General features: G+C 48.4%; 2 protein-coding genes across 3 annotated transcripts; one reads left to right on the forward strand and one right to left on the reverse strand.

Annotated features, from left to right (window-relative positions):
- The first annotated feature begins 5,774 nt into the window (after positions 1-5,774).
- LOC106738184 (F-actin-capping protein subunit alpha-1) lies at positions 5,775-15,714 on the forward strand. Its single transcript, XM_019477785.2, has 2 exons — positions 5,775-5,857; positions 10,065-15,714. The coding sequence occupies exons 1-2, from the start codon at positions 5,815-5,817 to the stop codon at positions 10,967-10,969; spliced, it is 948 nt and encodes a 315-aa protein (XP_019333330.1). The 5' UTR covers positions 5,775-5,814; the 3' UTR covers positions 10,970-15,714.
- Positions 15,715-18,120: 2,406 nt separating this feature from the next.
- Positions 18,121-55,755, reverse strand: ST8SIA2 (ST8 alpha-N-acetyl-neuraminide alpha-2,8-sialyltransferase 2). Of its 2 annotated transcripts, XM_006273737.4 has the most exons (6): positions 55,554-55,754; positions 42,488-42,550; positions 40,226-40,354; positions 39,334-39,591; positions 33,812-34,105; positions 18,121-18,553 (listed from the first exon to the last, which is right to left on the reverse strand). In XM_006273737.4, exons 1-6 carry the CDS (start codon positions 55,649-55,651, stop codon positions 18,268-18,270), a joined length of 1,128 nt encoding a protein of 375 aa, XP_006273799.1. In that variant the 5' UTR covers positions 55,652-55,754; the 3' UTR covers positions 18,121-18,267. The 2 variants fall into 2 exon arrangements, with proteins under 2 accessions (XP_006273799.1, XP_019333420.1); XM_019477875.2 differs by lacking the exon at positions 42,488-42,550 and having other exon boundaries at positions 55,554-55,755.
- Positions 55,756-71,150: the final 15,395 nt, after the last annotated feature.

The raw sequence follows: 71,150 nt of genomic DNA on the forward strand, positions 1-71,150 counted from the left end.
TCAGTAGAAGATGGCAGGGAGGAGATGAAAGGGATCAAATGGAAAAGACTGGCACAGCCAACTAGGACAGTTGGTGAGAGCGATGCCGATGACAACGATGACAGAGATGACCATGACTGTGATGGCAATGACGATTATAGCAATGAGTGAAAGGACTGGGGAATCAGGAGGAGGAACTTGAAGTGTGGTTGGAGGATGAGGAGATGGGAAGGAGATACAGAAGCAGTCTTTTGTGCGATGGTGACAGCTAAAGGTGATGGATACAAGGGCACGTGGGCATGCAGGTGCCATGGCATGGTCATTGTAATGGGAAAAAGGAAGGTGTAACTATAAAGGTGTTTTGGACTGTCAAATGAACCATAGCGGTACAAGACAGGTTTGTAGAGGCATAGATGTATATATTTATTTATTTATATAGAGAAAAATAGATACTTTTGCAAAAAGAAAAAAAAGATTGTCTTCACTCATCTCAACCTTAAAATCTTCTGGTGAAAAGTGCCGTGCCTGTGCCAAAAGGACTTGGGTTTCCCTAAATATCAGCAGCATTTAGGAGCATGAACCAAGCTACTCACTGATTGTTTTTGGAAAAATCTTGCCTGTGCCTCATTGCTATCGGAGCTCTGCAGTGACAGTGCTTGCTGGGGGCATCTGAGTGCCAGCCTAAGCTTTTTCCCAGCCACCAGCCAAACAGTAAAGAACAAGTAGTTCCCCCAAAAGAGGTTACAACCTGCCATTGCAGCTTCACCTTGCAGAGCCCCTGTGCCCTCCATATGGTCTCTAGAGTCATCCCTATTCCAAAATGAGCCCAAGGATTGCAGGCACCCCACTAGGCGAGGGGCTGAGTGAACTTGTCTCTGCCTGGTGAGTGCTGAATTGTTCTGGCCGATTTGCAGGGAGCATCCCCACAGGCTGCCTCATTTTGTAGCTTTGCTTTTCAAGGATCTGGCCTGAACCCTTCAGTTCATTTTTAAATGCCAGGTCTTCTGGGACCTGTTAAAATACTTCATCAATGCCCATCTTCTGCTGCAAAGATGACCTTTAACTCATCTTTGCTGTCGCTACCTGACTTGGATCACCTCAGAAGAAAGGTTGCCATAGCAATCTCATATTCAGCTCAGCCAAAAAAATTCAGCTTCTCAATATTATTAAACGGTCCCTTTAAAGGACCCATGCCAGAGGCTGTGAACATCCAGCGAGGCAGGGCTGTGTCCCTAGGACAGTTTGGATACAAGAGGTTCTTCTTTCAACCACAGCCAGTGCTGCCTTTTTCCTATTCCTTTGCTGTGTTCATGAATCTTTCCCTGCTAGGGAAAAATGTTTGGAGCTTTTAACTATTATTATTATTATTACTATTATTAAAATACTTCTCTGCAAAATGTCAGTCTGTTTTTTCAAAGGGATTTTTGTGCTGCTCTAATCTAAATGGCACTGTCAAATGTCAGAAGCAGCTTTTTAATGAGGATCTCTTGGAAGCCCTAATTGGATGGGTATTCAAGGGGGTTTTTTTTTGGTTGTTGTTATATCCTTGGGATTCTGTTTTCACAGCGATTCTCATTAAATTTTAGAAGCTAATCTTCTTTTAAACTCTAAGCTTAGTGCACTTCGCTCCTCCGAGGCTGCTTAGAGGCATGACTACAGTAGTGACTTTCATGATGGAGCTTTGGATTCACCCTGCGGTTAGAGGGAAAATCCTCAGGCAGGGTCTCAGCAGGAACAACAAGAGCAATTTTGGTCCATATTCACTATTCTGGCTGCCAAAGGGATGTCTAAATATCACAAGGGAACAAAACCAAACCTCTTTGAAGAAGCAAACGGCAGTCCCGACTCCATCAGCTGCAGAATAGCAGCCAGACACCCTCTCAGTGGGGGCATAAATGCAGCAGACACTGCTCTGTCTCTTATCTTTTGGGCTAGAGGGAATGGAAGCAGACTTCTGAGCTCTCTGAGTAAAAGCAATGACCCAATCCCATTGAAAGGGCAACAGGGTAGAGGCGGGGTGGCAGGGAGGAGTAGAGGCTGAGCAGTAGCCCAGGATATAGGCCATGCCAGGCACAGTGTACATTATGATGTGGGTTTTGTGTCTGGCTATAATGAAAGAAAGGGAAGATAAAAGGGTCACAACCAGAAGGGCAGCAGGCATTCCCTGTTCCAGCTCACTGGTATATCTGCGATTGTAGGAGATGTGGAGCCTGCAACAATCATGGGCCATTCTAGGTTGCAACGACCTGGCTATATCCCGCATCCCAACCTCACACACATCCACATCTCTCCCCCACCCTGAAGCGGCCTCTCTAAGCCTGATTACCTCCCTGACTTCCATCAAGCCCATGCCTTCCCTCCACCCTGTAGCAATACTTCACACCACCGCCACACTACATCTTGTAGTTGACATCATGCAAAGAACACAACGCAAAGGCAGGGCAGGGGGCAATGCCAGGTGGCAGCTTTTAGAGACTAACTGGTTCAGAGATGCTTGAGCTTTCATAGGCAGCAACCTCATTCATCAGATGCTATGAACAAAGGAACAAGCAAGGCATGCATGTATGGAGGTAAAGACATACTTAGGCAAGAAGAAGCAGCACACAGCCCCCCTGCGTTTCAGGAATGATGGCGGAAACCCATTGAAGGTACTACCCAATCCAAATCTTACCCCCACCTCTAGTTGCCAGTTTTCCATCAAGCATGTCCACTGCAACCCCATCTGCCTTGGGCTTATCTCATTCACAGGTGCTCTCTCTAGTACATATTGTACCTAGCATTACATGGCTGGTATCCACAGATATAGGTTATACCTGGCTATGAAGCATCTATCGCAGTCGTCGGCCTGAAACCATACAGAAATGTCCCCATGCTCTCTTCCATTGGGCACCAAATGTTGTCCGACAGGAATACCTCACAGCCAGGGCTTATCTGTCCACATGAAATACATGTCTAAAAACGCTGCTGTATAAATAATCCCCCTTTGATATACTTGCCTAAAAATGTGCAGCAGATGAGATTTTGAATCAGTCCGGTTTCCCAAAGCAGCTCTTTTAGTGCATTTTTAATCGATATCTCAAGAGGGCCATAAAAACCACATGGCAGAGGCGAGAATTTCAGTGTCCTGTTTCTCATTAAAATCTCATACATAAATGGAACAAGCCCCTGAGATCAGCCCCTTTGGCCCCTCGCTCCACATAGGATCATAAAGGACCCACAGTGTTTATAAACCTTTAGCCAGGGAAATGGCTTCTGTTCCAGCTCCCGCATAACACCTTCTCTTCCGCTTGCTCTGTTCCTAAGTGCTTTGCATTTAACACGCGCAATTACCAAATGACTCCTTCCAAAAATAAATGACAGGGTTTGGGAGCTGCCTTGCTTCTCCATTTAGGGTTGTTTGCAGCCAAGAAATCTGTGCCTTTCGGTTCTCTCCTGGCCGGCTCAGGAGCAGGCCAAAGCACGCATCATTCCTCTTTGCTGCCACCCATGAAAAATGAGCTAACGAAAAGCAGGACCTGAGGCAGGCGAGATGCAAAAGGCAACGAACTGTGTTGCCTTCTGAGTCATTACTAGGCATTTACTACAACATCTTAAGTCAGCAACCTCAACAGCTCCTCGGGTGCTGAAGAAAACCAGGTCATGGTAATTTCCCCAAATCAGGGACCTAACATGCATGCTAATTAATTCCTTCAATAGAGGGAGGTTTCCTAACTGGTTCTGAGCTCGTGCTGGCACTCATACAATAGCACTTAGATTGCCCCCCAGGGACTTTAATCGCACGTCCCATGCAATTTTACCGTTGCCTTCCACTAACATTTTCCGAGCTGGTTGCCTCAAATCAGACTCCTAAGACTCCAGCTCTACAATAGAAGAGCCGTCGTCAAAGACCGGGAATGAATTCCTTGGCTCTCCTTAAATCAGTGGGAGCTTTACCATTAAATCAGTGGGGTCAGGATTTTCCTCTAAGTATCTCAGCATGCACTGGTCATTCAGTGTAAGCAGCAGCCCTGCACAGTGGGATTTGTAATCATGACGGGCTGAACTTCTGCATTGAAGGGGAGGGTATCTGCAGTCTGGGCCTCTGCTTTACTGATGTAGCATGGCTCTAGGGGTCCTGATGAATATGGCTCTTGTTCGAGCAAAGTTGGGCTGCCCCTGAGCTATGCTTCTGATGTCCAGGTGCAGAAATGTTGCTACAGCATCTGCCCCAGCACCCTGCAAAGCCGGACTCGCAAATGAAGCCATTCCTTGCTGGTGCTTGGAAACTGCTTTAAATGTGGTCGCAGATGGAGCGTAAATGCCACATTATTGAAGTTGAAGGTTACTGCTGCCTTTCTGGGGAATAAGAGAATGAAATAATTTGAGAGAACAGCTAGATTTTTTTTTTTTTAAAAGGCTTTCTTCCTCCAAGGATGCTGTTGAACACACAACGAGCACCCGCCCCAGTAACTAATTCATTATTTTCCACCAAGTGGGCTTCTCTCAAATCAAACAGGAAACAAATGACTGTTGTTTAGTGCCATTAGTTTCAATGGCTTTACACAATATTTGAATCATTGGCTCTCTCTCACTTTGGAGGAATACCAAATCTGGATGAATCTACTCACATTATAAGCCATCCATGGGGCCCAGCCAGGCCCGCCTAACAGATGGAGGCCCATATGCTTTGGCTCTGCACCCATATGGAACAATCATATGCAATCCAGGAATAGAAGTCTGCTATTCTGCTCTCTGTCCTTTCCCAGCCATCTCCAATCCAGAGGCTTTCTCCAGTACAAGTTGAGTTAGAGAAGTTGTGCTATATAGCAAGATGCTGAGATTGAGAGTCCAAGCATAATATTTTCTTTTTGGTGGCTCCTTTTAGATCCAAAGTTTAAGTTGCAGGTCTCTCTGGAAAGCAGCGTGCCAGGTTTTCAGCATGCCATTTAGAAAATGTTGCCTTTCTATAAGGGTTCAAAGCCTTTAACCTCAGCAGACCAGGGTTCATATTAATATAAGGTCACATAGTGATGTGAAATCAGCTCAAACTTTGCTGGGAATTTCTCCAGGCAGCCAAAATGTCACCCAGTTGGTCACGTTTCACCACGGTTGGCAGCTCTTATTCACTGGAGACTCAGGACTGGGGCAGAAGGGTATGCGGTACACCACAAGTAAGGTTCTTGGAGTAGGGCTACAGGGAGGAAACTGGTCTGTTCCTTCTCTTTGAAGAATAGTTTCATTGATAGATCTTAAACGGGGGTAACATGCAATGGAATTGCACAGGTTTGTACCAAAAGAGGATCTAATTCACACACTTTTCCTTTTCTTTGGTGAATTCAGTGAGTGAACTGTGCTTTCATGAACAGCTTGTTACTGTAGGAGCCATAGAGGAGCCGGAGGTGAAGGTGTCTGCCCTCGTGCTTTAATGAAGGAACAGGTTATTTTACCCATGGTCAAGATTCAAAGGACCTTATTCCATTAGCTAAAATTCCACTCCCTTGCTTGGAAACCAACGGAGAACGTAATAGTCTGTCCCATTAAAAGTAACTGTCTTTTTTTTTGACATTGAGGTTCAAGAAACGTTCTCCAAAATGAGGTGGCTGGTTCAGAAATCACTACTTGTTGATTAAATAAGGACCAAGGGGCTCTCTGGGTCTAACCGGTCTGCAGCCCGGGGCCACACGGGGTAGATGGGCTCCCGCGGGCAGACTGGGGCAGCGTGTCGGTAGCTCGCTCCCCGCGAGATCCCTGCAGACTCGCACGCCAGGAGCAATTCCAGGTGACATCGCCCGGTTCCCTCACAGAGAGCCGGTTGGTCTTTCCCAGTTGCCATGGGAACGTAGAACCTGCTATTTGATGAAATCTGGTTTTCCGAGGTGCAACAGAGCGAACCGAGCAGGTAAGGGGTCAGGCCGCGCTCCCTGCTCCGCCGCGCCTCTCCGGGGGAGGCAGGGCTGGCCCCCAGCCCGGGGTCAGCACGGGCGCTTCATGAGCCTGGGTGTTGTTTTGGGAGAAAGGAGGATTTCTCTCTGTAGTGCCCCTCAGTCTGTCCTGCTGAAGTTAGTGCTGGTCGGTATGAAGGCGGCTGCTGTTTGGGGGTCCGGAGGCTGCCGCGGCTGCTGTACGCTGGGCAGGCAGGGATGCCATTTCAAGTCTTTGCTGTTGTCATGCAAGGGGTGAGCATTATTATTGATCTACCCAGCTGGGTACAGCACCCGGAGGTTTCCCACTACTAGCATAGTGCCTAGCTGAAAGACAGGAAGGCCTAATAGTTGCCTGATAACATCATGTGGCCATGGAGCAATTCCCAAATTGCTCAAGTGAGATGTTAATCAGTGTCTCTTCTGGGGTGCAGTTTTTGTGGAACTGTGTTCTTTTAGTCTGCTCTGAGGCTGCTCTTACTGGGCACCAGCCATAGAGTGGGGGGGCATTGCTGTTTCTATGCGTTCATGCCAACCCTTAGAAAAAATGTACCTGGACGATGTAGCAATGCTGGAAGAGCAGCAGCAGTGAGGTCTGAGTCTTGTACCAGTTTACAAAAATGGTTGGGCAGAATTTGGGCAGGACTGAGCCTTCAGAAACAGGCGGTTATAAATATCCACTGTGAGAAGAGGCTCACTTCTCCCTGCCAGTTCCCAGCACCCAGAGCAGTGGGTGTCAGTCTTTGCACACTCACGGGCCCTTTTCATTCGAGAACATTTGCATCGATAGGGCAAGATCTTAAAGTGGGGTAAACAGAATGAAATTGTGCAGATTTATACCAAAGCAGGATCTGGTTCATACACTTCTTAGACTCAAGCCACCCTTTGTTAGATTCAAGGCACGCCTCAGGAAATGCCAGCTCTTAGTTTTCACACATTTTTTGGTGATGGAAAAATAATATTCAGAGTGACCTAGAGAAATTGGAGGACCGGGCCAAAAGGCATCTCATGAGGTTCATTAAGGACAAGTGCAAAGTCCTGCACTTGGGATGGAGCAATCTCATGCACCGGGACAGGCTGGGGGCTGACTGGCTGGGCAGCAGCTCTGCAGAAAAGGACCTGGGGGTTACAGTGGACAATCAGCTGAAAACGAGCTAGCAGTGTGTCCTTGTTGCCAAGAAGGCTAATGGCATACCGGGCAGCATTGATAGGAGAGTTGTCAGCAGGTCAAGGGAAGTGATGATTCCCCTCTGTTCAGCATGGGTGAGGCCACATCTAGAGTACTGTGTTCAGTTTTGGGTCCCCCACTACCGAAAGGATGTGGACACATTGGAGAGAGTCCAGTGGAGGGTGACAAAAATGGCGAGGGGTCTGGGGTGTATGACCTATGAGAGGGAACTGGGCTTATTTAGTTTGGAGAAGAGAAGACTGAGGGGTGATTGAATAGCAGCCTTCAAGTGGGATTCAAAAGAGGATGGAGCTGGACTGTTCTCAGTGATGGCAGACGACAGAACAAGGAGCAATGGTCTCAAGTTGCAGCAAGGGAAGTTTAGGTTAGATATTAGGAAAAAAAATTAACACAAGAAGGGTAGTAAAGCACTAGAACAGGTTAACCAGAGAGGTGGTGAAATCTCCATCCTTGGACATTTTTAAAACCCAGCTAGACAAAGCCTTGGCTGGGATGATTTCGTTGGGGCTGGTCCTGCTTTGAGCTGGGGGTTGGACTAGATGTGACCTCCTGAGGTCCCTTCTAGCCCTCATTTTCTATGATTGTATGATTCCATAATACAGGTGACCCTCACCTTTCGCAGGGGATATGTTCTCGTATCCCTTGCGAATGGCGAAATCTGTGGATAAGGCGCTGCATTCATGATCGCAGTGCCCCTGGTGCTGGGAGGGGAGGCACGGCTCCGGCGGCTCCGACAGGAGTGCAGTGGTGACGGTGGGAACACAGCGGTGGCGGTGGGAGCCCAACAGCAGCAAGTGTGGAGCTCCTGAGGAGCTCCTGGAAGTACATAAAGTGTATTTAAAATGCAGGTTCAGCATTTGTGAATATTGGAAACCACAAATGTCGAACCCGCGAATAACGAGGGTTTCCTGTACAGCGTTTTTTTTGTTGCTCAGAACTCAGCAAGACCACAACAGGGCAGTTTTTCAACACTGTGGGTTCTTATTTGAAACTGTTGGGTTCATCTTGTGACTCAGGTCTGCACACCTAACGTGGCTAACGTGTGTACAGCACCCCCGACAGGAACCCAAGCCACCCCAGGGGACCATGGCACCCTGGTTGAGTGTCATCACCCTAGGGAAACTGGTTGGTAATGTGCCAAGGCTTCTGGCCATCAGGACTTCCTGGCAGCCTAGTTGTGAGAAGCACTGCCGCCTACCAGGAAGAGGTAAGTTGCCAAGAAGAGCAATGGGCCTAATCCTAAAAACAGTTGTTTCAGGCACTGGAGGCCACATGTTCATTTGAGCAGAATATGGGGCCTTTCAGTCAAAACCCGTGAGGGTCCACAGGCAAGAAATATGTTCAACACTTGCAGGGTGGTTTGGCAAAGCTCCCAGCATGAATTATAGCCAGTCTGGTCACTGCTGAAGGAAAGAAGGATGTGCTAGAAGCACAGAGCACATTCTGCAAGGAATCAATTTTGTTTCACGTCCGTACAAGCCAGGGCTGCATGCAGGTTCCTGACTGCCCACTCAACTCAAATCTTGGATTAAAAGTGAGTCTGGGGATGGCTTTAGTCAGGGCTGCCCTGCATTATGCTGTCTTTGGATCGTAGCCTGCAATGTATGGATCTGGTGTTATTTGTTCAGGAGCTATCAGTGTCCAGGATAAACAGAGGTAACTAACTCCAGATAACACCTTTTTTTACTGACTTTCCGAGGAAAGCATGCTGTGTTAATGAATTAAGATGGACTGGAAACCCTTGTTGTAATCTGGGCACTATTATTTTAGGTTGAGAGGCAAAGTTTTGCGCAAAGTTTCCTGAGGTATTTAAACCAATGTTTGGCAAAACTAAGAAGCTGCAGATAAAATTGGGCAAAGATGGCCCATTTCACCTGGAGAGAAGCAGAAAAGCAAACCAAGGGAAACCAAGCAAATGGGCTTACCTCCTTCATGCCCCAGACTTTCAGCACATGGGAAGTTTCCTAAATCAAGTGGATCAAACAGGGCGACTGCGGAATATAAAGTAACCATAAATCTACATCTGCAGGCAGTTTGGATCCTCAGTGCCCAAACTATGTAAGCTGATAGGAAGGCAATGCTGGCTGTGATGCATCTCAGGCTGGCGCATCACCTGGCCTCCTGAAAGCTTCAAAACTGATGCTGGCTGTGAATAAGCAAAAAGGTCCATTTCTCAATAGTCACCTCCCATAGACAGTGGCTGATGCCACAACGCTGTCAAGTTATCAGGCTGAGATTGCACCTTTGATGCAGCCCTGGCAACATCAGTGCGGAAAGAGTTTTCCTGGGAGCAAGCTAGTGCACTTAGCACAAGATGGCATCCCCAAAAGCCATTGTGTTCGGTAAGTGCATGGGTTGCCCACTGGGTCGGGGACTGAAATAGCCCTCAAAACCATTGATGGAGATGAGCAGGGGTTAGGTGTTGGGAAAGGAGTTTCTTGGCAGAATCCCTCAATATCATAATTACCATTATGAAACAAAGTTCACCCTGTTCAGGGATCATATCCAGTTAGATTAAAATTTTAGGACTCCCCAAAGAGATGGGTTGCTTCTGTCCACAGCTTATCAGTAAGTGCTGGTCTGTGAATGACATATGCTAAGAAGAAACAGGTGCTAATACAGTTAATGCACTATTCAAATAGTCCCACTCTGTAGGTGACCTTCAGAATACCCCCATAACTGCTAAGCCACATCTCAGGATTAGCCATGGTTAGAGGATGGAGGAAGGGTGGGCTCATAAGAAGACAGAGACATCTGTGATTTCAGTGGGATTATGGAAGCACTGTTGGCTGGTTGCTGTAGATAAAAGATCTGCAGGATGGAGATGGTATCCCATGGACAGTAGCTCTGTGTTTGACGTAAAAGCAATCTGCTCCATCACTGGTATGTGTAGTAAGTTGCCTATGGAGCCCTCCATTAAGCAAAGTTTGGAGGCCTCTGTGTGTTGCTTGGAAAGGAAGCAGCTGTCATTCCCTTCTGCTTTGCCTTCCTTTCAGGTGAGAGGCACCTGGGATCCTCCAGCCTTGCCCCGATGCAGCAAATGCCCAAGAACCATCTCCTGACCAGGGAAGAGAAGCTGCAGGTGATGCGAAATCTCTTGAAGCAAGCCCCACCTGAAGAGTTCAACGAGGTTTTCAATGACCTCCGCTTGCTGGTGGGTGACGATAGCCTGATGTCCCAGGAAGCTGCCTGCCTCTGGGCCCTGCACAACAAGGTCTACTTCACCCCCGTCAGGCAGAAGGAGTGTGAGGTGCTGCTGACCCGCCACAACGAGCTCGAGGAAAGTCGCTTCCTTGACCCCCAGAAACAAGTCTCTTTCAAATTTGACCATCTGAGAAAGCAAGCAAGTGACTTCCAAGCTCATGCCCAAGAGGATAAAAAAGGTGAAATGTGGAGAAGGGCCCTTTATGAGGCTCTAAACGTATATGTCAGCAGCCACTATGCTGAAGGACTTTGCAGTGTCTTCATCAAAGACACGGCTGTCCGGAAAATCCTTGTGGCCTGCATTGAGGGTCACCTGAACAGACCCTCTGCTTTCTGGAATGGCCTTTGGAAATCCGAATGGACTGTCGGCCTGACTCCCACTTCCATGTCCGCCCAGGTGACTGGGACCATCGATGTCCATGCTCACTACTTTGAAGATGGCAATATCCATTTGACAGTGTGCAAGGAAGTAATTGGGACTCTGCCTGTCACCAGTGAAGCTCAGACAGCCCAGGACTTTGTGCAGCTGGTAGAAAAAGCAGACAACCAGCTCCAGGCTGGGCTGGCAGAAGAATACCAAAAGATGAATGATTCCCACCTGAAGGCTTTCCGGAGACAGCTGCCCATCACCCACAGCACTATCGACTGGGAGAAAATGGTAACAGCGAGGATTGTGGAGGCTCCTGCTGTTCATTGAAAGATTACTGCTTGCAGTGTCTGAATAAAATGATTCATAGATTCATAGAGTGTAGAGTCGGAAGGGACCACAAAGGATCATCGTGTCCGACCCCCTGCCCCTGGCAGGAAAGAGGACCGAGGTCAGATGACCCCAGCCAGGTGACTATCTAGCCTCTTCCTGAAGACCTCCAAGCTAGGTGATAGCACCATCTCTCTTGGGAGCCCATTCCAGATCCTGGCCACCCTTACTGTGAAAAATTTCTTCCTAACATCTAACCTAAATCCACTCTCAACTAGTTTACACCCATTATTCCTAGTCACTCCCTGGGGCGCCTTAGTAAACATCGCGTCCCCTATTCCCCGTTGACCTCCCCTAATAAATTTACAGGCGGCCACAAGATCTTCCCTCAGCCGTCTCTTGTGAAGGGTGAAGAGATTCAGCTCTCTCAACCTCCCCCTGTAGGGTCTATCACGAAGGCCACTAATCATGCGAGTGGCCCCCCTCTGGACCCTCTCGAGATCCCTCTTGAAGTGCGGCGCCCAAAACTGGACACAGTACTCCAACTGCGGCCTGACCAGTGCCGCATAGAGGGGGAGCATCACCTCCTTTGATTCATGATAACATGGCTAGAGATGGGAGCAAGGTCTAAATACTCTTAAAAACCAATAAAGAAAAGTGGGATGATGAGAAAGTCCAAAAAAAGATGGAGGATAGGAAGAGTTTTATGGAGTCACAAGAGGAAGTGCACTTGGGAGACACAAGTTTAGGAGTTTCCATTGACCAACGCTGAGTGCACTAGAAAGGCTCATATAGGGCACCCTGCTACTTAGGCCTGAACCCAGGCTCGTATCTAGCTATAACGTGCCAATCATTTCCTGTGCTTGTCCCCCAGAGCCCTTTTAGGAATCAATATGTCTACTTCTTGTCTCTCCTTTTGTGCTTTGTATATATGGAGGAATAAGGTAAAGCAGATGGAGAGGGGCAGCTTGTGTTGGTGGAGGTGGTTGAGGGTAACCCTTAGAGACATCCTAAATACAAGTGTGTCATGAGGAGTGGAACATATATACATTCGTGTGTGTGTGTATGTGTGTGTGTAAGTAAGTGTGTGTGTGTAATGTGTGTGTATGTCATGCACACACATGAATAACAAGTCAGACCTGTGTTTTGGTTTGTTAACAAAGTTGGAGGGAATTCGACAAAGAGCATATCAGAAAGAGAGTACTGGTGTTTTCTAGTAGAGAAAGCACTGGGCTAGGACCCCAGCAAACTGTTTTCTACTCTGGTCCTGCCACTGGCCTGCTGGGTGACCTTGAACAATTCCCCCCCACCCCCCATCTCTGTTTTCCTATCTGTAAAATGGGGATAATGATCCTGACCTGCCTAGTAAATATAGGCTCTGGTGCCCAGATCTCTAACTTTTCTTTGATAATTCAGTCTAAGAGACTGAATAATGCATGGCTTGGTTAAATAGCATCTACTAGCAGCAGGAGTTAGGTGAAGAGAGCTGATTTTCTTCAAGAATTTTAACATTCTTAACACCAGAAAGGGAGAGTGCTTTAACTAGAAGAAATGATTTGTAACTGAGCCAAAGCAAAAATAGCTTGAGTCTCAGGCAGATCTTCCCGAGGTGTGTTTGCCTGTGGAACAGACTCCCCAGGGGAGCGGCACAATCCCCTGAAGCGCAGGTTGCAGATGTGCTGTGGGCATGCAGCAGGCTGGCTGTATTCTGCGCTGCAGTCCGGACTTGTGATTGCAGCTCATGGAAATATTTAGCTGAAGCACTGATAATAGCACAGCCATGGCAGCAAAGCTTTGTTTCAGGCTCCAAAGCCTACCCAAATAAATACCTGGGTTGTTCGCCCATGCTGGGCACTCTGCTACACTGCTAGTAGCATCTGAGCTAGATAGCTGACTGCTGTCTTGGAGAAGTCTACATGTGCTACAGTCACCCCTCTGGATTGCTGCGTGGTCCCTATAAGTCAGCACCAAATATAAGACTCGGCTGCTGCCCAAAGAGATGAGTTTCCTCACTCTAGGAATGAAGCATGTTTTTTATCCTCTTCTGCAGCACTATGTTGCATCCATTTACCAGGTTCAGCACATGTGGCAGGTGCCTTCCACTGTATCCCTGTGTTTCACTGTGCTTCTTCCTGGCACTATCAGAGGCAGGGTCAACACGCCCCTTGCCTTTGCCATGCTGCCAGGTGGCACTGGCGGCTGCGGCGTGCTTTAATCTCTTGGGTTGGCGGCCAGCCCAGAGCCACTGAGGAGCATGTGGCGGGTGACGTGGGAGGGATATAATGGAACAGATCAAGATTAAAAAAAAGAGTGAGTTGGCACGAGCTCAGCTGAGGAATCAGGAGAAGGCCTTTGGCCAGAAGCTGCCATATGTGGGACCCACAGAGACCAAATGCATGAAAGACAAATGTGTGGAGGTGGAAAGGGCTTTAGAGGGGTCCTGCATTTCGAACCTAACCGCCCCTGAAGGCTGAGAAGAGGAGTCCGCCAGGGAGGGTCTGGGCTTTGCAGCTCTGTTAGCACCCTTTGCTGGTCTTCCCAGAGTAGTAGCAGTAGCAGTTTCATTTCTGTCATGAAACAGCACAATCCTTATCTTAGAGATGTGGAACCAGTAAGTAAAGCACTGGAGGAACAATTTGCAGGGCATGGAATATATACAAAAACCAGCTCCCGAGATTCAATGCACACTCACACAAGGTATGCTTGGAAGTGCCTGGAAGGGACAACTGCTGCAGATGTAAACACCCCAGCACATGAGGAAATGTGGATGAGGATGAGGATGTTCAACCCTCCTGCGGTCCAGTGCATGTTGCAGTCCTCACACCATTCTCTGCTTTACGGTGAAGAGTCTGTGCAGATGCAGAGAGGAACACCCTTCTGCCATTAAACCCCATCTACATGAGCAAAGTTACCCATTACTAAACAGCGGTGAATCCCCCTGAGCTGGGGTTGAGAAAGGCTTTAGGTGCTAGAGCAAGTGAAACCAACTCTCCCCTGATCTGGCTGTAATGGTGCTGAAAGGGGTTTCGACCTGACCACACAGGCAGTTCGCTGAACTGCTCCAGCACCGGTTTGAAGAGACACCCCGGTTCCCTTTCCAGCATAATCCTGCAGTCAGCAAACATCATTTCATTTCCATGTTTTCAACAGATGCTTTTGACTCTTTTATTTGGTCCCTAGGAAACACACTCAGTTTTAAAACAGTAACTGAAAAAAATCCACATCAAGTTACTACAGGAAACACTGGTCTATGGTCTATGGGGGCTCGCGGTGATGACAGTCCTTCCTCCAGGGTGGCTTTTCGGGAGGAGAAAGGAGAGACTGCCAGATGAGACTAGACAGAGATGGAAAGCCAGAGAGGGAAAAGAAGGAAAACCAAAAAGGGAAAAAACCAGCTAAGAATAGAAGTGGGGAGAGCGTGCCAGACCGTGGGGCACGGCAGCTGTCATTTGGGATGTTATTAAGGACATTCATTGTGCAACACACACGTCCGGATCCCTGTCTGACTGGCATCAGTACACTTTTTTTTTCACTCTCTTTGGAAAAGGGGCCTTAATTAGGCATGAAGAGATTTATCAAGCAGCGGCCTTCTGGAGCAGGCTGGTCCCAGCGACATCTGGCGTGATGGCTTCCAGCACAGATCCAAACAGCAGCCGCAAGAAATTATGAAGACCAACGGCTTCTCCAATGCTCCCACCTCTTTTCTGTCTCCATTCAGCTGAGATATCCAACCAGCGCTCACCCAGCGTTAGCCGTGATACTGAGGGGAGAGCAAACCCCCAAATACCCATCTATCCTCTAACAAACAGCCAACCTGTTTCAGTGCCTTGTTTGGTCTCAGCAGCTGCAATGTGTTGTGCTGGCTTCCCTGACCATTTGATTAAAGCAAGGATGATAAAGCTGGTTTCCAGTGGGGTTTTCAACTCATTGGCGATGGCTATCCTCCCAGTGCTTCAGATGCCATGTGCCTAGAGGTAGCACTAAACTGAGTACTGTTTCCTGGGACTGGGCTATAGGACTTGACCCAGAGCCCACTAAAGCCTGCAGGCTTTTGTGCACACAGATAAAACTGGCAGGTCCTAACGATGATTTTTCTGCTCCTGATTATATCATAATGGAGAATCATTGCTTTAAACCACCGGTACTGATCACACTGAACTGAAACAAGTTTTGCCATTGATTTAAACGAGCAGAGACTTTCACTCTTGGCTTAGTATATTTTCTTGCAGTGCTGGGGAACCGGGATCAATTCCAGGAACAGACATGGTGCTGAGAGTTTCAGCCTGCTGCCGTGTTGCTTTGCATACATCTGGCATGTCCTTTGATTCAACAGAGAAGAAGGCCCAGGAATATGTGACATGTGAGCCAAGAAAACAAACCCATTGTTTTCTTTAAAGCCACCAATTATGCATTGCCCCTGGAGAGATCTCTGCAATCTCTACAAGCCACATGGGGAGCTCATTGGTATTTTAAACTACCCCCCAGGAAGACTTCTAAGTAATATCCATGCCTCTCTAAGTAGCAAAACAGCTTCCTTACAAAGCCCCCGCCCCCCCAACAAAGGCATAATGTGCAGTTTCTGAGCTTTGGGTGGTGGCAGAGGCGGTGGCCACGTCTCTTCCACTGCCTCAAATCAGTGATGGGGCTCGGTGGTCCACTCTCCCCACAAGTAGTTACAGCACTGCTCTCCACTTCCCCACGCCAGGGAAATGGCCGGCGCTCCTCCTCGAGACAGCCGCCGGGCTGTTCGCTCTGGCACGTCAGGAGCCGCGTATGTTCTAATCCATTTAAAAATAAAGCTCACACTGTTTATATTACTTTATTTTATTTTTTTAAAAAGGTTTGATAACAGCAATCACTACCTTGGCTCAGGCCTGTCCCCAGAGGATCAGTAAAAATCTTCTATTAACAGTCTGGCAACTTCCTTTTTAGCCATCACCTCCTCCTGACTGGGCATGAATCCCCAGGGAATGTTCTGTCTTGAGCAACTGTTCATTAATTGTGTGATGCTGCGGAAGTTTGCAAGACCCACTTGCTTTTTTTTTTTAATTAATTTCTTCCGCCCTCCCTCCCCTCTTAAAAAATACAAGCAATTAAGTTGAAATAAGGTTCAAGGTAGGATGCACATTCACCAAATCAAGCTGAAGCTAATTGTTAAGGCCAGAGTTCAGCTTGGAAAAAAAAAGCCTCAGGCAGATCATTTCCTTGGGTTGGGAAGAAACATCCCCTTGGGGCAGATTAGTCCACAATTAGTCTGCTGCAGAGTTACAAGCATCTGGGCTTGAGACTAGCTACCAGAGTAGACGCTGACAGTATGGCAATTCCACCACTCCTAAACATGACTCAAGCTTTGTCTATATGATAAAATTCCTGCCCCAGGTGACAGTACCCACAAGCATGCGGCACTCCTTCAGAGAGGCTGCCTGCTGAGCTGGGAGCATGGCCGCACAGGCAGGCTAATTAGCACGGAGACAGGCTAACTGGTACTGCCACTCAGTGGTGTAAATTAGTCTGCGTGGACATGGCTACATCACTTCTGTTTAGAAGACAGTACATCTGGAGCAATGCAGTGCACTTCCATTGCTGCTGCTGGTGAAGGTGGGGCATTTTGTAGAGACACAACTGTGTAGTTCTGCCTTTTCAATGTGGTGGTACGCATTTGGATTATAAAGGGACAATGTCAATTAGCTTAAGTTGAAAATGCTGGATGGAAAGCATGGAAGCATGTGCCTAGTGCAAACCAGAGCTCTTTCACGATTAAAGATAAACTTCTTTAATGGCACTTGTTGATCTTAAACCTCCCGAACCTCCAAACAGACATCAGGGAATGACATTAGAATAGACCTCACCAATCTTGGTTCATGGTCAAACAACAAGATAGAAAAGCCAGTGTTGGCAAGCAAACTTGGTTTTTAGAACCATTTCTTTGTCATAAAATAGATTTTGTTGCTAACACAGAGGTGGGTTTTACTTAGAATTTCTTGAAAAAATGGGTGATTTCCACTCCTGTGTAAGTAGGCCAGCATGGAGCCTACATGAGTTGTATTCAAGCCTTTCCAGTATAAGTTAGCTTGGACTTAAGTGGTCCATAGACCTTCTACTGGTTCTTTCTGCAGGGGTGCAGATCAACCTCTGGGATTCAGTCTTGGTAGGCTCCCTTCCAGCCCTCACTTCTGATCTTTCTGCTTGACTGGGTCACAATCCCATTGCCCATTTTTTGGAGTGGGGAGGCCTGTTTAACAGGTAGCCACTGGGAACGAGGAGCTAAGTGTGCTTCTGGTTTCCATGAGTTCTGACAGAAGATCAGTCCCTTTGACTCTGGCACTGCTGAACCCCTCAGACTGACTGCTGGTTTGCAGCAGCCCTCCAGCTACATCCCAGCGCCGTTGCTTTTTACTAATAGTTCCTTAGGAGAGAAAGAGAAAAGCACAAACACAGCATACTTTGGAGAGCATCTGCCCAGTCTTTTATACAACATCAACTGTGCTGTCTCCTTGAAGGCCCCAGGACTCCTTTCAATGCAACAGCTGCAAATCTGATTTTAACCAGCACACCACTGAGAGCCCCTTTCGGGGGTTCCTGGAGTCACAGTCACATTCTCACGCTGCATCTCGAAGGCTGCATTCACAGCCCGGTGGTCTTTCCACACAGGCTGAAGCCTGAACCACCGGGATGGATCTTGACTGGTGATCACCTGGAAGATACTGCGTGCCATTCACCGGAGGCAGCAGGGCAGGCCCGCTGGACTGAAGGTGCAGCATTTCTCAGCTGGGCCCGACTGCATTTCTCCGTTCCTGTCCAGTCACTCAGGCAATCCCTCAGCTGTGAAGCCACAAGCAAACCTCCCCTCCCCGCTCCCCCCACAGCCCTACCATTAGCACTGAGCCAAGAACACTACTTACTGAGAAGTGCCAGCACTTGGGTTCTTGGTCAAACTAACTAACTACCAACCTTGGACCAGTCACGACAAATGGCCTAATATTTACCCGTTGCCCTAACACATCCGTACAAACCAAGGCGACCTTCGCATCGTAGAACTACCTTCCTGCTGAGCTTAGCCAGCCCAAGGCAAAGTCGTTTCAGACCTTCCTGCAACTCATCTGTCCCTTCCTTGGTGAACACCAAACAGTTATAATACTCAGGTCAATATATATAGGTACCACGTATATATATTTTTGTCACTGTTCTGCGCGTTAACAAAGAAAACCAACCCCACTAGCCACCGCTTGTCCTTTCCTCCCCCACCCCCAGTCTCCTGTGGTGTGTAGCCTGCAGGAACATGAGTGCGGCAGCCCGTCTTACGTGGCCCCATCGCATGCTCCCACAGTCAGTTTCAAGGCTCCCTGCTGGTGCAGCGTCTTTAAGGCTTTGAACTCCAAGGGCATGGTGTGCGGACTGGCCTGAGAGGTGTAGCCATACTTCAGGCTGTCGTAGTAGTGGTACTTGACAGGGTTCTGGTTCTGGTCCAGGGGAAATGGCCAGAAGCCATAGAGATAGATCTTGTTGCAGAAGCGGGTGGCCAGGGTGTACATGAGCAGGCCAGTGGTGGGTCGTTTTATGTGCACTTTGTTTGTGAGCCAGTACCTGGAGGGGAAGAGAAAACACAATCCTGTTGTTTGTGATATATCCCCCCGCCACGTCACGTGCATGACACCTGCTTGCACTCTGCCAAAGGCAGATTCAAAACCCAGACATGTTTGATTGATGTAATCGTCCCGCTTGCCAAGAAATAACCTCTGCTGGGTTTGCTTCATGAATAAACATTTCCTGCCAGTCTGTCTGTCTGTCGAGGCATTGACATCACGCTTGTCACTACCATGTTCAAGTACCTTATGTCTCTGTAATGATTTGTGAATAACAAATCTCCTTCAATGGTGGCTTTCAGTACTTCACTTTACAATTATTTTGCAAGCAACACGGAGATCAATATTACAGACCAATCCATTGATTAATACTAGAGACAGGATCGTGGATTTCTTTAACAACCTCCCCCACCATAAATAGCTTAAATGCCTCATCATTCTCACTGAGGCATGATGAATTTACTCTAATAATAAATATAATGGAGTTGTGGAAATATCTGCCTTTGCATTAGAGATCGTCATGCTGGGAATCCTGAAAAATGCGGCTGTTGGCTACGGCACCTAATGGTCCCTTACTCGAACACAACCACAATATTCTGGTGTTAATGACAGACTAAGGCTGTGCAGCAGAGAGTTGCAGGAGTGGCTCAGGGCCATCACTTTTGACTACTACATTAATTTTTGTGAGAGAGAGCAGAAAGAATGAGTGGAAATAACATCCTGTAGCAATGGGCCAAAAGCCAGCAGAAAGCCCTTTGTTAGGGGAGTGTTTTGGGCTGTTGTTGGAAAACAGTGTGGTATTATTGTACTGTAATAAGGGATGTTACCAGTTTGACAGCTTAGAGTAGCTACTTGCTGAGCAGAGAATGCTTTGCTATAAAACCCACAGTAAAAGGAAAGAGGTAGGAGGCTGGAAAACCTCCCCAGGGTGTATGCTTCCCCTCGGTCGCATTTGATATTGGCCATGTTCTACAGCTGGTGTCCCTGGCTGCAGACAGAGTTTCCTGCAGCTCCTGAAGCTGCAGCTGGCCTGTGATCATTCCTGGCTTGCACTTCCCAAGAGGCCATAGGGAACCTGTTCAAACACTTGCCATGGTGCATGTTCACTTTAGATGCCCATGGATGATTCGTAATAAAGTTTTCAGAAATAATGAGTTTCAGGTGACTCTGCCTGCGAGACTGATGATGGTTTTCAGCAGCTCTGTGAGGTCTTTCACAGCTCTGTGAGGTCTTTCTGTGGGTCCTTCTAGCAATTTGAGTATCAGCTCTTCTCTCTTGGGTCCTGATCAGCAACTGCATCCTCCTGCAAGCCTTTCCAAACAGGTGCAGTTGCAGTGATTTTCATAGGATCCCTGTGGGTGTCAGGGTTTGGATACTGGGGGGGCCTGTGCAGATCACAGCCTAAGTCCTGAAAGTGATCTCTGCACAAGAGGTATTAGAATTTACCAGGCCAGGCACGACTCTACCTGCCCATCTCCAAATAGCTGGGGAAAAAGCAACTTGCCCCAGGTGAGCTGGGGAGTAACATTTTGAAGGTGGAGTGAATCTGGCAGATAACCTCGTGGGTTCTCAGACCACTCTAAGGGCATGCAAAGAGTCCTGCTTTCCTGTGGGCTGTCTGCAGTGATGGCTGGCTGGTAACCACCATCAGGTGTACCAGAGCTCCTGGGGCTGTGGAAAAGCGCTCTGATTTGCTACTTCAGGCAGGAACAGGTCAGGAAGGTGCTGCCGCTTGGAATGATTCAGCTCCTTGGCAGCCAGTATTTGGGAAGTGAGGTGCTTGCAGAAACCAGGATGTGGCTTCTTCCCAAGCCCTCTGCTCAGAGGAACTGTCCCTGGATCTTTTGGACCTGCCCAAACCCATGTGCTGTAGTATCAAGAAGGCAAACCCTGCTATTGTAAAGAACCACAAGGCTATGAAACAAGGTGCCTGTGCATTTTAAGCCACAGTCCAAAGGTCTGCCATTGGGCTGCTAAGGCAAGGAGAGAAATGGGAGTTTACTAGAGCCATTTAATACTGTGAGTCAGGGACAAGTTGTTCACCAATGAAACTACCACAATCATCCTTATGGGAAGATTCATAAAGTCACATTCATCCGTTGACTTCAGTGGAGTTACATCAAGGATGACTTGGTCCCATACAACTTAATGGCCTCAAAATTACCTTCACCACCTCTGCTAGTCTAATATGAATGTCTTAATAGCATCTCACTGGACCACACCTTGGGCTGTTACACGACAAAACACAGAGGAATAGTACCTACTTATGACCTGTCAGAGGCATTTTCCTTCAGGTACTGTTTGTGGGTGGGATATGGGGCAATAAACCTCTGTATGTATAGCGATCTGCTGGTGCCAGGGGGAAATGCACTTGCTGCTCCAGTGGTGAGGGGCTGGGATGACACGGCCTGGAGGATAAGCTCTCCCTGAGATAGAGAAGGAAATGGATGCATTGAAATGAATGAGATCCAGGGTAGCAGTCAAGCTACAGGACTGGCTGCACTGTGGAGACACATTTCTTCCTTGCTTTTCAGGAAATGAAGACTTCTCCAGTGAGCTCTTGGAAGGACATGGGATCCTGCTTAATGAGGAGCTTGTGTGAGCAGTCACTTGAGTTATGCAGGAACAAATTGCTCTCTTATCTCTTTTGCTGTTCTGGTCACATTAGATGGTGTCCGCATTACTGGCGCATGCCCTGTTCCCGTTTTGGGAGGACAGCTGGGGACTGAAACAAAAACTAATTAATTTTGCAAATCCAAATGAGGTTGTCTGGGCGCACATGGGATGCTATGTCAACAGCACACCTTTAATATGCGAGGTCTGGGATTTTAATTAGGAGGCGAGGTAAGCTTGAGGAAGGCAGTAATTATTTTTCAAATTGGCTATACCAGTCACTGTAACCATTAACTGCAGCACTTTATGGAAACAGACAGCAATTAAAGGGGGGAGCTAAGAGCGATCTTGCAACGTGATACCGTCCTTCCCTGAGCCCTTCCTAGCAGCCGACACCTTTCTCAGAAGGTGTCACGGTATCAGGTATCCAAATAAACCTTCAGAGGCTGAAGCAGCATTCACAGACAGGGGGAGTGAATGCAGAAACTGTACTACCAGCCAGCAAAAACTGCCTGAAACTATTTTTATGTAGGCTTGTAATAATAACAGATAGACTGGAGCTAGACTGTTCTCAGTGGTGGCAGATGACAGAACAAGGAGCAATGGTCTCAAGTTGCAGCAAGGGAAGTTCAGGTTAGATATTAGGAAGAATTTTCTCATGAGGAGCATAGTAAGACACTGGAACAGGTTACCCAGAGAGGTGGTGGACTCTCCATCCTTGGAGATTTTTAAGACCTGGTTAGACAAAGCCTTGGCTGGGATGATGTAGTTGGCGCTGGTCCTGGTTTGAGCAGGGGTTGGACTAGATGTGACCTCCTGAGGTCCCTTCCAGCCCTAATTTTCTACGATTATATAGAAAACCCTTTTAGATCACCCAGCCCATCCCTTGTAAGGGAAGGAGATAGCTTTATGGAAGACTTATTACCCATTAAACTGATGGCAGCCAAGAAGACAATAGCTGGAAGCAGGGCTGGTGCTTTTCTAGGTGACTGTCCCCTCACTAGTCAGTACTCCTTGTTCCCATGTGGCACAGCCATCTTTTAGAGAAGACAGTTTTAAAACAGAGCCCTTGAGGCCTCCAGGAGTCTCTGGGGTCCTAGAGGCCACAGGGCCTCCTAGGAAATCCCAGCGCATAAATTGTCCAAAACCAGTTCAATGAGAACAGCACCAGGATGCTGGAGCAACTGGGATGATATTAATTTCCATTGAAGTTGCCAGGACCTCTGCTAACTTCCAATGAAGTTGCAATTTCTCTCCTAAAATGTTGCATGCCATTACCTCGTGCTGTTCAACAGCTGATGTACCCACTCCAGAAGAAGCTGCATTGTGAAAGGAACGCAGGTGGGCACTGTACAGTGCATCTCTCTCATCAAGTGTGGGTTGTGAGCCTTCTGGATAAAAGGCACTGGGAATTGAAATCGTAGGCGGTTGTGAAACGGTAGCCTCCACTGTGGTTGAGGACAGCGGCAGAGCCTCTATCCTGCTTCTCTGTAGGAGCTACAAGTCACTCTTCTAACACTCATCTTTACTCAGCACCATCCTACATGCAGAATTCAGAGAGTGGAGCTTGTCTTAATTCATGTTGAAAAGTTCAGTGCAAAAATCCTGCCTGTGGGCTGCCAGTTGTTAGCTTCAATACTAGAGTGCCATGGCCTGATTCATAGCTAGACACCAGCCACAGCCACAGCCTTAGCCCTATGCTGCTGTGTCCAACAAAACCCTGGCATGGCTTGCACCCATACTTTGCTAAATTCACAAGAGAGGCCAAGCAGAAAAATCCTGATAGAAGCAAGCTGCTAGAATGAGTAAATGGAACTCAGATGAGCCAGGAAATTACATTACAAGAGCACTGAAGTAATGTAACTCCATAACTCCAGGCTCTTTTAAACCAGCTTATTTAAAAAGGTGTGATATAAAAACAAACACGCTGGCCAGGAGATATCAGCCTCTTGTCTAGAAGGAGGACAGTTTCGGCCTGCTATATATATATATTCTAGTTAGATGAGTGAGTCAAATTCTACTCTCAGTTACACTGTCTGCAGTGTGGAGTGAAACTATTGAGAGTTACTCTGGATTTATATTGGCATAGCTGAAAGCAGGTTCTGGTCCAGTATTTGGCCTACCTGTATCAATAATGCAGCTATGATCATAAGGCAGGCAAGGTTCCCAGGGTATATGTGATATCTTTTATTAGACCAACTGAGTAGTTGGAAAAAAGGTCTTTCCAAGCTTTCGGGCGCAATCAGAACCCAAAATCTTGCGAAGTACTTTTTTTCAACTACTCAGCTGGTCTAATAAAAGATATCACATATACCCTGGGAACCTTGCCTGCCTACGTCCTCAGACCAAAACAGCTACAACCAAAAATCCAGCTATGATCATAATGTAGAGGTAGTATCTGTTAATCCTATCCTGTCTGTCTGTCTAGATTTCTGTACCACCCCTAAGAGTGTAACAACACATTGCCATATAAATTTATCAAATCTACACTGGAGATTGGTATAAGTGGAACTAGACTATTTTGAGTTTGGGATTTTACAGTAGGGCCCTGACAAGCCAAGCCAGCCCCCCACCCCCCTCAGTCAAATGCACCAAGGTGCAGAGATTTCAAAATCCATATATGTGGGGTGTAGCACTGGCCCTTCTTTAGCTATCTGATGTAAACAAAAGAAAGCCTAGAGAGGACATCAAGACCCATCCTGGATCACCATCTCTTGATTTAGTAATAAACATCTTGGCATTTACTAAACATGGAGGCTGAAATCTCTTATGTCCCACTCCATTGCTTTTTCTTCATTCAGTTCCTTCCTTCAAACTCAGACCTTGAGCTCAGACTCCTCCTTGAAAACTTCTTTCACTCTTTGCTGTGAAAAGCCATGCAAATGCCTTACCCTATAGAGGAGAGAGACAGAAAGTAGCTAGCAAGACAGCTACCATAGAGCCTACCTTTCCCCCTCACGCCATGAAGGGAGGCATGCCTCCTGGGGTATATCCCCTTTTACTCCTCTATGTCTGCTGCCTTGGCTGCCTTGGCAGACTGTTGATGTAGGACTTTATCTGTAAAGCACCAGGCACACTAACTGCACGGCAGGTGGCACATCACTAGTATCATTATTTATTGGTATTATCATAGTGTCTATGAGCTCTACCTGTAGAGCAGGCCTTTGTAGTACAATGTGATGTACAAAGGCAACAGAAAATGACTGCCCCACAAAACTTCCAGCATAAGTTGAGGACAAGAGGCAACAGCTGGAGACGGGGCATGTCTACATAAGATATTCACTGTGGAGCTGCCTCATTAGCTGTGCAGTAACGTCTCCACGTCTACATGTATGGCCCTATTAGGCTGGGGTAAACTAATAAACTCTGCCATAGGATCCTATGACAGAGTTTATTAGCTATTACAGAGAAACAAAAGTACTATCCTACTACGAAGTTACTTACTGTGCAGCGATGCACATGTAGTCGCTGACCCAGCTGTTTGGGGCATAAGGATGCTTCAGTGCAGGGGGTTGCCTGCCGGCTAGCCCTTCACTGGAGCACCCTAATGCCCCAGCCAGCCCTTCTGCAGCATGTTGAGTGGGGTTGAAGCAGCTCTGGGCCGGCAGGCTGACTCCCCTGGGCGCTCTGCCAGCCGGGGCTGCTCTGAACTGTGGTCCTGGGAGCACATTCAAAAAGCGTATCTGGAAGCAATAAACTCTGGCACAATATGCGTTGGAATTTATTGCTTTGAATTAATTGCATGTGTAAAAATGCCCACAGAGGAGAACATGGAAACAATGGACAGGATAAGCAATGAGCCCAGCATCTAAACACCTAAACCGGTGGGTTTTTTTGTCAGCATCACCCACATGGAGGGTTTTTAGGAGGGCTTGCAAGAATGACAAGAGATAGGTGAGTGGTTGTTTATGGGGAGTTCCTCTCACACATGAGGGGCAGCATGGGAGCAAGGATGGAGGTGGAAAGAGCCAGGGAAAGAGCTGCTAAGAACCTAAAGGAAATGGCTATGGGGACGGACAAGACAGGCTTTATCTCAGAGACTTTATGCAGACAGAATCTACACAAACAAAAAGATACCTCCTACCCCAAGGTGGTAATAGTCATGTTAATTATTACTCTGATGCTGAGCCTAAAAAGAGCTCTGGACTAGCAGTTTAGGTCCATGGTTTATTCATTTATTTTTGAAAGAGCATCTCAACGTAAGCTACTAAGACTAGAACCTGCCCAGTGCCAGGATACCAGCTTGATGGGTATAGTAAAAATGCCAGAATATATTATATAAGTCAAAGTGTTCACAAATTTTCTATGAAAACAATGACACTCAAACCCCCAGATACAGACTGGGTTAAATTCAACTACTCTGTTATTTTCTCCTGCCTCACATAAATGCATTTCTCTAATGAAGCTGCTTGGCATTGAGAATGCAAGGCTCTTTTGAGGCACTTACAGATGACTTCAAGGGCTCTGCTTGTTTTCCAGCCAGGCAGAGAAACACTCAGCCCCACACTCCACTTGCCAGCTGAATTGTTCAGGAAACATTTTGCAGGATCATGCAGGAGTGACTCACATCCTCCAGAAGCCATGAAATAGGCATGGTTTTAGAAAGCAGGATGGAGGTCGAGAGACCTCCACACATCTGAGGAAGGGTCAGTCTCTTAAATCCAGAAATTCCATTTCACAACTGGGACAATCCACTTCTGAGCTCTGGGCATCAAGATACTTATGCCACTCAGACCTCCAATCTTGGAACAACACGGGGTGCACAGCTTGTTGTGTCTAACCATACGGAGAAGCCACTTCTCTGCTCCAAGTCATCTGGAATTTCTGATGCCTTGCTTGATAATAGAGCCATCCAACCTAATATTTAAAGACTGTTCATATCCAGAGAAGCTGGATTAATAATAATAATAATAATAATAAAAATAATAATAATAAGAAGAAGAATGGAAAACAACACTGAAAATGTTCTATTTACTCCAGTGATTGCCATTCCAAAAGATCTCAAAGTGCTTTCCAAACTGTAGGAAGAGAATTGACCTCAGCCTCGACCAAAATCCACCCTATTCTGGGTTGAAGAGAACCCAGGGGGTATTTTTAACCCCCTTAGATTTTCATAGATTTCATAGACATTAGGGATGGAAGGGACCTCGGAAGATCATCGAGTCCAGCCCCCCGCCCAAAGGGCAGGACGTCAGCTGGGGTCATAGGATCCCAGCAAGATAAGCATCCAGTTTCATCTTGAAGGTGTTCAATGAAGGCGCTTGAACAACCTCCGGCGGCAGGCTGTTCCAGACCTTGGGGGCTCGGACAGTAAAGAAATTCTTCCTTATGTCCAGCCTGAAACGATCTTGTAGTAGTTTGTGACCATTAGTCCTCGTCATCCCTTGGGGCGCTCTGGTGAACAAACGTTCCCCCAGATACTGGTGATCACCCCTGATAAACTTGTAGGTGGCCATCAGATCACCCCTGAGCCTGCGCTTTTCCAGGCTAAAGAGCCCCAGGGCTCCCAGCCTGTCATCGTAGGGTCTGCTTCCCTGACCCCTGATCATGCGCGTGGCTCTTCTCTGGACTCTCTCAAGCTTCTCCACATCCTTTTTGAATTGTGGAGCCCAAAACTGGACGCAGTACTCCAGCTGCGGCCTCACTAAGGCCAAGTACAGGGGGAGAATGACGTCCCGGGATTTGCTTGAGAAGCATCTATGGATGCAAGCCAGCGTTTTGGTCGCTTTACTAGCCGCAGCATCGCATTGCAGGCTCATGTTCATCTTGTGGTCAATGATGACCCCCAAGTCTCTTTCTTCCATAGTGCTAACCAACATAGCACTGCCGAGCCTATAAGGATGCTGCGGGTTTTTTTTCCCAAGGTGGAGAACCTTGCATTTATCAGCGTTGAACACCATCAGGTTCTCGTCCGCCCACTTACTGAGCCTGTCCAGGTCAGCCTGGATCACCCGCCTGTCTTCTGGCGTGGATGCTTTGCCCCAAAGTTTGGTGTCATCGGCGAACTTGGCCAATCCGCTTCTGACTCCAGTGTCCACATCGTTAATGAAGATGTTGAACAGTATGGGTCCAAGGACAGAGCCCTGGGGGACCCCACTGGTCACAGGACACCACGATGAGTGACTTCCATCAATTACTACCCTCTGGGTCCGACCCCGGAGCCAATTTTCCAGCCAGTGGATCGTGGAGGACCCAAGGCAACAACTGGCCAGTTTCTCCAAGAGACGATCATGGGACACCAGATCGAAGGCTTTTTTGAAGTCAAGATATATGACGTCAATCTCATCTCCCTTGTCCAGGTGATAGGTCACCTGGTCGTAGAAGGAAATGAGATTGGTCAAGCAAGACCTACCCGCAACAAACCCGTGCTGGCTATCCCTTAAGATGTTGGCGTCGGCCAGTCCATTAAGGATGGCCTCCTTAATAAACTTTTCTAAGATCTTCCCCGGGATAGAAGTCAGGCTGATGGGCCTATAGTTAGCCGGATCCACTTTCCTCCCTTTCTTGAAGATAGGCACCACGTTGGCCTTCTTCCAGTCTTCGGGCACTACACCAGAGTGCCAAGAGTTTTCAAAGATCCGCGCTAGAGGCTGGGCTATGATGCTCGCCAGCTCCTTGAGTACCCTGGGGTGAAGATTGTCAGGGCCGGCTGACTTGAAGGTATCCAGCTTCTCAAGATGTTCCTTCACAAAGTCAGCATTAATGGAGGGCAGGGGATCACCCTCACCCGGACTTCCCGGCCCTGTAGCAGGCACAGGCGTCCCATGGGGCTGATGAAAGACCGACGCAAAGTACCTATTTAATAGGTTGGCTTTTTCCTGGGCGTCAGTTGTCAGTTGCCCCATCTGGTTCAGCAGGGGTCCAACGTTGCCCCTGCTTTTCCTCCGGCTCCCCACATATCTGAAAAAGGACTTTTTATTGTCCTTGATGCTCAAAGCTAGCTGGAGTTCAGTTGCAGCCTTGGCTTTCCTGGTCTGCTCCCTACAGGACCGGACCAGTGCAGAATAATCCTCCTTGGAGGTGACTCCCATCCTCCATCCTTTGTAGGCCTTTCTTTTTAGCCTCAGGAGGTCTGCTAGGTCCCTGGAGAGCCAGGGGGGCTGCTGTGCCCTCTTGCTGCCTTTCCTCCGAGATGGAATAGACTTAGTTTGTGCATTTAGGATCGCTCCCTTGAGGAGCAACCACTCTTCTTGAACTCCCCTCTCCCTGCGGTCACAGTCCCTTAGGGCCTCACTGATCAGATCAGAGAGCTGAGAATGTTTTCTTTTGCAACACGAGAAAGAACTGACAAAGGCAAAATATATGGACTAGATACCCCTTACTCTTTTCAAAGTGCAATAGAGTCTCCAAGAATCCCAACCTGTTGGGGCTCCTTCTCTGAAGGACAGTTCATATATTCTCTTCTACATGACTTCCAGATCAACTTGGCTCATCTTACAAGACAAGTTAGGTTTAACCCTACCACTCCTCTGAAAGGTCATTATATTCATGGTCTCACATGTAAACCTCAGCTCTGAGAAGATGCCAACACCAGCAGTGGAGGGTCTAACAATGAATCTGGCCTCAGCCTCTGTCTGCCCATAAGGCTGTGCGAAATTTCACTGGCTGTTTCATTTCGACACTTTTGACCAATTTTGAGGTTGAAACAGTGAAATTGAAATGAAATAAAGGCTGTTGAAATAGCCTCAAAACAAAACAAGGCTGGTCGAAATGTTTTGAAAGTCGAAACATTTTGACCATAGGCTGGGGATGGGAAGTCAGTCCAACTGGGCGACTTTCCATCCCCAGTGCAAGATCTGGTAGGGGGCAGCGAGGCAGCCCAGCTGGGCTGCTTTCCTGTCCCCCATGCTAGATCACACCGGGGGCTGGAGACAGCCCAGCTGGGCTGCTACCTGGTCCCCCGTGCTAGATAATGCTGGGCTGCCTCCTGCCCAGGGTGTGATCTAGTGTGGGAAAGCATCCCAGCTGGGCTGCCTCCAGCCTTGGCACAATCTAGCGTGGGGAACCAGAAAGCAGACCAGCTGGGCTGACACCCCATCTCCAGCAAAATGTCAAAATAGCATTGAAACAGCCTTTCTGTTTCAACAGAATGAAACAGAACAGCTGTTTCGACTCTAAATGAAATTTGATACGAAACACTGTCCCGTGAAACCATTGAAACTCAAGGCAAAACGTAACAGTGCTGTTTCGCACAGCCCTACTGCCCATCTCCAGTCTAGTCTCTGTCTTGCGTTTGGATGCAATGATTGTGGACAGACCAGGAACTCATCCATCCCTGGATGCTCTCTGGCTTGTTTCAAAGCCAGCTTGTAGGAGACCTTCACAGGGTCCTTTCCTAGACCTTTCCTAGGTCTGAGGACCTCATGGTGTTTTAACTGTAATAGTCATTAATGAAGTGACAGTGAGCATCCTTGTTCTCCCAATGCTGGACTCAGAGGTAGAAGCGCCACTGCGGGAGGGCAGGTCAGTCCAGTAGTGGAAAGAAGCAGGGTGACTGGGGCACTTGCCTTGGGCACTGACTTGGTGAGATGCACAAAAGTAGCAGCAGCTGCTCTAGCAAACTGGCTGCTGCTGTGTGCCAGCAGTGCAGCTGTTAGCTGCTGCTCCCCTTATGCCCCTGGGTTGGTCTGAAGCCTGTCTGGCTATGGAGTTGATCTTCTTGGTGAACTAGAGCTGACATTGGAGCTGTAATTGAATTTACTCTGTTCAGGAGCAGCTGCTGGCTCGACATGGCTTGTCTCATCTCTGCCATACTCATCCCAGCCATGCCTCATCAATGGAAGTGCCAGGGACTGTCCTTCTGTTCCTCTTCCATCACTGGGCACACGGCACTTTAATGAAAAAGACACCCCCAGTGGAGGTCTGACCCACTGTGCCACCTGAACCCACCTGAGGGTGCAACTGTCAGTGGCATCCCAGTGCCTCGCTGCAGGGGAGGCCAACAGGGATCTACAAGCTTTGTCCCTTCAACATGTACCAAAATCACTTTTCAAGGCTCCAAAGCCCCAGAGCCATGGCCACCTTGAGCACTCATGGCAGCACCAGGCAGCACCCCTTGGTATGGCCTTCCTGGATTTGGATGGTGTCACTAGGCACTGCACCAGATAGCTGGTCTGATTGGCACTGATAGCCACAGCATGCAGTTAGAAGCCTGGGTGAGGGACCTCCCTTCCCACCCTGTCCTTCTCCTTCCCAGGGGAACCCCATAGAGTCTGCACTGTCCCTCTCTATTGAACCAAGCTCATAGATTCATAGATGTTAGGGTTGGAAGGGTCCTCAATAGATCATTGAGTCCGACCCCCTGCATAGGCAGGAAAGCGTGCTGGGTCTAGATGACCCCAGCTAGATGTATATCCAACCTCCTCTTGAAGGAGGAAGCTCTGCAGAGAGGAAGCAGGGGTCAAGAACAGAAAGGCACTGCACCAACGTGTCCTCCATTGCTCCAAGCGATAGAGCCTGGCCTGCCCTTGCCAGTGCCAGGGGTTCCCTTGCTTCTCCCCTTGCTGCTCCTACATCCCCTTACTTCCTCCGGATTGCCAGCTCCTCCTCTCGCGTGGCTGCACTCTGCAGACCCAGGCTACTCCTCCTGCCCACACTGCATCTGGCTTATGTTGGGAGGCTTGTGGGGGAGCACACTATCAATCAGTCCCTGTCAAGGCTTTTGTCTGTGGCACAGGCCTCCAGTCTAGCTTGACAGGATGACTGTTTTGCCAGTGCCCCATCATGTGGGCTCCTGGCTGCAGTCCTGCAGAGCCCGGTGAAGTACCAGCAGTCAGTGGGGAGAAAATCCATCACCAGACAGACCCATGGGGTCTCCTCCCTGCTCCCCTCCCTTCAGGAAGCCCAGCCGGGCCCTTGCAAATCCCTCCCGCCGTGGGAAGTTTCTGGCAAAGGGAAGCAGAGCAATCACAGGATTAGTAGCCTGTTGATTTAAATGACTTATTACAGCAGCTTAATTCTATTTTGACAGATGAAAGTAAGTCAATTACAGCTGGAAATAGCTCAAGGTTTGGGTTATTTTCTTCCCCCCTCCTGTGTTTCAAGGGATCACTTCCCTCCCACTCTTTACCTGAAAGCAAGTCACAAGCCAGCTAGTCCTTCAGTGCCTCAACAACCCTCCAATGCAGCTGCCTCACCAGGAGAAAGCAGGAGTGATTTTAAGCCCAGTTGTAGCCACACCTGTGGTAGCTCTGGCTACACAGCAGGACCAGGATATATCTGAACAGGGGGAAAAGGCTCTTTGCTTCGCTCTGGGAAGGCTGCCGCCTGTTCAAGTGGCCTTGTGAAGTCACACACCTGGTGTGGTCTCTCATTAATTGATCCCTGGTTCTGTCCTGATAAAAACTAGCCCCTTTCTGTTACCAGAGGTTGCTCTGAGGGCACCCTTGGCACTGAGAGTTACGTCCTGGGGACAGACTAGGGTTATAGACAGCTCCAATCAGATATGAGGGAACAGAAAACCACTAGCTTGGGAAGCAGGGGAGGAAGAAGGGCAAGGTGAGGAAGACTCACAAAGCAGGATCAAAGCAGGGGTGTGAAGTGGGTAGGGGGAAAGGGCAGGTGCAAGGGTCTTGCCAGGCAGGGGCTGCAGCTGTGCCAGCTTATATCCTCTCTGTCTATACAGAGTGACCAGGGGTCAGCCAAGCACTTGTACCATGGATACCCCCATTCTCACCCTCTGCCGCATGAGAAAGCATCACCCTGGCACTAAGTTTCCCTAGCAGCTCACCCGCTACTCACCTGACCCAGATTACACCCAAGATGCATGGCAAATTCTCACTTTTCCAGGCTTTAGTGACACAGAGGCCACATCTACATCACTGGGTCAGAGTACCCACCTCCGCTATTGAAGGACTAAGACCTGCCAACCCACATTGCTCAACCCAGGGAATAAGGCAATGAGAGTACCCTGGCGATACCCCAAGACACTGCTCTTGAGCATGATGGAAACCTAGGTCTTGAGCCCCCGGACTCCCTTGCTGCCTCATTTCCAGGGTCAACACAAGGAGCAAGCGTGGATGAGTGGGGTCAGTAGTGAACCTGAGCTCTCTAGCCACAGCGTAGAAACTTCCAAGTGACATCTGCTCCTCTATTCCTTCCATCCTAGCACAGCTGTCTCTGGCCATGTCTGCCCTATGAAGACTGCTGTTGCCAAGACTAAGACAACCCCCTGCTGTCAGGCACTGTCTGACAACAGAAGGAAATCTGTTGCAGCTGGAGTCACACCATTTCCCCAAAATAATGGATTCTCCACTGGGGGCTTTGCTGACATATTTGTATGGGCCACACATTGTGATCTTTTCATACTGGCAGAACTTGACATTTCTGTCCTGTCAAAAGGTCACCACCCAGACCCATGCCCACAGGACTGTCCTGAATTTCATAGCTGTGCCCATGTCTTCCAAGCCCAGCTGGCAGGCTGGTTAGAAGTCCTCAGCATTACTGCAACGTGATGATCTTACATCTATGTGTAATGATGGCTTAGTGCATGATAAAACCATCATGTTTCATGGGAGGTCCCTTACAAAAGGGAAATGTGGCTTACATCCTTTGAGCCTGTAATCCCAGGAGGCTTAAAGGAGGAACCCTCAGTGCTATGTCACCAGATACCAGGGCTAGACATCCTTCCTGTCATGAGACCCACAGGAGATCTTATCACAGAAGTGTGGCCCCCACATGCAGCATAAACCCTTTTATTACAGCCAGGCCACCAGTGCTTCTAGGGGGAGGGACATATACAAAAATAAGACGGAAATAAAACAGGAGAAAGAATCTGCATTGTTAACACTGAAGAAAAGAACTGGATTCAGAGCCCCAAAGTCTTTCTGTTCACAGGGAAGGCACAACAGAGGCTCCTCTCACAGGAGCTCACCCTGACTTAGCCACAGGCAGAAGAAGAGAAAGGTAGTGGCCATCAAACTCTGTATCTGTCACTTAAGAACAGCAGCAAAGTTGCCTGTCACGTTGATGAGCTTTGCATATGCCCTAACACATGGGTTGAAACTACTGAAGAGATTTCCCTTGGACCACTACCAAATAGCCATCACGCGGTCACAACCTTCCATCCTCACAGATCTGGGTGACTTGAGAGGACCTATAACTCATCTCCAGTCTGCACATCCAGCCTACTTCCAGAGGGCTGTGGCTGTGACCTTGGCACAACATCGAAGGAGTGACAACCTTAATCACTAGCTAAGTCAACTGAAGAACAGATTAATTACAGGAAAACCATGACTACGCCAAACAACTGGCATGGAAGTTACACAGGTCTGAAATCCAGCCAACAAAGTAATGATGGTCTACAGGACTGGGAAAACTGGGGGCAAGGATTGTTTTCTGTGCTAGAAACACTTCTGACCATGGGACCAAGGTAGGAGACCCCAGTTTTCAAGTGAAGCAAAGGACTACCCACTGCAAAGACCTTCCTTGTGGTCTGAAGAGTCTTCAGGTCCCCTTCGCCCAAAGCACTGCTCTCCTGCTCTAGTGGTTCATGAGACACTGGCTACTAGGATGCCCATGAGTGTACCCCACAGCAACAAACCGAGCATAGAAGAGACCCAAACACAAGTTCCTAAAGCCCTGCTTCCCGGGGGTGGGGTTGGGGGGGAAGCAATCCCTTTGGCCCATTGAAGGCAGGAGCTCTCACCCTCTGACGGCATGCAGCAGGCGCAGCGAAGGGTAGGCAGTGCGGACGTCGATGTGGTGTTTCAGAATGAGCTCGTTGACCCACTCCACACGCTCCTTGCCCCCCTTGGCCATGAATGCTGGGATCCAGAGGATGCTGCCATTGAGGCTTTGCAGGCGCTGCAGCAGCTTCTCTCTCCACGTGTCATTCACCAGGTCCTCGAAGGCACGCTGGATGACTGAAGGATTCATGGTCACCAAGTCTGTCTTCAGCCCCACATCCTGGGCATACTCCTGGACAGGAGCCAGGTTACACCTGCAAGTAGAAACACTAGGTAGAGCTTTATAGTGCTTGTGAAGGAAGGGGAGTGGCAAATGATAGGTGAGCTTGTCAGTGAGTACGAGGGCTGGTGAAAAGTGCTGGGCTGCCAGTCCTAGCTCTGCTTAGGTACAGGACACCTGCTTCCCCACAGCCCTCTGCTGATGTGCTGCAATCGGGACCCCCTGGAAGGTGGCTCAGCCTCTGGGGCTCGTTCACTCTTTGACCTCTCTGCAGATTTCTATGAATCAGCACAGGAAGGCAGAGGGGTTGGACGGACCATGCAGTATGATGGGGTGTTTGATTCCTGGTTCTGCCACTGACTCACTCTGTGACCTTGGGCAAGTTACTTGGATAGTGTCCCCTGCCTTCTGATGCCATCCCAGGGTTGCTATGAGGAGTTGTGAACATTTCTCAACTGCAGCATATCAGTGCTGTAAAGAAGGCTCTGACCTATTGACAATGTCTATTGATTGCTCTACCCAAAATGCCTTTCAACCACTACTGCCACTGATACTGTGAAGACAGACGCTCTGTGCCTATTACCAGTCCCCTAGACACTGATCTATCTGGAGCCTAGTAGGGAAATGACCTGTACGTGCCTATCCAATGGCTCTTGGGTACCTTCCATTTGTTGTTCGTGTGTCTTAAAACTTCATTTATGAAGTACACATTCAGCATCTTGTTTTGGTACACACCGCCAGCTTCCTGCTCCTCTAAGGCATGGACAGATACACAGTTACAACATTTTTAAAGGTGGTGGGGAGGGTCTTACTGCTTCAGACCCTGCACCAGCTGATCCAGTGTAATTATTTTGTCTATCCACTACCACCCCAGAGTAAATGAACCTCCCCCTGGAATGGAACAGGAGGTACATCATGGGGGTTTAGCTTCACTTCCTGTGGATTAGGAGAAAACAGACAGTGCCGCCACAGTGGATTCTGCTGAATCGTGGCCAGTCCCCTCTTCTAACAACAGCAGTGCGGCAATGGTTTTGTCTGTACAAACCTTAGAGCCGTGGTCCTCAACTCTTTTTGATCCGGCAGCCCACACCGATCCACATAATCCATATATAGCTGTGCAGCAGCTTCAGTGCAGTGTTATGTCAGTGGACTGCAACACCATGCAGTTATGTGGGCTAGCCCTGGTGTGCTCTCTCCCTTAGTTGTTAATGTAATGCATGCTAGTGTAGCGCTCTCCTGCAATAAGGCAGCCCTGTCGCTTCTCGTTCAGGAAGCGGTACGTGCAGGGCAGCACAGACTCCCAGCACAATGCTGCGGAGTCAGCTAACTGCCCTCCTTCCCCCTGTATCAGACCGTCAGTGCCACACTGGGTCAGACTAATGGTCCGTCTAGTCCAGTATTTCAGGACAGGGGTGGAAGCTTTAGAGGGAGAGCAGAACCAGATATAGCTAGCATGATTTATCCTCTATTCATTACCCCCCACATCTGCCACTATTGGTTTAGAGATGCCACAGGAAACAGCTCCAACCCTTCTGTTCAAGAGCTATTAATAGATCTATCATCCAGGATCTATCATTCCCCTCTCTGGGCTCCCCACAGCACCTTCATGGTCACTAGTGGGCTGAGGATCACCATCCCAGAGCGCACAGTGCTGAGATGTTATAAAGCATTTACATCAAAGATCCTGCTTTAATAAAGAAAGACCACTATGGGTACAGGAAATTCAAGAAAAAGCATGTGTTCATGCATGTATTTGGGGGCTGTTCAGTGTACTTGCGTGCAGAGTCAAGCATGTCTGAGCCTGTATGCATATGCACTTGTGTGTGTGGGCAAACACAACTGCACAAACTGTGCGTGCACATTCACATACCTGGGTGAATGAATCAATGTATACATAGACATCTGTTTATGCATGTCCTAACACGTGTGTGTGTATCTGCTGGCACGTTTGTCTCTGTGTGCATGCCTCTGTGTGCATGCCCATAAATATCTCAGGGTGTGTATTTTTGTTGCAAGCATGGGTTTGTACAGACATACATCTCCCATGTGCGCTGTGCAGAAAGGACCTGGTAACATCTCTGTCACTATGGCAGATATGAACTACAGCAGTGCTTCCAGCATAGGGAAACCCTCACTAGAGCAAAGGTCTGATGTACATTCTGAATATCACAAGGTAGGAGGAGAAGACAGTACACCCCTAACCTCCCTCACTGCTCTGTGCACTCCAGGTGAGCTGGGAAGTGCACAAGAAACTGGCAAGCTAGCATGAGGACAAGTGTCTGCTGGGAGTGGCAAACAGCTAGTAACATAGCCTTAGGAAAGCTGTGGTGGCTGTAGGTCAGTGTAGACCAAGGCTGGAGTCTTGTAGCACAAACTCCCCTGCCAAAGCTGACTCTAATTGAGAACACGGCGTGCCGTGCATAAGTACAAGTGCATCCACGTGGAGCTGCTGCTCTGTGATACCTTCAGCTAACCACTCTGGAAAACTGACTGTGCTGTAGTGTGCAGGGAGCTGCTATAATTGGAAGGGCTAGAAACATCCGATGAGAGCCAGAAACGACAACTTCGACACCCGCAGCCCTTCATTCTAGCCCTGCTGGAGTAATGCTATCGAGTCCCTTCCTCTCCTGGTGACTCCCTGCTGCACAGCAGACCCTGTGGCACCAGCAACGGTAATGATATTAGCAGAAGGTGGATGCCAGGGCTATCAATGCTTGTGGCCTCCCCAGGGCTGGGCCGTTTGGGAACAGCGGCCTGCAGCCATCTCTCTCTGCATTTTAATTGGTGTCTCCTGTCAGAAGATGCACACAGACGCACGCTGAGGAATTCTCCCACTTGCTCCTTCCTTGAACATGCCTTTCATTCTCTCTGTCCAGGACTCCAGCTTATATATCACAGCAGGAGTCTAGGGACTGAGGTTCTGAAGCGATGAGATACGTTTGCCGCATGCTGGAAACAGAACCAACCCTTTCCCTGTTGGTTCCTGCTCTTTCCACAGACAGCATTCAAGTCACGCTTGGTTATCCTATTTATTTGTTTTGACCGAGTGACAGATGATTTTACTGACCCAGCTCATACCCTGGTGCTGGCAGACTGGAGCGTGAGCAGCTGATGGATACCCACAGGAAATTAGGAGGATGCTAGGCTACTGGCATCACACTGAAAAACATAGGGTGCCTTGGCTCTGCTGACTGCTTGTGTTTTGATAGCACCTTTCAGCTTTAGGGTCTTCCTGCACCTGTTGAACACTGATGGATTGGATCCTTACCGTGCCTCCCATATCAATATCATATCATATTGGATATGCATCGAGCTGGGATCATCTAGACCCAGCACTCTTTCCTGCTTATGCAGGGGGTCAGACTCGATGATCTATTGAGGTCCCTTCTGACCCTAGCATCTATGAATCATCTATGAATCTATGAATCAAGGCCTCTCACCATCTCCTCTGATGGAGAATGGCACCGTGGCACAGACTGCTGATGCGATTTCTTTAAGAACTCTTCCCTCCTCCAAGAGACAGCACCAAGGAGTCCTGACTGCCAGACCCTTACTTTAGTCACAACACTGCTTACTCAAATAAAGGAGCTCAAATCCAAAGACTTGGCAGTCTCTGAGCCCAGAAACAGCCCTAGCAGGGCCTAGCTACACTAGAAGCAGCTCACCAGTCTAGTGGGACAGTTATCCATGCTCAGCCTCCCAGTGGAGATACACCTTACACTGGCAGAGAAGTGATCTTGCTGCTACAGCCTATATGCTTTCCCCAGTGTAACTGCATCTACATTAGACCTCTGAAACAACGGAGAAACGCTGCAAAAAGCTGTTCCCTGACCCAACACTGCTGCCTTTGCACACGTTTCTAATGTAAATGTGGACTTGGGCTCTCTTCAGTGGCCCCAACCCTTGCTATGACCGTGCCAGCCTTTGTGCTCTGAATAGGCTTTGCTCCATTTCAAGCCACGGAGCGAGCTACCCAGGGAATGTTCCCTCCAAACTCGATCCCCGTCTGACAGCCAGGAAGGCTGGATTGGATGTGTTGTCCAGAGGGCAGAGGTGGTGTTATCTTCATTTCCATGTCACATGTAGAATCGCTTTGTAAGCCACTGACAGATTGGGCTGTCTCCGTAATAGACTGGCCAGAAAGCAAACATCGGCACAGGCACAAATCATCTGCAGACTTGTCACAGCTCCTCAGCCACTACAACTGTATGGGCCGTGAGGATCAAACAGTGGGCATCTTCCTTTTTTCTGCTGGCTCCCTAAAGCATGCTGCTGGCAATTATTGCACTTGTGTGAAGAAAGTGTGTGTGTGGGGGGGGAGTGTGTTTGTGTAAGGACAGTGTGTGTGTGTGGATACTTGTGTACATGTGACTGTAGGGGTAGAAGAGTGTGTATTTGGGTGTGATGCAGGTGTATGTATGACAGGATTAGATTAGGGTGTTGTGGGGGTGTAAAGGCAGCACCGTACCTAGACTCCTGGAGGCCCCAGGCGAACTTTTAGTATCAGGCCCCGCTTCACCAGAGATAAAGATAATAATAATTGGACAATGGAAAAAAATTACCATTTTCAGGCCCCCTTTCTGTCTGGGCCCAAGGTGGCCACCCGGTTCACCCATGCCTTGCGTATAGGCACCAGCAGGGAAAAGAGGTTGTATACAAACTATGTACGTTTCCGCGCATGTGTACAGGAGAGTCTTTATATGCATGTAGTGGGTGGTGTGTGTGCCACTGGGGTATTTCTATACTTCCTTGTCAAGTTGTGAAGTGGTGTAGTGTGCTTGAGAAAGTGAGTGGTAGGGTGTGAAAAGGATGCAGAGTTGTAGGAGTGTATGAAGTAAAGAGTGCATTGGGCTGTGGGTGGTGTGTGTGTGTACTGGGTTCATCTGCAGGGGCTGGGGATACAAGTGTATGGTAGGATGTGAACAATGTGGGCGTGAGAAGTTGCTGTGTGTGACTGTAGAAGCGTGGGCACGTGTGAGGATTATAACGGGTGGGAGCTTTGGATAAGAGGGATGCTTGTATGGATGAAGCATGTGCGTGTGTGTGTGTGTGTGTGTGTGTGTGTGCACGCGTGCACATGTGTGTGTGCAAACTGCAGTTGGAGAATGCACTGTGGAAGCTGGAATAGGAGAGAAGCATGGGGTGGAAGATTTTGGACCCCACCTGTTCATGCTCCCTCTCAGCATCCCATGCACTGTCCCTGCACAAGACAGGATTTGGAGCTAGACTGACTTACAGTTTGACCCAGGAAATCAGGCCTACCTTATTACAAAGCTGTGTGCATCAATCTCCCTCCCACAGCCGCTGTTTAGCAGGATCCCCGAGTTGCCCACGATGGCACAGGTCCGGAAGTGCTTGCCCTTCAGGGGAGAAGTCCGTGGCAGCAGCTCGTAGAGGTTCTGGGAGACGTTCATGGTGCTGTCTCTGTCAAAGACATAGTGAATCACATCCCCAGGCTTCAGGGTCCCCTTCAGCACCGAGATGTCCTTCTCTGCATCCAGGAACTTCAAGATGTGCTTCCTGGAGAAAGGAAAGAAAACAAGCAGCTCATGTCAGCGGTAGGGATGGCTCATTACATGACCTATGACAGCTAAACACCCCCTGCCTGTCCAAGCTCCACAACCTAGCTGCTGATGGGCCATGCTCACTGCTGAGTGATGACCTTCAGGAGATGCTCAAATGGCTGAAAGCTGAAACCCCCTGCGTGAAAATGAAAGCAATTGCAGTGCACACTGTTCAAGGCCTCCCCATCTGATTGTATGCATCTTCCCCCTGCCTGCCCACCCTCTGGAGACAGCCCTCAGTAAACCCCTCATCGCTGCTCTACTCTCAGCCAGTAAAGGTCACAGCATAAGGCAAGACATTTCCCATCTTTTGTGTGCGACTCGACATCACAGATCCACAGCATGCCCCGGTCCCTGCATGGCATGGAAAAATGGAAGCTCAAGCGTGTCTCGCTTTGTTAGTGTGAGGCCAGCTGGTTGAGCTGGGAATTCATTTCCAAGTGATTGCTTACAGATATGAAGTCTAGCTCAGCAGGAGATAAACATTTTATTTCTTTCTTGACTTCTTTAGATGATATACAGAGGCAATTTGCCAGCTTGCACTGGAGAGGACCAAATCTGTCTCTTGTCCTATAGGTAATTACTAGTACCTGATCTTCAAAGAGAGTGTCTGGTTGTGTCTCCATTTGGATGAGGCTGGTTTAATGTTGTGCTTAATGCTTTCATTACTTCTGTCAACAACAGCTGGAGACGAAGAACCATTTATTACTACTTCAGCTCTAGAGAAGAAAGACAGAGAGAGGGAGAGACATGATCAGTTAGCATCCCGATGGCATCTCTAATCACTTGGCTTCTGCTGTGGCGGCTGGGATTCAAACTTCTTTAGAAAAGCAAAACTGTCCTTACTGCCTAACCAGGGGAGGAAAGTTGATGCCTTTATTTCTTTGCCCTCTCTCCCAGACATACACTTATAGACAAGTATACAAAGCACACCGATGTTTACAGACACAGACACTCATCTGTGTACACAAGTACACAGATTTGCACACATGCAGGTGCTCACAAACCAAATGAGCAGATTCTCCTAGGAGCTCAGACAGACTGGCTCAGGGATTCTGCCTGCAGACAGCATGCGCAGACACAACCAGCTACGCATGCAGAGGCATAACAGCCTCCCAAATGACAACCCAAATCCACCTGTCAAACTCCCCGAGTGGGTTAAAGCCTCATCAGAAACCCATGACCTTTACTTCACTCCAAAGCAAGAAATGAATTTAGCTGAGATCCTGGACGCTGCAAGCAGGATTTGGTACCACTTATAAAAGCCCTGTTATGAAAAGCAGGGGGCGAGCACTTTGATAATATGTGTTTCTTGCTGCAGAGAACACAGGGATTTCATTGCATACACTGCCTGTTACTGCCCCAGACAAGGAAATGACTGATCCAGGAGTATCAAGGAGCAGTCCAGTGTCCTGGTATTGCAGCTCTGATGATGCTCATTGGGAAACCCTGGAAGCAAACAAAGGTCCTAGCATTTCAGTGCCATTTACATCAAATGGCATACATTATGGGAGCTTCTGAATATTGTATTACAACAAGCCTCCCTCCAAAGAGAATAAGCGAGTGTCTCATCAAGAAGCAGGGCATGTGCATGCAGGCCAAAAAAAAAAAAAGCCTTCACACTTCAGAGAGCTCTGAAAAATTCACAGCCAGAGTATTTGCTACCAGTTAAGGGGAATGTCCCTCCTAAGTGCAAAAAGCCAATTTGGGCTGGAAGACAGTTTGCAAATAACTTGGTCTATCCAGAGCATGTGAACAGCCAGCAGGGAGAACAGCTACTTAGGGGACATAACTAGGAGACAGAGGGTGCAATTAGAAAGGGATACTTAAGATTAAACCAAGCAAAGCTGTCCTGACAGACAGATGTGGCAGCTGGTGTTTCTGTGGCAGAACACCTTGGGCATGCACACAGATCTCACAGCACGATCCTGTCCCTCCAGGGATGGCGTGGCTCTGTACCTGTCCTGTTGACAGGCAACTGCTGATGTGGGAGGCTGCCTTGCTTTCCATACAGGAAGACTGATGGAAGTCCTAGGCACAGCTGAGGATATTTTGGGTGCCTGTCTACTTAATATTTAGTGAAGGAAGCTGATTGTATTTCTAAATCCCATTCGCTATTGTCTTGGTGTGTGTAAATGCAAGCATCCAAGCAGCAGCTCCAGAGAATGCCAACAAAGCCTGACAGAAACCTCTCACCTGGCCACATAATCTGATGTCCTGTGAGACAAATACTCAAGATGTAAAAAAACCCCACAAATGTAACTGGTTAAAGAAATCCTGTCTGGTAGTAACTGTGGCTTTTCTTGTGCACTTTATGCTTTTTTTATTTTGCTTATGTGTTCCGGCATCATCACAGACTGATGTCATGGCATCACCAAATGATGTCACTAAGTACAACTGTGCAATTGTGTGTATACGATGGTGTGGTTATGATTGCCTGGAATGTGCTTGGAAATGTCACAATGTCATCGAGTGAGACAGCGAGGCCACGGAACGACATGATGAATGACATTATGATGAAAGACAACGAGAGTCTGAACTCACAGCAAGACATCTTTTTCTTTTTAAACACCACAGTGGCAAACTGCAAAAGTGGCAACTCAGTGGACTTATCTTTCACAATAAGTAACTTTTCTTCTCATTCTCTTAATCACCACAACTTGCAGATCCATGGTTATTTGCAAATGATTATTGCATCGAGATAGAAAGGGAAACTATTAAAAAAATGCAAAGCAGAAGTGAAAAGAAACAGATACATTTGCTAAATAAGGGCACTAGCCAGCAAAGAAGAGAAGCAGATTAATAGCTGCCTTACAGCAAAAACAAATGAACACAAAATCTAATTTACAAACCTATTAGATTTGCTATGTAAGCTGTTCACAGCTGATCTGATTGTACCTCTGCCTCCAGAATTCCTGCAAGACAAAGGAAATGCATTATTTATAAACCCAGCTCCTCTTGCCAGAGCATTGTTCAATAGTCAAGAGACCCCGGTCTGGAGAGATTCCGACTCGGCAGCCGCTACAACAGTTGCATTACGCCCGTCCAAAACAGCAGTGTCCTGGCATCTGGCAGGGGGTCTCTCATGCCCCTGATTAGTGTTGCCCCGCTGTGCCTAAGCCACTAGTGAAGACTGACCTCCTTGTATGAAGTCCAAAAAGTCTGATAAAAGCCATTTTTATTAACCATGTCAGAGCAGTCTCAGACTTCTAGTAACAGGTCTGATACTCTTACCCAGGCAGGGGTGGGGAGCAAAGGTGGCTTTAAAACATCTTTATACTTCCCTCGTCTTTGGGCTTGTTCAGCCCACACCACTACAGGCTGCTCTGCACTGACCAAGTTCAGAGACCAGGGCTACCTGTATGGCCTGCCAAACCACCCCTTCGCATCAGGACCATCATGAAGATGGTTACATTAAAAAACACTAGCACGAGTGTCCCATCTGCAGAGAGCTGACAGTGGAGCTCATTCCTGCTTGGGGCCAGTACTTTCAAAGGGGCACCCAGGAATCAAGCACACAACTCCAACTGATGGGCAATAATTTAGTGCCCACCTGTACTGGAATCCCAGTGTTCATTCTTTTATCTCTGGCATACTGTTTCCCATGCCCAGAGATGAGGATGATCACCAAAAGTACCAAACCCATGCGAAAAAAAGAAAAAAAAAGATTTTTCCCCCAGGAATGTTGAGACATTGCGAGACTTATTTTTCATGACAGTTGTTTTGCTGGGGGTGGGTCTACACTGCCTTTGAAACAAACCCAGGGGCACAGCCTAGAAATAAGTCCTTCAGGCACCTGCTCTGTGCACAGGTGGTTCAGGGCGCTATGCCTAAGCCCTCTGCACTGCTCAGTTCTTGGAAGTGGATGGGACTTAGTGCTCAGCAGTGCTTCTGGGCTCACTCCAGAGGCAATTTGGACACAGCCTGAGCTTCTACAATCATACACAGAGAGCGGATACTTTGGACCCAGAAAGGGAAGAAATGGAGAAGAAAAGACTGGACTTCTGTGGACGTCCAGAAAAGCGTTCTGAGCCTGGAGCAAATGTTTGAGGGAGCTGGAAGTTTGCCCACCCCATTTAAACCCTGGGAGCACCTCTGTTTGGAAATGCTGCTTTGCAATGTGCCATGTTATACAGCCTCCTACATCCCAAAGAGACCGTGTATTCTCAGGCTAAAATGATTCCTCTCATAACAGCTTCTTCATGCCTTTGACAGTTTGGAGAATCAATGTGCTATTTCATTCCTTGGCGCATCCGGGGAATGGCAGAGCCACTTCATTCCAGAGCTTATTGGCATTTACTAAGCATCTGTTTTAATGGGGTGCACTGCAGGGTGCGGGAGCTGTCTCGATTAGTGTGCTATCCATGCATCTTTACAAATGCTTCTCCCCTGAAGGAGCCGTCCATCCAGTATTTGCTTTCCCTTGCACTCACGGTAAGACAGATAGGGGCTGGATTAAGGGCCGAGGGAAACACTGCTGCCTGAATAAGTGGTTGCCCACAATCTCTAGGCTACACAAGGAGACATTAGGAATTGGTCCAGGCCCTATGGTTGGGCCAGGGTTGGTCCCTACATACTACAGCATATTTTTTAAATCCAGATCATCTTTAAGGGGCACAAGTGACAGGGCTGACTGTGCCTCTCCCATGGGCCACAACTGAATCCAAGCCCCAGCTAGGGGTTAAAGGGCCTGTGCTAATAGATTAAACATAAAAGCTGAAGTCCAGATATGTGTGCTATCATTGGCAATCCCGTGAACCTTTGTATGGTCCTGCTATTGCTGCGAACAGCACTGTACTGGGGATATTGGCTTATCATACAGTCATCCCATGAGCTAAAGCCAGGGCAACTTTGCAGTGTGAATGGGACCAAATGATACTTATGGGTATTCCTGGACAGTGCTAGTGTTTTACAACTAAGCAGCTTCTTACCCCCCTTGGTTAAACCATAACTCCTTCCCTTTGATCATGCCAGGCCAACAGGTGCTTTAACGAGGGGTGGCTGGAAATTGTCACAGAGTGCATTTTCTGTTGAAATAATTGTCAGAGTCAAACGGTTCCACAGGAATGTGTCGATTTAGATAAGATTCTGGCAGGAAGGAGGCAGGTTTCAAACCTCCTTGGCAACGTGCTCTGCCAAGGTGCCAAGCCCCCAGCAATGAATCCAAGGCCCAGCCAGGAGTTTCAGGGGCCTGCGCTGCTGGATAAGATGTAAAACTGAAGTCCAGATGCATTTGCTGGGCATGTGTACACATGCAAATGCTGTGGGCTGGCTTTGCTCTAGAGTAAATTATTCTAGAGCAAACCCACCCCAGGCAGGCATCTACACATGCAAGGATTTGAGAGCAGATATGGTGATCCTGGCAGCATGTCTGCTCCCGCCCCCCTGCAGCAACCAGGCTCCCCGCAAGGTGCTAGGCCAGGGGGTGACAGCTGTCTGCTGGCAGGGACTAGGAGCTTGCTCCCTGTCCCCGGGAGCTGCCTGCTGCTGGAGCGGGCTCTGCTGATGAAGCCCGAGCAGGGACAATGTCCCTCTGCCGCGGCAGCAGGGAGCTCTGGGCCACGGCTCCCTGATCGGAGGCAAGGGGCTTGGAAAGAGCTACAGGGGAGGGGCAGGTCTCAGCCCCCTGCCCCAACCCACCGGTGGGGCAGCTAACAGTGAGATCCCAGCTGGGCACCCGGTAGCAATTTAACTGCAGAGTAGAGGAAATTACTGTGCAGTAAGGATCATCACATGTAAACAGTGATGCTTACTATGCAGTAATTAGCTCCACTGCATAGTACAGTGTCTGGTGTAGATGCGCCTGCTGTCTAGCAAGCCCCTGTCTCTGAGCCTCTAAGTAAAGACCTGCCAGTACTGTCGGTAGCACTGTGCCAGGGGCATCTGCTTGGGGCACAGCAGCCCCCTGACACAGCTAATGCTCAGATCAGCTTTTACAGGCATTTTTCTTTGAAGTCTCTGAGGGGTCCCCAAGTGCCCTTACTCACCTGGCAAATTCATGAAGAACTAGATCCTTCTGGGACTCAGGGCTCTCCAGGCCCCCTCATGCAACCAGTTCACCCCCTGGTCAGCATCAGGGTTGGTGCAGATGACTGGCTTCTCAGGTTGCCTTTCTGGAGGGCAGGCAGGTGGTCTGTCCATCCCCCTGGCTGTCTGTTGAGCAGCTGGAGAACCAGGCAGCCACTCCAGAAACACCTGCCAAGCTGCTTTTTTCCCCGTTTTGCTACATCATGAGAAAGTTTCCCAAATCTTTCTGCACAGCAGAAAATCCCATTAGCGCTCAGCTCCAGCTTTACTCGCAGTGTCCTGTCCAGATACCAGTTAGGGTAATGACATTCAGCCCCCCTGAGTTCGCCTGCAGTTTTGATTGGATGTGGTATTTATCTGGTCCTTATCCTGATTGCAGCATTGCTGTGCACTCTGAAACAGCAATCAGAGCCCAGAGGCGATGGCGTTTCAGCAGTGGTTAGAGCACCAGCCTGACAGGCAGGCCTCCAGACTTCTATTCCTGGCTCTTGACTTGCTGGTCAGTTTTGGGTGAGTTTGCTCCATGCCTCGGCTGTGCTAACTGTAAGTTAGGAATAACAGAATCTAAGGGACAGAGACAGGTGTAATTCCTTAATAGTTTGTAAACTGCTTTGATGAAAGGTACCATTGAAGTATGGGCAGAATTACATATGCACTCACACATGCATGCATGCACACACGCATGCATGCTTCTTCGCTGCATCTCCAACAACAGCTGTGTCAAGCTGAGAAGATGCTGATTTGGTGAGAATGAGTCTATGGGGTCAGCGGAAGAACTGATACCTAAAGACAAAGCTGCATTCATTCAAGCGGGAATGCAAAATGTGCTCCATGGCAGATGATCACCCCAAGCTACTTGAGCGGAGCTCTATTTCCAGCGCTTGCTGGTTAATGACCTGACATGAGAGTAACAGCAGGAGAAAAACAAACAAGGGCCCCGACTACAAAGATTTCTTGCTAGCTCCCTCCCCCTCTCCCCCTGCACACACATGCCCAGACACATGCACATGTGCATGCCAGACTTTTCTTGGAAGTTCATAACCTTGGGGACACATGAAATGCAGTGCTGATACATGAGCGCGCGCCATGGGAGCGCTGCAGGCACCAAACACCTGCAGTGGAACCGCACGGGTATCTTCCTGCTTCCCTCTCCAGCCTGAGGGCATCAGAAGTAGTTTGGGAGCCTCTCTGGACAGCAGAGAATTAGCAGGGGAACTCGAGACCTTATGTCCTCAGCTTGCTGGCATCTCAATTGGGGTCCTGGTGAAGCTGTTGCATTGCCACACAGACCCCAGATACCTAACCTAAGGACAGGTGCAAGGCTTGTCACAGTAACTGCTGCAGGCAGCCAGCTGGCATAGGGCACTCTGAGGGACTCTCCTCCACAACTTCTGCTGTGCCTTTTCTTCCTCATGGTCCGGCTTTCCCAATATCTCCCCCTTTTCAGTGCATAGTTAAAGGCTGCATGCAGCATGGAGTCGCCAGCCCCACAGTATCTACCCTCCAAGCAAACCTACCGCTCAGACATGGTGGTCCTGACATAAGATTTTTCCAAGGAATATTGCATTATAATTAACAACACGGGCAGGGCAATATCTGTAGGTCACTCCACTTCACCAGCCTCGGAAGCAGACAAGACTAAGAGATGACAGACACTAATTAGGTGGAACCATCAGAAAAAGCCAGCCCATTTTATTTTACCTGATCTACACTTTTAAATCTCTCACCTCAGTAATCAAAGTCCAACCTCTGTGAAGGTTGCACAGACAGGCATTGATTTTTAAATGCCTTCCTAATGCAACTTGGCTGCTTGGACTATATTGTTTTAGTAATCTAGGTAAGCCTGTTTGATCTTATGGCCTCACAGCATATTAACTTGCTTCCCAATTTCATTCACATGGCTGAGTTCCTGCTTGGAAATGTTTTCCAGTGACCAAGTAGCATGTGTGTGGGATAGCTTTATATGATCCATATGTATTACAATGAGCTTTCCTCTTGCTTTGAGACAACTGAGCAGAATCTGTGCTATGGAAGGTATTAGGTAGGTCAAACAGGTCTGCATACAAATGTAAAGTAATATTAATTCACATACAAGAGGATGGGGAGGAAAGATTTCCTTGTAGTTCAGATCCAGACTTTCTGGCTGGATGAAATATTTATTTGAAGATTTTTTTTTTCACAGATTGCCTGTGAACTGTCTTTTTTTCCCCCCTCAAATTTACTCATTTTCTGAACTACTTCACTCAAGAGTTTCTGGGAATAATTCTTGGCTTTCCTCTTATTCACAAGCTGTTCGCTGGGTGGTTTTGATATGCAAAATGCAAACTGCTTTGATTGGACAAGTGGGCCACATGGCATATTTGGATGAGTGTAACTCCAGAGGCAGTTTCTTGGTCCAAATTTGCAGGATCGCAAATTCCAAATGTGTTTCCCATGGACAAGCTACAAAATCCACTTAAAATTCACAGTTTTGCAGGCATCCCTGCCAATAAGCCTATTCACCAAAATATTCATAGGAAACAAACACATAAACACATACAAAAAGGCCAAAAAAAAGTCAAGCCAAATTGCCTGAAAAATTGAAACACACTTCAATATTTTTTTTTAGTCTTCTCCCATTTCTAGTGGCTCTGGATCTGCTAGGTATTTCCTAAATGACCTTGTGCCCCATAGTTTCTCCCCTCTGGAAAACAGAGTAAAAAAGGGCTACATAGCCTACCAAGGGAATTGTTAAACTGAATTTAAGAGAGAGCCTCACAGGGAAGATGCTTAGCAGCACAATTATATCTGAGGATATCAAGTGATTAACAGACGCTAATTAAGTTTCACAACCCTCCTATGAGGTAGATATATTTTATTATCCTTGTTTTACGGGTGTGCCCAAAAAGGATAGTACCAGAGGCAGGAAGCGGCTGGCGGGAGCCAGCAGTGCTGATATATTAGCACACACCATGATCTGCTAAGGATGGGGATTAGCTTGGCAGGGCCTGAATATGCCTTGTGTTGAGATGAAAGTGCAATTCGGGGTGATGGAGGCCCAGTATAGAAGACAACCAGTCTGGGAAAACCTCTCTGGATGGAAAAGCACAAGCAACTGCGGGCATCCTGAAGCGGTTGCAGGCAAAGACCAAGAAGGACGCTCAAGGCCAGTAAATGTCATTGTGACCAAATGACTTTTTGAGAGTTGAGCTAACAGCCCACTCGCAGAAAACAAGTATAGATAGATGCAGCTGGAAGTATACCCCCACCTCACCCCACCCCGCATATGGACACACAACATACTCCTGTGTCCTCACAGCCACTGACAACAGCATGCAATGAGCCTGACATCTGTTCACAGTGAGACGTGCGTTTCAGAGACAGGCACTAACTTCAACACTGCCCTGCTGCAAGATGGGTGCAAATGCACGGCCCAAGCTCACTTGATTTGCTGATGCTGACCGAAAAGAAGCGAAGTCGCAAGGCAAAACTGTGGGTGGGTCTTAGGTCTTTTCTACCTGCTTCTGCTGACTTAAAACGCCTGCCACGGCTGAGTCTCTATAGCACACACGTATCGGTGTGCTCCACACGGCTTCACTGCTTCAGACAGTGACATTCACACTAGGAAGGCACCAACTGCTGAAGGGACGATGGTGACTTGCAAAGGCTTCCTGCTAGCTATGGAAGCCTTCTTTCACTTGGGCAAGCCGGGTGCAGCTAGGCTGGCAGAAAGAAAATCTCTATTGCAACAGAGGACCTCTGAATGTGAGCCCACTCCAAGCTCTGCTGGCAAATCACTCAAGCATAGGTGAGGCCTAAGGACTCACGGTTCCCAGGGATGCACAACCCCTTGGCTATTGAGCTTGTGACACAACTCTCTGGGAGTCTGAGCTACAGAACTCAGATCAGATGTTTAAGCTCCTTTTCCCTCCTCCAATATTCAGTGCTTGGGCAATCTTTTTTGCAGAGGATCTTGACATTTTGGAAATGGCTTCTTATAATTTGGAACAACTTCCCGGCCCTCATTTTCAGAGTTCTTGGAGAGGGAATGTCTCCTTTCTGCCCAGCTCCGGGAGCCCTGGCTCCAGTCTGCTTGGTGTGGTACCCTGGAGATGTAGGCCTTCAAAGCCTGCATTGCCAAAGGTGTGGGAGTTTGGGGGCTTTGGAGCCTGGATTCCCAAGGCTTCCAGTCCCCTGGCTCTCCATTAGCAGAGCAGAGCAGCTGCCAAGGAGCTGTAAACCTGTCAGTCCAAGCTGCTGAAGAACAAGTGAGTGACCTGACTGGGAAACAGGCACACTGTCTGATGGAAACCTGCCATAGACCCAGCAGATATTTGTCAGAATACAACCATCTCTGCAAAATGTTTTGCAACCAATGATTTATTTTTTGTTTTTCTTGAGAAAATGGTTCACTGTTTTTGTTTTGTTTTTTGATGTGGGCCTTTACAGGAATCAATGGCATGGTTCAGTTCTGAACTGGAACATCTTGTCCATCCCAAAATGTCCAGCAGTGCCTTGGTCTAGGACAATGCTCAAGTGTAGCTGTGTCTGGTGAAGTCTCTGTGTCCAGCCAGCCTGGCTACACATGATTCAACTGGGGTTCAGTTTTGATTCAACTGGGCTTCCACCTGAACCTGCGTCTCTGGCCTGAAACAGCTCGGTCTGTCCGAGCCTGTTCTCCATCTCAGCATATTGCACTTCAGCTCAACTAACTCAAGAGAAGCCAAGCAGCAGAATAACAGGGAGTGCTGTACATTAAGAGTGACTTGTATTGACAGAACGGTGGGAGATCCAGGACTGGACTAGCATGATATCAGAAGGGAGGTGAGGTACACCGGACTGGAATAGCAGCGGGTGTTGAAGGTCATGCTAGGGAAGGTGATTTGCAGAACAGCAGGTGGGGAAGTTGTTGAATGCCTGCCTGCAGTATGCTCCGTTTTCACCACTCATATTAGGCCAGCACTTCCCTAAGTACTAGGCTGACTCACAGCTTTGAAACAAAACCTGAGTCTGGAGAGAAGCAATGGGATCAGAGGCATGTTTTCGATCCACAAAGTCAGCTACTTAAAATGGAGCATGACATGACTTCCCTTCATGCCCTTTTTCCCAGAGCCCCAGATGCAGACATTTTTTTTTCAGCAGTGTCACTTTTCACAACACACTGGAATGAGTCAGGACATTTGATATTTGCAGATTGTCCCCCATGATGTTTCAACAGCTGCCTTTGAGGTTTTTGCTGCAGAGTGTGAAAAAGACCACAGTTAGGACGAATAGTGGCCATTAGGCAGACTTGCCAACTCCTGGGAAGTGAGATTCCCTCTTTAGGGATTAATTCAGAGGCAGTTTTCAAAAGTGTTCCTCTGCTGGAATGAGGGATCTTGCGATGCGACTTGATGAGACATTTGAAATCTCACTTATAAATGTTTTAAATCACACTCGTTCACATTGTCAAAGCTTGGCAGCCTCGGTGTTAAAAACTTCCTCCATGTCAGAAGTTATATTTAGAGCTCTGAGTTTTATTCTTCCTCAAGGTACAGGGCTGAATTCCAGGGATGCTGCCGACTGCCTGTGCAAACAGACCACGGATGTTTTATTTTACCTTAGGACGTGTCTAGAAGGCTTGGTAATAAAAATGCTCAATTCTGGACTATGCTATCACTCCCACCTATTGCTAGCACGGATGCAGATATGCTAGCACTACACCCAGGGTAGGAGAATGCCTTGACTTTTTCAGTGCAGACACGGCCAGACCTGCCTGAGATTGATGTCGGGGAAGTTAATCGAGGTTACTCTGGTGTAAATGGGAGTAGAATTTGGCCCTGAGTCTTGTGCCCCATCAAATAGAAGTGTTTGTCTCATCGCCAGTGTAACCTGAAGACACAGAAGCCATGACACTGAGTCTGCAGAAACCAGACCCCTATTCCTTAACAGAGCTAATTACATCAAAATGCTGTCATGGCAAAATGTAAAAATAGAAGGATGGGGGAGGTCATCCAGAAGAAGGCAAAGGGAGGAGATCCTTACATGTCATATCAGAAAGTCAACACACTGGGACCCATTTTCATTCACAGAAATGAGAGCTATGCAACTCATGCTTTGTCCCTGCTTTGAAATAGTCAGAGGATGAGAAAGTGGTCCTCGATGCAACAAAGTTAACTGTTCTTATGGTTATCTTTTTCTCTCTCTCAATCTCACTCTTCTCTGTCTCTGCTGAGCACTCATCACCTGGTGAGCTGGATGCCAGGAACTTAACTCTACAGCTCTTCCTAAAACTATCTGTCTATCCAACTCAGATAGATGGATAAAAGGGAGGCATCTCATGGACCTGTGAAGTGTCAGGTTTCAGATCCTCATACATCCAAACATAACACCAGTGAGGCTTGACTCAGTAACCATTATAACTCTTGTTTTAGCAATGTTTCAGGTAATGAGACAGCACACACCTTCATCTCACTGCATATACATGCACGCAGGTATAATATTAGTCTTTACTTGTTCCACCTCAGATTGTCTGACGCTGGCTTAGTCCTGCAACTGGTTACCTTTTCAAGTGAAGTAGCTATGCCTAAATTCTACTAATTCACTTATTAATTTATGGTTGGATTTGCATCAGTGAAGCACAGCAAAGGCAGATACCGAGTCACACAGGATTCAGAGAGTGGCATGAGCAGGTTTTGCATTTTAGTTTAATTTGGTGAAAAAAAATCATTTGCAACCCCCTCCACCCCAAAAGACCTGGACACAATTCAATGTTATTTATCCCACAAGGGTATCAAAGCAGGGAGAATCACTACTGAGAGAGAAGAGCAAACTAGATGGCCTGGAATAGCTCAGCAGAGCACCCGTGCTCCATGGCCTGCCGTGAGAGATTTCTGTGTAGAAGGGTTGTAACCAAAGTACTTTGCAATCAGGACATAGCACAAACCTTCAGGTCATCACAATTGACCTTAAATGCAGCTCCTTGTTCCATCTGCCTTAGCATTTCAAACAGGAAACCAAATCAAGGGGAAATCCTAAAGCAATGCTCAGGTTGAACTCAGAAGCTGAACAGATTCTGCAACTGGCCATGTTAGGGCTTGGCTGGATGCTTGGGGGGAGCTCAACTCTACTGCTGTATATTGAAAAGCTTAGTGGCAGATGCTGGCAGCAGCCACATTTGAGTAGCATAATATAAGGAGAAAGATGAGTAACTGGATCTCAGGGTACCTAGGGCTTTAAAGCACAATCAGGAGTTAAACCATCCAGGGCAGATGTGGTTAGTCATCCTGGAAAGATGCTTCACTCTTACAGTGGACGGCTGCTGTGTGCTGAAGTTGCTACAGCTTCCAGGACCTCATCAAGGATGGCTTTCTGGCCCCATGGCCAGGAGGTATGGCTGGGAGTGGTGAGCTGCATGTCAGCAAAGAGAGGTCACAGTCTCCTTGAAGACTGCTTTCAGCTGGCGTTACTGGATGCGCTCATCGAGGAGCTGAGAGACTCATTGGGACCCCTGAGGCTTTGAGTCATATGAAGTCTGGCCAGGAAGCCTCGGTATTACTATTCACTGGACAGAGTGGAGAGTTACGCTCTTTGGTCTAGCAGTGAAAATGAGATCTCCATACACGTTAAGTCTGACTCGCTAATAAGTGTCAAGTGCACATCAACATGGCTCACATGTTTCTTTGAGAAGAAGCCACCTGGTGACAGCAAGTTACAGGCTCCCTTTTTACTCATAATCAGGGCGGGAGAGATCTTGCCAGACACTGTGTGTACATATAACAAAGAAAGGTTCCCTTTAGACTTAAAACACAGAGCCAGATTTTACTCTTGCTAGCCGGCAACATTTTTTCTACCAGTAGCAGAGTCCTGTTCCTTGTGTTACAGCGAGAGGCAGAGGGACAAGGCGATTATATCCCATTCCCTATTCTCCTTCACCAGTTGTGGCAAATCAGAAAATGACCACAATTTTGCTATGTCTTTCCCCTTCCCTTACAAGGGAACCTGGCTGCTATTGTATCCGGACACAATGGACCCAACACAAAGGGAGTGGCAGAAAGGAAGATTCAAGCCGGATAAAAAGTTCCAGGCCTTGAACCAGGTGATTGAAAACAAGGTACTAATGGCATTGGGAATATCAGCACCTCACAAAGGCAAGCACCAGACGGAGACATGACTGCAGCTGCCTACCCTCTAAAGTTGTCCCGCTATAATGACCCTGGTCTAGTTGAAGTGGTACAATCTCCAGTGCAGGCACAGCTATACTGTAAAAATCACAGCTCTCACTGACATAACAGAAAAGTGGGGGTAGACCAAGCTGAAAAGGGAGGAGGGCTGAAGGATTATAACCCAGCTCTTGAGGTTTGCTGTGGCTCTGTCTCCCTCTTTGCCACACCTTGCTCCTGAATAGCCAGGGCATCAAGAAGGACAACTTAAGAGTTAAACGAAACAACTCTCTGCCCCTGAAACATCTCAGACTCCCGCGACCACAGCCCTCTCTCTTCTTTGCACTCTCTCCTTACCTACAACACTGAAGACTTACTACCCTGAGAAACAGCACGGTTTTTTCTCGGTCCTCTTGTCAGTAACACCATACCTTTCACTTTGCATTTAATCAACATTCCTTCTTCTTTTTTTAACCGGGTTGTTCAAGATTTCCAAGTGTTCGTGGGTGAAACAAATATGTTCTCCCCTCTCCTGCTCATACAAGCCACCCTCTTCCAAGCAGGCTGTGCTGACCCAGCGTCCAACTCACAGGCTGGGGTGAGGGTGGGTGTGGGAGTGGGCAAAGCTGTTCTCCTGAAAATACTTTGAGGAGTATTTCTAAGCCAAGGGATGACAAGAAGTGAGCAGCACCTGCCCTGAAACCCGGTCCCTTGGGATGCTGTGGCTGACTCTTGACTTTCATTTCAACTCGCCAAGACAGCTGAGCAGGTGGTGGATTGATAACAGAGGATGGAGGCAAACCACCCTTCCTGAATTAGTGTGCGGGGGCATTTGAAAACGAGATCTCTAGCTTACAGCCGTCTCTGTGCGAGTAACTGTTCCCTTACAGACGTACTGAGAGCTCTCAGGAAACTTGGACCGTCTCTTTCTCTCCTCCTGTTGTGTACGCTCACAGCCGCTCTCTCTTGCCTTTTTAAGTCACTGTTTGCCAAAGATGCTGGAGTCACAGAGGCCTGGAGACAGAAAGGCGCAGCAAAGGCAGCTTCCCTCCACTGCCCTCCCGCCCAACATGCCTTAGCCCTGAAAGATACCGCTGCTGGCTGCCGTTGGACTGTAACGGTGGCTCGGTAGCCCTTTCAGGGACTAAGGCACCTTTACCGACCACCACACAAACATGCAATGCAAGGAGGCCTCTGCCCCGAGTGCTTCCAATCCGCGGACAACCGCCAGACCAACCTCCGACGTCTTTGCACGGATCCTAACGGGTGCAACCGCGTCTCCGAAGCACTGGACCGGGAGCACCAAACTCACCGCAGCGTGACCGCACGGGAACGACGGGCCCTGGCAACCTGGAGCTGCCCGAGGCAGAGTCCTGCCACCAAGCCGGCGTCTCCAAGGAGCTCCCTTGACCCAGACCCAGACCCAGACGCCTCCTCCCACCCTCAGGTGCCACACGGACGCTTCCCCCAGCCCCACGAAGCTCGCTGGTGCCCAAAAGCTCGCCAACAAGAATTTGCCCAACTATTGGAGTCGGTCGAATCAAAGACGGCGGAGTATGCCAGCTCCCTTCTGCCAGCCAGGGGACCCCGGGCATCCCCCGGCCAGCCCTCCCTCGCCCGGCGGGTCCTCGGTGTCACCGATGCCGAGGGTCGCGAGGGACCCTGGAGAGCCACCTTGCTCGCCGGGGCGGACGGGCACCCCGGGGAGCGCCGCGCCGCGCCGCGCCGCGCACAAAGGAGCCGTCCCGCCCGCCCGCCGCGCCCGACGTACCCGAGCTCCCGCTCCAGCTCCGAGATGTCGGCGAGGAGGAGGAAGCCCACGAGCAGCGCGAGCAGCGCCAGCGTCCAGCCCCGGCACGGCAGCTGCATGGCAGGGGCCGCCGCCGCCCCGCGAGCGCTCCCCGGCGCGGCCACCGCCGCTGCCTCCTCCGCCGAGGGCCACGGCAGCTCCCAGCCGCTGCCAGGGAGAGAGGGAGGCAGTCACGGGGAGCCGGCGAGGCGCAGCCCCCTCCTCCCGCCTCCCTCCCTCTCTCCCGCCCTCCCCGCGCCGCCCTCCCTCGCGCCGCCCTTCCAAAGTTTGCCCGACGGAGCCCCCGGGCGCAGCGCAGCGCGCCGCCCCGGCCCTCTACGGCCAGGGCCCCCGCAGCCGCAGGCACCGAGACCTCCGAGCGGAGCTGGCGCCGCGTCCCGTCCCGCTGTGGCACCCCCTGTTCATCCGCAGAGACCCTCCGAGCAGAGCTGGCGCTGCGTCCGGTCCTGCTGCGGCACCCCTCATGCATCCACGGACACAAAGACCCTGAGAGCAGAGTTGGCACTGCCTCTGGTCCTGCTGTGGCACCCCATGTTCATCCGCAAAGACCCTGAGAGCAGAGCTGGCGCTGCCTCCGTTCCTGCCTTGGTACCACACGTTCATCTGCAGAGACCCTCAGAGCAGAGCTGGCACCGCATCAGGTCCCGCCATGGTACCCCACGTTCATCCGCAGAGACCCTCAGAGCAGAGCTGGCACTGTGTCTGGTCCTGCCGTGGCACCCCTCATACATGCACAGACACAAAGACCCTCGGAACAAGCTGGCACTGCATCCGGTCCCATCGTGGCACCCTGCACTCATCCGCAGATGCAAAGACACTCAGAGCAGAGCTGGCGCTGCATCCGGTCCTGCTGTGGCACCCCGCACACATCCGCAGAGACCCTCTGAGCAGAGCTGGCGCTGCGTCCGGTCCTGCTGTGGCACCCCTCATGCATCCACGGACACAAAGACCCTGAAAGCAGAGTTGGCACTGCCTCTGGTCCTGCTGTGGCACCCCATGTTCATCCACAAAGACCCTGAGAGCAGAGCTGGCGCTGCCTCCGTTCCTGCCTTGGTACCACACGTTCATCCGCAGAGACCCTCAGAGCAGAGCTGGCGCTGTGTCTGGTCCTGCCGTGGCACCCCTCATACATGCACAGACACAAAGACCCTCGGAACAAGCTGGCACTGCATCCGGTCCCATCATGGCACCCTGCGCTCATCCGCAGATGCAAAGACACTCAGAGCAGAGCTGGCGTTGCATCCGGTCCTGCTGTGGCACCCCGCACACATCCGCAGAGACTCTCAGAGCAGAGCTGGCACTGCGTCCGGTCCTGCCGTGGCACCCCGCACTCATCCGCAAAGACCCTCAGAGCAGAGCTGGCGCTGTGTCCAGTCTGCTGTTGCACCCCGCACTCATCCGCAGAGACCCTCAGAGCAGAGCTGGCGCTGTGTCCAGTCTGCTGTGGCACCCCGCACTCATCCGCAGAGACCCTCAGAGCAGAACTGGCGCTGTGTCCAGTCTGCTGTGGCACCCCGCACTCATCCGCAGAGACCCTCAGAGCAGAGCTGGCGCTGTGTCCAGTCTGCTGTGGCACCCCGCACTCATCCGCAGAGACCCTCAGAGCAGAGCTGGCGCTGTGTCCAGTCTGCTGTGGCACCCCGCACTCATCCGCAGAGACCCTCAGAGCAGAGCTGGCGCTGTGTCTGGTCCTGCCGTGGCACCCCTCATACATCCACAGACACAAAGACCCCTGGAGCAACGCTGGCACCATGTCTGGTCCTGCTGTGGCACTCTGCATTCATCTGCAGAGACCCTGAGAGCAGAGCTGGTGCCATGTCCGGTCCCACTGTAGTACCCTGCGTTCATCCGCAAAGACCCTCGGAGCAGAGCTGAAGCCGCGTCCAGTCCTGCCATGGCACCCCTCATACATCCACAGACACAAAGACCCTTGGAGCGGGGCTGGCACTGTGTCCCGTCCCACCATGGCACCCTGCATTCATGCGCAGATGCAGAGACCCTTGGAGCAGAGCTGGCACTGTGTCTAGTCCCGCTGTGGCACACCTCATGCATCCGCAGCCACAAAGACCCTGAGAGCAGAGCTGGCAGTGCATCTAGTCCTGTCATGACCCCCCTTGTCCAGATGTCCCAGCAGGGTAGGCACCCACCCAGCAGCAGCACCCGCAACAAAAAAATGACCAGTGCCTCAGCACCCGCCTAAGCATCACGCTGTCACACAGGTGCTAATGCCACGCGGTGGCTTCTGTTGCTTTGTCCCCATGGTGGCAAAAGGCAGTGAAGACGCCGTGACGATAACTCATGTTTTATTAGGGTGGTAATGATACCTTTTCCCTGCTTGCATAATGCATGCGAGGCAGGGGATCCTTTGGGAGGAAGAGCTGCTGCTTAAATATGAAACGTACCATTCATTATTAAGCGCTTTAGTAGCAGGGACCAGCCTAATTTGAGGTGAGCGGGAATTATTTGCAAAGAGGGAGGCTGCTTTTGGAAACAGTCACAGCCCTCTCTCCTCCCCCCCTCTCCTCCTCTCCGCTGGGGTTTCTCTGTTAATCTCACTAGAGTTACATCAGGGATGAATTTGGCCAGCTGTATTTTACAGTAAAGGCACACAATAGCTTTACTTCCTGGAGACCGCGATGCGTCTCTGTCACACTCATAGCCCCAATGACCTGCTGCTGTCTACAGCTATAATCTTAGATTTTATTCTGGAGAGCAATGGCTGCTAGGGTGAAAGCTGCAATTTCTTTCATAGCCTGGGTGTGCTGGTGTGCGAGAGAGGTGGTGGAGAAGGAAAGGGGGATGGGTTGGACCAGTGAGTTCCCCAGGAGATGCTATCTTAAGGGTCTCTGATTCCAGCCCCCTGCCATGGAGATAAAGGGCCAGCCATGCAGTGGGCTTAGCTGAGGCCAGGCTGGCTCCCTTTGCTCTAAAAGTCACTGGAGATGGGAGCAAAATATCTGGCGATATACTCCCCACCAAATTAGAGGGGGACGCAGCGGATTTATAATGCAGAAGATATGAGAGGCACAGATGTGTTCAGCGAGAGAGCAAGACACTAATTGCTTACATATTTAAAACAGCATCTTTAGCCTGAATGGGAGGCACCATTAAGCAAAACAGGGCTATTAACAGGCCAGTTGGACCACTGCCATTTCCTGCTTTATACACAGTTTTCACACCAGTGTAACAGAATTGGGGAGCAGGGTGTTTTACAAAGCTAGTTGTACCTGTACAATGCCTAGCAAAGTTATGGGCGGACAGAAGCAAGCGGTGTAATTGCACCCTACCTAGGTGGGGGTTGTAATGCTTCTGCTAGACCTGCACAGGTAAGGCGATGCAAATTTGGTGTGTAAGCAAAGACCTGTATGTATGTAATGGAGCTTTGCCTGAGCACTAGCTGCCCTATTAAATGATGAAGAGGGTCTGTTGTACCTGATGCACTTTCCTAAACTCCCGCAGGATTTGGGTTGTTGAAACGATCCATGTAAATAAGAGAAACACACAAATCACCACGCACATTTATAGGTAAAAAATACAGCCCCAGGACAGGGCAGTACAATTACACTATACAACAGTGTGTGGTATAAAGCATTTGTAATAGAGCACATTTAAGCCTCTGGGAGTAAAAATAGCCCCATCATTTACCCTCTGCATTAATCCAGATAAATTCTCATTTTTGTTCTGTTTTCAGTTTCCCTGGCTTCTCCCCCAGGGTAATTTGGAGCTCTAGAGGGAAGGGACAGCATAGCTAGCCTAAGGAATGGACGTGAGTAACAATGGGCTTGGAGGGGGACTCCTGTCAGCATGACGGCTACCTCCTGAGGTTCCCAAGATGCAGATAAGCAGAGCTATGGTCCTGTGGCTTTCAGAAGCACCATAGGCACGCTCCCCTGCTGTCCAAACCTCTAGTGATGAGAAAGGTCTGTGCTCCTTGGGGGCTTCTCTTGCTCTGTCTCAGAGGATGCTTCAGGCCTGTCTGTCTGATCTTCCTCTTCAATATCCCATCCACACTGCCTAATACAAGAACATGAGCCTCACAGTGGTCTGGGAAGAAGGAAGCAGCTTGATGGGTGCCCTGCTCCCCCAGCTGTTTGTCCATCTGAGTGAGGGATATGTTATGGAAGGGGGTCCCCTGGCTGGAACATCACCCATTCTGCTGAGGAGAGGCTTGTATTAATTAACTAACGGATAGACGCAAGCTCTAGGGTTTGAGCCTGCTCCTACTTAAGTCAATGTAAATGCAGTGGAAACAAGACCAAGTCCTGAAAGAGATAAGCAGGGAGCTGAGCCTAATGTCCTACAGTACAGACCTTTACCCCGGGGGTACTTTTACAGACAATTCTTCCAGATCCTGCCATTGGTACCATCTACTGCATCGTGCCTGTTGATGGAGTGGGGGAAGAGGTGGAGTGGGTCTATTTATTTGTCAGGATTTCAATATGAAGACCAGAGCCTTAACTGGATCAGGTTTTGGATGAGAAGCCAGTGTCCTGTGCAGAGGAGACAGGTGAAAGAGCCACCCAGTGTCCTGAACTATTTTGTAATCATCAACCAGCATTGTGGCATATTTTCACATAATCCAGGACAACTCTGGGACATCAATCTGGGGATCTTGTTACAACATTTAGGTCCATAGTTCTGCCTGGTATAGGGCCCTTGAATACAGCACCATGTAGAAATCAGTATAATAGATACTGATCTATTGTAATCATATACTCTGTGTGTATAACAGTGTACATACTGATACAGCATATTGCAAGATGTATTTAGTCCTCTGGAGGAATCAGACACTTACCCCTAGAGAAGACTACAACATTTGGGTGAGTTAACACATGCTGCTTTAATATAATGCTATTTATCCCACAAGGGTCCCAAAGCACTTTACATGTATTGGGTCTAATTCTGCTCTAGTTAGTCACCTTGTCCTTTTAAGCCACTAGTGCATAAATGTTGCAGAATAAGGGTCCATAAGCATTCAGAGCTTTAATTTTGTGTCAGCTTGCAGGAGGATTAGAGCAAACTGTGAAAAAACAGACTGTTGAGGTAGAGTCCCACACTCTGAAACAGAATAAAAGACTATTGTATCTTCTTGCTGCTAATAATTTGGGGAATAATTATTTTCTCCAGAAAATTTGCAATAAAAAAAAAGTATATACCTGGCATAATAGCAAAAGTAACTGCTTCAGAGCAGTCTTGCCTTCATTGCTTTGAAGGAAGAAAAGAAAGGAAAGGCACTCTTCCATTTACTTTTGACCTTTCCGAAATATCAGGAGTGTATATTAGCTAAATTTTTGAACAATAGCGCTGAGGATTTGGGGAATAAAAGTTAAATACCTAGGGACATTTACAAACAACCGCTGGTGAGGTGGTGGATTTAAAATGCAGATATGAAAGGCACAGATGTGCCGAGAGAAGTGATACATATTTAAAACAGCGTCTTTAATCCAGACAAGAGACACTGCTAAGCAAAGCAGTGATATCCTGAACTGGCATGGGAGGGATAGACAAAATGACCTGGTAGGTCTTTTCCACATTATGATGAATAGCAAGTTCTTGTGCAGAGAGAGGTCTCAAGGGACCTATCTCCTTTAAATTTGTAATGTTGTAAAATGCACATTACTTTTATCATATCTGTCAGCCAAAATGAACAAAGTTTACTGCCCGTTTTATACAGCTAAACAGTGCTGTGATGTGATAAACAGGCATGACGAATGGGCGCCTATATTAACCAGGGTCGCAACATTTCATAGCCTCATTATTGGCACTATAACCTGCCTCCAGGCACTTTCTTCAGTGAAAGCCTCAGGCCTCCTGCTCAAGTCAAACACCTCCCATGGGACAGGAGATGTCTTCCTCCCCAGTAAGTTCATCAGCAGGAATCAGGAATGCTGAGTGAGCAATGTTCAGCATCCTCAATCTCCTGAATGCTCTTGTCAGTCTCAACTGCACCGCCTACCCCCTGCTTGGGGATTTGAGAAATCCTGCCCTTGTATAAAGAATCCTTTGCATCTTTGATTGCTGATGGAGGCATCCCTAACAATACTGAAGCAGCTTTCCTGTGTTTAGAGAAAAGGAACTGGGAAAGAGGTGACCTGCTTCCTTCTCCAGGTCTTTGGACTAAGTCTACTTCCATGCCTGACTCCCACTGATATAACACTCACCTGCTTCACAAGATGATGGTGATAGTTGTAAAGTCCTCAGAGATCCTCGAATGAACTGGCTCGTGAGTTCTCACCGAAGTGGTAAGTGGCACAGTGACCTTGAGCTAGGGTGATTTAATAAACTTTGCGGTCAAAGGAGCTGGGCTGGTCTACCTTGAGAGGCAGGATCAAGCCCTCTGAGTTCAGTTTCTGGATGAACCAGCCAAAAGAGCATTTTTTTCTGCCTGAGCTTAGACACAAAAAGAAAGCTTACCAAAAGTGGAAGCTTGGACAAACAACTAGGGAGGAATATAAGAATATTGCTCTGGCCTGCAGGGATGACATCAGGAAGGCCAAAGTGCAACTGGAGTTGCAGCTAGCAAGGGATGCAAAGGGTAACAAGAAGGGTTTCTACAAGTATGTTGGTAACAAGAGGGATGTCAGGGAAAGTGTGGATTTCTTACTGAATGGGGGAGGCAACCTAGTGACAGATGATGAGGAAAAGGCTGAAGTACTCAATGCCTTTTTTACTTTGGTCTTCACAGGCAAGGTCAGCTCCCAGACTTACTGCACCAGGCAGCCCAGTTTGGGGAGAAATCAAGCAGCCCTCAGGCGTGAAAGAACAGGTTAGGGACTATTAGAAAAGCTGGACATGTAAAAGTCCATGAGTCAAGATGCAATGTATCCGAGGATGCTGAGGGAGTTGGCAGATGTGATTGCAGGGTCACTGGCCATCATCTTTGAAAACTCGTGGTGATCGGGGGAGGACAACTAGAAAAAAAGGCAAATATAGTTCCCATCTTTAAGAAAGGGAAAGTGGATCCAGGGAACTACAGACCAGTTAGTCTCACCTCAGTCCCCAGAAATCATGGTGCAGATCCTCTAAGAATCCATTTCATAGTTTCATAGTTGTTAGAGGCTGGAAGGGACCTTACTTCTAAGCACTTGGAGGAGAAAAAAAGTGTTCAGGAACAGTGAGCATGGATTCACCAAAGGCAAGTCATGCCTGACCAACCTGATTGCCTTCTATGATGAGATAACTGGCTCTGTGGAGGCAAGGAAAGCAATGGGTGTGATATACCTTGACTTCAGCAAGGCTTTTGATACCATCTCCCACAGCATTCTTGCGAGCAAGATGAGGAAGTATGAGTTGGATGAATGGACTGTAAGGTGGATAGAAAGCTGGCTGGATTGGTTGACTTAGAAAGTAGTAATCAATGGCTCAATGTCTAGTTGACAGCCGGTATCAAGTGGAGTGCCCCAGAGGTGGGTCCTGGGGCTGGTTTTGTTCAATAACTTCATTAATAATCTGGAAGATGGGATGGAGTGCACCCTTAGCAAATTTGCAGATGACACCAAGCTGTGGGGAGTAGTAGATACACTGGAGAGTAGGGCTAGGACTCAGAGGGACCTAGAGAAATTGGAGGATTGGGCTAAAAGAAATCTCATGATGTTCAACAAGGACAAGTACAAAGTCTTGCACTTAGGATGGAAGAATCTCATGCACCACTACAGGCTTGGGACCAACTGGCTGAGCAGCAGCTCTGCAGAAAAGGACCTGGGGGTTACAATAGACAATAAAATGGATGTGAGTCAGCAGTGTGCCCTTGTTGTCAAGAAGGCTAATGGCATACTGGGCTGCATTCAAGAGAAGTGATTATTCCCCTCTATTTGGCACTGGTAAGGCCACATCTGGAGTAATGTGTCCAGTTTTGGGCCCCCCCACTATAGAAAGGATGTGGACAAGTTGAAGAGAGTCTGAGGGAGGGCAACAAAAATGGTTCAGGAGCTGGGGCACATGACTTATGAGGAGAGGCTGAGGGACCTGGGTTTATTTAGTCTGCAGAAAAGAAGACTGAGGGGGTATTTGACAGCAGCCTTCAACGCCCTGCAGGGTGGATCCAAAGAGGATGGAGCTGGACTGTTCTCAGTGGTGGCAGATGACAGAACAAGGAGCAATGGTCTCAAGTTTGAGCAAGGGAAGTTTAGGTTGGATATTAGGAAAAACTCTCCCACTAGGAGGCTGGTGAAGCACTGGAACAGGTTTCCTAGGGGTGGTGGAATCTTCTTCCTTGGAGGTTTTTAAGACCCAGCTAGACAAAACCTTGGCTGGGATGATCTAGTTGGGGCTGGTCCTTCTTTGAAAAGGGGATTGGACTAGGTGACCTCCTGGGATCCCTTCCAACCTTAATTTTCTATGATTCTATGATTCTTTCTACCTTGTCTATTCGGCTGAAGCAAAGGATCCCCACCATTCTTGGATGGGGAGCATATGGAATCATCACACTACTCTTCTCAGTAGTTACTGTCATCTGAAGGAAGAGTCAAACCTGCCATGTTCTCTTTACTTAGAGCTGTGCAGCAGCGATGTCCTGGTGCACAGGACAGGGAGAGAAGAAAATTAAACTGTATTAATTCCAAGCTCTATTAAGATTTTAAGAAAGCAAAATCATAGCTTGCATAGATGTCATAGACATTAGGGCTGGAAGAGACCTTGGAAGATCATTGAGTCCAGCCCCCTGCCCCAGAGGCAGGAAGTCAGCAGGGATCATAGGATCCCAGCAAGATAAACATCCAGATGTCTTTTGAAGGTGTTTAGAGTAAGTGCTTGAACCACCTCCAGCGGCAGTCTATTCCAGGCCTTGGGGGCTCAGACAGTAAAGAAGTTCTTCCTAATGTCCAGCCTGAAACGGTCATGGAGGAGTTTGTGACCGTTCAATTTTGTCATCCTTTGGGGCGCTCTGGTGAACAGACGTTCCCCCAGATCCTGGTGAGCACCCCTGATAAACTTATAGTTGGCCACCAGATCACCCCTGAGCCTGTGCTTTTCCAGGCTGAAGAGTCCCATAGCTCTCAGCCTCTCATCATAAGGTCAGTTTTCCTGACCTCTGATCATGTGCGTGGCTCTCCTCTGCACTCTCTCAAGCATCTCCACACCCTTTTTGAACTGTGGAGCCCAAAACTGGATGCAGTACTCCAGCTGCAGCCTCACCAAGGCCGAGTACAACAGGAGAATGATGTCCTGGGATTTGCTCAAGAAGCATCTGTGGATGCAAACAAGTGTTTTGCTCACTTTACTAGCCGCAGCATCACATTGGAGTCTCATGTTCATCTTGTGGTCAATCATGACCCCCAAGTCCCTTTTGTCCATAGTGCTAGCCAGTGTAGCACTGCCGAGCCTATAAGCATGCGGCAGGTTTTTTCTCCCAAGGTGGAGAACCTTGCATTTTTCGGTGTTAAACACCATCAGGTTCTCATATGCCCATTTTCTGAGCCTGTGAAGGTTGGCCTGGATCACCAGCCTATCCTCAGGTATGGATGCTTTACCCCAGAGTTTGGTGTCATCGGCGAACTTGGCCAGTCCGCTTCTGATATCAATGTCCACATCATTAATTAAGATGTTAAATAGTATAGGCCCAAGGGCAGAGCCTTGGGGGACCCCACTGGTCACAGGGCACCATGACAATTGACTTCCATCAACCACCACCCTCTGGGTCTGACCACGGAGCCAGTTCCCCAGCCAGTGGATCGTGGTGAACCCAAGGCCACAGTTAGCCAGTTTTACTAAGAGGTGATCATGGGATACCAGATCAAAGGCTTTTTTAAAGTCAAGATATATGACATCAATCTCTTCTCCTTTGTCCAGGTGATAGGTCATCTGGTCGTAGAAGGAAATGAGATTGGTCAAGCAAGACCTACCCGTAACAAACCCGTGTTGGCTATCCCTCAGGATGTTGCCATCGGCCAGCCTATTAAGAATGGCCTCTTTGATAATTGCTTCTAAGACCTTCACTGGGATAGAGGTCAGGCTGATGGACCAATAGTTTGCCGGATCCATTTTCCTCCCTTTCTTGAAAATAGGCACCACATTGGCCTTCTTCCAGTCTTCGGGCACTTCACCAGAGCGCCAGGAGCTCTCGAAGATCCGTGCCAGGGACTGGGCTATGATGCTCGCCAGCTCCTTGAGTACCCTGGGGTGTAAACTATCAGGGATGGCTGACTTGTAGGTATCCAGACTCTCAAGGTGTTCCTTCACAAGGTCAGCATTGGTGGGGGGTCAGGAATCTCCCTCACCCGGGCCTCCCTGTCCCGTAATGGGCAGGGGTGTCCCATGGGACTGGTGAAAGACAGACGCAAAGTACTCACTTAGCAAGTTGGCTTTTTCCTGAGCGTCAGTTGTCAGTTGTCCCATCTGGTTCAGCAGGGGTCCAAAGTTGCCCCTGCTTTTCCTCCGGCTTCCCACATATCTAAAAAAGGACTTTTTATTGTCCTTGATACTTGTAACTAATTGTTCCATCGCAGCCTTGGCTTTCATGGTTCGCTTTCTGCAGGTCCAGACCAAAGCAGAGTACTCCTCCTTGGAGGTGAATCCAGTCCTCCATCCTTTTTAGGTCTTTCTTTTTAGAGGTCTGCTAGTTCCCTGGAGAGCCAAGAGGGCTGCTGTGCCCTTTTGCTGTCTTTACTCAGAGATGGGATAGACTTTGTTTGTGCATCCGGGATTGCTCCTTTGAGTGATTGCATTTGGCCGAGCACTCTTCCCACGAGATGTCCGGGTAGTTGAAGTCTCCCATGACAACCATGAACTGGGAGCATGTGGCCTCGGCCAATTCTCTGGTGAACTCCTGGTCAAGCTTTTGATCCCGGGCAGGGGGTCTGTAGTATACTCCCACCATTGTGTCCCCTGTGCTGTGTTCCCCATGGATTTTAACTTAGAGGGTCTCTAGTCATCCACCCTGGGCGCCAGTGTCGGCTTGCAGGGACGCGTAGCTCCCCTTGACATAGAGAGCTACACCGCCGCCCCTTTTGTCTACTCAGTCTCTCCTGTACAGGGTATAGCCATCTATACCCGTGGTCCAATCATGGTTGGAGTCTCACCAAGTCTCTGTTATCCCTATGATGTAATTATTTGCGTTAAGCAGGAGGACAAGTTCCTCCTGCTTATTCCCCAGGCTCCTGGCATTTGTGTATAGGCATGCAAGTGTCCCCTCGGTGGCCCTTACCTTGCCCATAGTTCATTCCAGGGCTGGGGCAGGGGTGGGATCCCTTAAGTGCCTCGGCCTGCTGGCTTTGCAAGGGTTGCTCAGTAGGCCAGCACTGGCGGTAGTCCCCCCATCAATAGAAAAGGACAGAGTCAGTAGGGAACATGACCCTACTTTCCTATCATCTATGAGGGCATTTCAAACTACAGGGAGACAATAACATGCCCAACTATTCAAATATATCAGTTTTGCCAATGCAGAATAAAAGAAATTTAAAAACCTGCATAAACAGCCATTTGACTGTTGCTTAGCATGAATGGCCAAAAAAGAAAAAAAACCCTCCCAAACAATTATCTATTATACTATTATACTTCTTTTTTTTCCCATAGTAAATTGCAAAATAGCAGGATCCATCCCAACATTTCACCTTATGGAATGTGCCATTGTGAGAATGGACATTTGATATGGAACAAGAATGATCTTTCTTATTTTTGTTCTTTTCAGCCAGATAAGCTGGTTTGGATTAATTAAAATGCCACATTACAATGATATTGGTGATTTGCATGTGAAAAGCCTTCCACCTGGTAATGAAAACAATTTCCTCAGTTTTGCCACCACTAGTCACAAGAGATAAGGTCCTTCCCTCCTCCCCTTCACAATTAGCCACACACAAAAACATTGAAAAGGTAGAAAATGTGTGACAATTTTCCTGCCTGTTATCTGAAATTGATGCTAAGGTATTGATATTTCCAAATGCATCTGCACAGCTGGCACCTTACCCAGTCTATTATAACCTGGCAGCCTGTACATCTCTAAGTGGGCACTTCCAATTTGGGAAGGTAGAACATGCTGAGTACTGTTTGGTGTGAAGATTTTTTTTCTAGTGTTAATTGCATTTCACTATATAATAGCCAGATCTGCATCACCTCTCTCTCTCTCTGTTACTGTGACATGTGATGGGTTGGCAAACCGCTAGGTGGCAGTGAGTGTGTGTGTGTGTGTGTGTGTGTGTGTGTGTGTGTGTGTGTGTGTGTGCGTGCGTGCATGTGCGTGCATGTGCACGCACACGCACGAGAGATAGAGAGATGGGCGGGAAGCATTCTTTCAACATGAACCTGGGAATGTTGTGATCATACTTGATGAGCAAAGGGTCACAGAGGTGCCCAAGGCAGATGGAAAGAAAAGAAACAAACTCGAAGAGGCTTTAACACGTAAGATCATTGGCTCTTGTTGCATTTTCATTGACCCGTGCAGAATTCCATGGCCAAAGGGAGTGAAACCACCAAGTTCATTCAGAGTGTCAGCACTACAGCCTCTTACAAGCAGTCAAAGCATCCTCCGAAATTTCCATGTTCAGCATGTGTCTTACCCACATTATCAAAAAACCCAAAGGATTCTTTAACATATAATTTTAGTGTAGAAAAGGTCCTTATTCCCTGCTACTACACTCAGCCTTTTGCTTATTGAGACAGCCTGCCCCTTCAAAATTAAAACTCAATCAAAAAAGCAAGAACATACTAGCCACTTGCACTGAAGGGAAATCTCATGCAGCAAGTCATTATTTTCAAAGAATCAGAATATGTCTGCATATAAAGCACATGCATTTCCTACCCTCATCCCACAGATATTCAAATTTAATAGCATATCCTGCAATAAAAGTCAAAACTGATCAATATTTCTTTCTTTTTCGTACAGATGCCTTTACCCTTTCTCATAGAGGTAAGCTTCAAATGCAACATTCAGACCTGCACTTTGCCCCTATCCCAGTACAAAGCTGCTGGGATGTGGCATACTGCTTAGATCTGTTGCTTCAATAAATTTAAATCATTTTGTTTCTGCCTGGATTTCAAATTCCTAAAATTAAGGAGGTCTGGGATTCTGGCTCTGGGTCTGTCTTTGCTCAAAAAGATTCTATTAGATTCATTTTGTCTTGTACTCTCCAAAACTCAGTCACTTTTGAGGTGAAATAAATTAGACCATTGGAAAGGAGACATCACTATGGTCATCATCATCGAATGAGTGACTTGCACTGTGAAAACATTGCTGAACGTGCTGTGATGGAGACCACACTGAGGCACAGGTGTTCTCCTAAGGATAACTTAGCATCTGAGTGACACCACACACTGTTTCAATAATAAAACAAGTGAAGGAAAGGCTAACGGAAGTGATACGGGAACAGAGAACAAAAGCTTTGTATCTGTATAGTACAGTTTCTTTTGCTCATAGAAAACTTTGCCACCCCAGTTGACATAAATGAGCATCCTTTGGGAGGTAGGGGGCATCTAGAGGAAGACCAAGGAATGAACAGACAGCAGAGCCTGAATCATCCCACTGAAGAGCTTGGACATACCTGAGGGCCCTCGTAAGAAGCTTGCCTTGCTGTTCTGTGCTGTTCATGTCCTGTGGACACACAGATGATTTCTTTCTGCAACTGTTATCAAAAGAGCAGATTTTATCAGCACTAAAATCACAAGATCCCTTGTGAACACATAGAAGATTCCCTTTTCATGAAAAAGGACACAAGACTTCAGGATTTGCTCCTTTCTAAATTATTACTATATTATTCAGAGACAGTGTAAAAACAATTTTATGCTCCCTCATTAGTGTGAAAATATTGGTGGCTAGGGCTGTGCAAAACAGCAGCGTTGTGCTTCGACAGCCGTTTTAACGTTTCGACGGAGCAGTGTTTTGTTTCGAGTTTTGTTTCGATTCGAAAACACTCTTTCATTCCATTGAAACAGTTTTGCTGTTTCGACACTGTTTCGATGTTTCGAGCAGGCTGGGGAAGGGAACTCAGCATAGCGGTGAGTAGTGCTGGGGAGGGGAACTCAGCTGGGCTGCTTCGAAACTCGAAACATTTCAAAACTTTCAAAATGTTTCAACTGCCCTTGTTTCATTTCAAGGCTGTTTTGAAGCCCTTCATTTCATTTTGATTTCTTTATTTTGAGCTTGAAATGAGTCGAAACAGTGTCAAAACAAAACAGTTGGCGAAATTTTGCACAGCCCCACTGCTGGTCTCTGTGTAAAAGTGTCTTCCAGGTTAAACTCAGCCTTAAAAAAGCAGGTGGATCCTATTTACAGCTGTGGTCTTTTCAACCCCTCCAGTTGCTAAACTACTTTTTCACTATGGGGTCTCAATGTAACCCCTCTCCATGCCCTTTGTGCTGTGACCATCTCCTGAGCGCACCGCCTCAAATTCTCATGTCCTGAGAAGAGCCAAACCTTGTACCCTGTTTTGTTGCCCACTCAAGAACAGATCCTGGATCTACCCAGCACCAATCACACACTTACGGCTAGATCTGCAAAAGAACTAAGTCATATTGGGAGCAGCTGTGGGCAGGGACTTGGGAAAATCAGCCTCTCATTCAGGTGCTTTGAAACTCAGTTCATTTGAATAGCTAGCCCCCAAAACACGTATGGAGCCCTTGAAAACCTGGTCTGTAACCTAATGTCTACACCTGATTAAAGAAACATGCTCAAATACAGCTTGCCTCTTAAAATGGTTTTGCTGTGATCTGAGGTCTCTTGGCTCTTTTGTGGCGGGAGTACAAATGATTAATCTTCTGTTGGACTGTGCCCCAATGCCGAAAGATACCATCAGAAGGGAGTGATTGCACATAACGTTCCTGGCAGGTTTAAATGAAGTGTATGAATGTACAGGGGGGGTGTATGTGTGTGAGAGAGAGACTTCCTGACCTAGTGATTTATTTATGAAATTCCTAGAGGGAGAAGCCACACAAAGATCTCAAGGCTGCAGGCTGAGGCAAATAGCATGCCGGAATATATTTAGCAAACAATAACACAAGCCTCAGAGTAATCTATAGAGGATGGGGAAATGCATCCCCCACCCCACGTCCGCCAGGGTAGTTATTGAATGGTTAGACCCAGGCAACAGCGAGTTTTAGTTGGAGAAAAAGGAATGATTTCCCTTGCTTATCGCTGTGAATAAATCACAGCTGTGACTCGTCTAAGAAATCCTGATCCTTCTTACATGCTTCTTAGAATGGCTTGGCATTTCCTCTCCTGACCAGTTCCTTCGCAGTCTTTCCAATCAGCCTCTGCGAATGGACTCCCATCAGCTTAGGCATCTCTGAATTATCAAAGAAATAGGCTCTGTTAGCGGGGAGATCCATGGCAGATGCATTTCATAATGAACTGCTGTCTCTAAGGCGCACACTGGGTGTCCAGTAGAAAAAGTCACTGTTGATGGAGCTAAGCTGCAGTACAATCAATGCTCCCTGCAATTGGGAGCAAGGACATTTTTCAACCTAAACAACGTTTCTGAGGGTAGATGGAGAAGCTAAATGTATTGACTGCACAAACATGTTCCTTGGAAGGCCCAAGGACTGATCCTGTGAGGTCCTGAGCATCCACAGCTCCTGAGGACCTATTGTGCTAGACATATTTGAACTCTTGTAGATACACTGGGGCAAACCACT

Source organism: Alligator mississippiensis, chromosome 11, assembly GCF_030867095.1.
Source record: "Alligator mississippiensis isolate rAllMis1 chromosome 11, rAllMis1, whole genome shotgun sequence".
NCBI classification, from domain to species: Eukaryota; Metazoa; Chordata; order Crocodylia; family Alligatoridae; genus Alligator; species Alligator mississippiensis.

Excerpts from the sequence above, each read along its gene's own strand:
- ST8SIA2 (XM_006273737.4), bottom strand. The coding sequence starts at position 55,651 with ATGCAGCTGCCGTGCCGGGGCTGGACGCTGGCGCTGCTCGCGCTGCTC. Across the intron at positions 42,551-55,553 it reads GAGCTGGAGCGGGAGCTCGG|GAATTCTGGAGGCAGAGGTA; the intron begins GTACGTCGGGCG and ends TTTGTCTTGCAG. Across the intron at positions 18,554-33,811 it reads CTGCTGCATGCCGTCAGAGG|GTACTGGCTCACAAACAAAG; the intron begins GTGAGAGCTCCT and ends CTTCCCCTCCAG.
- LOC106738184 (XM_019477785.2), top strand. The coding sequence starts at position 5,815 with ATGAAATCTGGTTTTCCGAGGTGCAACAGAGCGAACCGAGCAG. Across the intron at positions 5,858-10,064 it reads CAACAGAGCGAACCGAGCAG|GTGAGAGGCACCTGGGATCC; the intron begins GTAAGGGGTCAG and ends CCTTCCTTTCAG.